This window comes from Balaenoptera ricei, chromosome 10, assembly GCF_028023285.1.
Source record: "Balaenoptera ricei isolate mBalRic1 chromosome 10, mBalRic1.hap2, whole genome shotgun sequence".
NCBI classification, from domain to species: Eukaryota; Metazoa; Chordata; class Mammalia; order Artiodactyla; family Balaenopteridae; genus Balaenoptera; species Balaenoptera ricei.
In genome coordinates this window covers 107,158,488-107,229,752 of record NC_082648.1, presented here as the reverse complement: position 1 = coordinate 107,229,752, position 71,265 = coordinate 107,158,488, and the positions used below count along the sequence as shown (strand labels likewise).

The 71,265-nt window shown below is 46.2% G+C and overlaps 2 protein-coding genes and 1 pseudogene across 12 annotated transcripts; 2 read left to right on the top strand and 1 right to left on the bottom strand.

The window, feature by feature from the left end:
• The first annotated feature begins 34,505 nt into the window (after positions 1-34,505).
• Positions 34,506-51,082, top strand: RABL2B (RAB, member of RAS oncogene family like 2B). Of its 11 annotated transcripts, none has more exons than XM_059937333.1 (9): positions 34,506-34,561; positions 36,275-36,438; positions 43,919-43,948; positions 45,111-45,190; positions 45,803-45,909; positions 48,498-48,609; positions 48,921-49,048; positions 49,449-49,532; positions 49,704-51,082. In XM_059937333.1, exons 2-9 carry the CDS (start codon positions 36,332-36,334, stop codon positions 49,782-49,784), a joined length of 729 nt encoding a protein of 242 aa, XP_059793316.1. In that variant the 5' UTR covers positions 34,506-34,561; positions 36,275-36,331; the 3' UTR covers positions 49,785-51,082. The 11 variants fall into 11 exon arrangements, with proteins under 11 accessions (XP_059793316.1, XP_059793318.1, XP_059793320.1 ...); XM_059937335.1 differs by having other exon boundaries at positions 34,521-34,595; XM_059937337.1 differs by having other exon boundaries at positions 34,553-34,571.
• Positions 51,017-58,592, top strand: LOC132373810 (glucose 1,6-bisphosphate synthase-like; annotated as a pseudogene).
• A 6,424-nt stretch (positions 58,593-65,016) lies between these two features.
• Positions 65,017-70,914, bottom strand: ACR (acrosin). Its single transcript, XM_059934914.1, has 5 exons — positions 70,844-70,914; positions 69,617-69,823; positions 69,111-69,394; positions 66,085-66,230; positions 65,017-65,556 (listed from the first exon to the last, which is right to left on the bottom strand). The coding sequence occupies exons 1-5, from the start codon at positions 70,909-70,911 to the stop codon at positions 65,017-65,019; spliced, it is 1,245 nt and encodes a 414-aa protein (XP_059790897.1). The 5' UTR covers positions 70,912-70,914.
• Positions 70,915-71,265: the final 351 nt, after the last annotated feature.

The window sequence follows — 71,265 nt, the reverse complement described above, 5'->3', positions numbered from 1 at the left end:
ATAAGGTTGCCAGGGGTTGAGGTGAGTTAGTGTTTAATGGCTACGGTTTCACATGGGGAAAATAAAGTTCTGGAGATGGATGGTGAGGATATTTTTACAACAATGTGAATGTAGTTAATGCCATAGAACTGTATACTTAAAAATGGTTTAAATGGGGCTTCCCCCGTGGCACAGTGGTTAAGAATCCACCTGCCAATGCAGGGGACATGGGTTCAAGCGCTGGTCCTGGAAGATCCCGCATGCCACAGAGCAACTAAGCCCACGAGCCACAGCTACTGAGCCCTCGTGCCACAACTACTGAAGCCCATGCGCCTAGAGCCCATGCTCCACAACAAGAGAAGCCACTGCAATGAGAAGCCTGCACACGGCAACAAAGAGTAGCCCCCTCTTGCCGCAACTAGAGAAAGCCTGCACACAGCAACAAAGACCCGACACAGCCCAAAAATAAAAAATAAAATAAAATTTTTAAAAAAGCTTTAAAAAAAGTGGTTTAAATGGTAAATGTTATGTGTTTTTAATCACGATGGAAAAAATGAATGAAATAATGATCAATGTCACAATGTGGATAAACACTGAAAACATCCTAAGTGAAAGAAGCCACACAGAAAAACCACCCAGATCATGCTCATCTTGTACACTTTAAATCCAGCAAGGTTTTTAAAGTGAGGAAAAGCCCCAGTGATGGTTCCAGGAAAAGAAAACTGTATTCGAATGGGAAAATACATTTCCACAAAGCTGGGGCAACTGGTGAAAGTTGAAGCAGGTCTGTGGATAGGATTATAATGTGGAAACCATAATTATTCCTCATTTTGGGGTTATGTGCTGGTTCTCTGGGAGAGTGGCCCTCCCACTCTCACAGGGTAAAACAAACTGGAGTATTTTGTGAATGTGGAAAACTTGATACTGCTATTTAAAGTTTTTTATACACTTGAAATTTACTAGAAAATAAAGTACTCATCAAAACAACCATGTCGTACCACGCCAGAAATACAGACATCAAACTCTGTTACAGAGGCCAAGCTCTACCCAGATCCAGCTCACCCGCAGTGGGGATGCCAATCACCCTCGTAGGAGTCCACATACTATGAGAGGCACCGTGGGAAGATTATATTGGGAGCCGCTATGTCTTGGGTGCTGTGGATGACCTGGATGTAGCTGAAACAGTGGCATTTCTGAATTCTAGTTTTCCACATTCAACCACCAAAAAACTGTTACAACTAAAAAATGAATTCAGTAAAGCTGCAGGATACAAAAAAAGAAAAATCAATGCACAAAAATCATTTGTGATTCTATACACTGATAATGAACCATCAGAAAAAGAATTCTAAAAAAAAATCCCACTTACAACTGCATCCAAAAAGCTAACCAGGAGTAAATTTAACCAAGGACGTGAAGGACCTGCACACTGAAAACTGGAAGACACTGATAAAGGAAACTGAACAGACAAAAATAAATGGAAAGATACCCCGTGCTCATGGGTAAAAAGAATATTGTGAAAATATGCATTCTAAGGTGGGACTTCCCTGGCCGTCCAGGGGTTGGGACTCTGCGCTCCCACTGCAGGGGACGCAGGTTCGATCCCTGGTTGGGGAACTAAGATCCCGCATCCTGCATGCCACATGGTGTGGCCCAAAATTTTTTTTTAATTTAAAAAAAATATGCATCCTAGCCAAAGTAATGTATAGATTCAATGCAATCCCTACCAAAAGTGCAATGACATTTTCCATAGAAACAGAACAAACAATCTTAAGATGTGTGTGGAACCACAAAGGACACAGAAGAGCTAAAGTGACCCTGACGAAGGAGAAGGGGCTGGAGGCATCTCCCTCCCGGACCTCACACTACATTACGAAGCTACAGTCCCAAAAAAGTGTGGAATCGGCACAAAAACAGGCACGCAGACCAGAGGAACAGAGCAGAGAGCCCAGGAATCAATCTACAGGTGTGTGATCAGTTAATTCACAAGAAAGGAGCCAAGAACATACACCAGGGAAAGGACAGTCCCCTCAGTAAACGGTGCTGGGAAAACCGGACACCACACGCCAAAGAACAACACTGCACTCTGTCTACACCACACACAAAAGGGGCCAAAAACCCAGTTTTCCACATCAAGCCCCTCCCCTCCTGGCTCCTCTGAAGACAGACACCCTCAGCGGTCAGCCACGCACAGGAACCTTCTGCCCACTTTTCCTCACCTTCTCCCTCAGCGGCGTCACCTCCCGGCAGGTCCTGAGGAGACCAGGCTCCTGTCAGCATGAACTGGACCCCACAGTGTCCCAAAGCCGAAGCCCCAGGGGGTCCTGAGGAGACAGGGCTCCTCTCAGCGTGAACGTGAACAGCATGATCTGAACAGACATCCCACCAAAAAAGATATACAGATAGTAAAAGTCATACAGGAACAAGCTCAACATCGTATACCATTAGGGAATTACAAATTAAAATCATGAGATATCACAGCACACCTATTAGCACTGCTAAGTTCCAAAAATATGACAATACCAATGGCTAGAGGGTGAGGAACAAAAGGAGCTCTCCCTCATAGCTGGGGGGATGCATGTGCAGCCACTTTGTAAGACAATTTGGCAGTTTTTTCCAAAGCTAAACAAGTCTCACGTTGGGATCCAACAATCATGCTTCCAGCATTTAGGCAACTGCTTTGAAAATCTATGTCCAAATGCAAACGAGGATGCAATTATGCACAACAGCACTTTCCTAATGGCTAAAAACTTGAAGAAGTCAGGATATCCTTCAAAAGATGAATGCGTAAGCAAATTGGGGTATATCCATGTCAAGGCGAGTAGAATATGCCACCCCAAAATATGTCTCTCTGGCATAAGGATTATTGTTCTGCTTTAAAAAAAAAAAAAAAAAAAAAAAAAAAAGGGCCTCCCTGGCGGCTCAGTGGTTAAGAGTCCGCCTGCCAATGCAGGGAACACGGGTTCGAGCCCTGGTCCGGGAAGATCCCACATGCCGCGGAGCAACTAAGCCCGTGCGCCACAACTACTGAGCCTGTGCTCTAGAGCCCGCGAGCCACAACTACTGAGCCCGTGTGCCACAACTACTGAAGCCTGCACACCTAGAGCCTGTGCTCCATGACAAGAAAGGCCACCACAATGAGAAGCCTGCGCACCACAATGAAGAGTAGCCCCTGCTCGCCACAACCAGAGAAAAGCCTGCATGCAGCAACGAAGACCCAATGCAGCCAAAAATAAAATAATAAATTTATTCAAAAAAAAAATCTCAGAAAACTGAGATTGCCGTTTTATGAAGGACATTTACAATAGAGAAGTCTCCATTTATAAGGGTATGTCCCTCTTTGCACCAAAAATAGAAGGATAATTAAATCTTAAGTAACTCTTTTCACTGGAGAAGTCCTGACTTAAATGTGCAAACACTCATACCCTTGTTTACTGTGCTTTGTAGGATAACCTGCCAGAACTGGCCTTCCCCCCTTCCCCAGCATCTTTCTTCTGTTTTAGCTGAAGACGGTATTTAAGGGGATGGTTTTGGTCATTTCAGGGAGTGACTCAGTTTTCCTTGCTATCCCCCCTGTATTCAGAAGGTATACATGTAATTAAACTTCTGCTTTTCTCCTGGTAATCTGTCTTTTATTTCAGGGGCAGGGGGGCCTCAACCAAGAACCTAGGAAAGTAGAGGGGAAATTGTCTTTCCGCCCATACACATGCAGTGGAATACTACTCAGCAGGAAGGAATGCACCATCAGCCTATGGAAAGACATGGATAAATCCTCAGTATATACTGCTACGTGAAAGCATCCAGGCTGAGGAGGCTGCCCACAGTATGACCCCATTGGTGACACTCTGGGAAAGGCAAAGCTACACAGATGATAAGCAGATCATGGGGTGGGGGTTTGAAGTGTTCCATGTGACACTCTAGGATGGATACCTGTCACTGTGCATTTGTCTAAACTCACAGATGTGTATAGCCCAAGGGGTCAATCATAATCTATTCAAATTTAGTTATTTAGGATGTAGGAGTGTTGCAGGATGGAATACATAATGTGACAGAATCTAAATGTATTAGAAATATATGGAAACAACTCACTGTAGGGGATGGGATAAAAGGTGCTGACCTAAGTTACCTTTGGAAATGAATGGAATCTGTAGACTAAAGGCAAACTGGACCGTACATATACAGTGGGCTTTATTTTACGAAGTTCTTTCCAGGGTGTAGTAGCTAACAATTCTGAAACCTCTGCACATGTAACCTGGAAAGGAGCAATGCATACATAAATGGCAGATGGTGGGAGCCAGGCTCCTTGCTGTGGGAGTGGGAAGTTACAGATAAGCAAGGGGAGAGCCTCTGCCCTCGTAATCCTGGATCTGGGCTTCCTGGGAGGATGTTGACTGGCCGGGGGAAACACACAGATCTTCACGCTGGGAAGACCCTGCAGACATAGGAACTTCACGCCCCATCTTTCCACCCATACCTGCCGGAAACACTCAGCCCCCCATCATCAGTCAATTGCAGCGTTTAAGACATTCTCGCCCCCAGGCAGATAAAGGAGCATGAGGGTCTTGCTTACCCCTAAGCTGTCCCAGAATCCAGGCCCTGGGGGTGGAGCCAGGTTGGGGCTTCCTGGGCCTCTGACCAGCAGGTGAGAGGAAGGAGGAGGACCAGTCCTGAGGACAGAGGTTCCCTCAAGTCTGTGAGCCCAGGAGCCCCGATGGGATTCATTCCCAGTGCGGACATGGGCGGGGTCTGCAGTGGTTCTGTGCTCCCCCTGGGCCCCTTTGATGAAGCCATGGCAGCACTGGCCCCAGACGTCTCCTGGCAGTGTCTCAAACTCTGACACAGCGGTTTTACAAAGGAACAAGAGAATGGAGCTGAGCCCCTGACGGCCACTCCTTTCTGGCTCTGAGTTGCTTCCAACAGGACCGCAGTCACCTGCACGTAGTCTGTTGTGACCTACCTGCCCCCATTGGCCTTTCCTCTCCCTCCCTGCGGTGATTCCCGTGACATTTCCAGCCTGGAACCCTCTCGCAGGCCAGACGCCTCTGTCCAGTCACTGCACCCCCATCTCACCTTGGGGGCTAACAGGGCCCTCAGGGGACCGGGATCCTGCAGCTCCCCACACCCAGGAGCAGCCCCACCTTCCCAGGTTGCTGAGCCCAGGCACGGGGTGTAACCGAGCAGGACCCCACGGGGCCTTCCCAGGACAGATCCCCCCCCCATATCCTCTGCTGTAGCTCCTCTCTGAAGTACCTGGATAACAGTATCTGATGCACACTTCCGGAGTTACTTTACAGATGCTAAAACCACCACCAAACGGAAGATATTAACTACCTGATGATCTTGAACAGGTAGCCCCGGAACTTATGCCTAAGAATTTAGAATGTTAACTGCCTGTTACCTCACCATCAACCAGAGAATTGTGCACCAGCTGATCACATACCCTGCGACCCCCCTCCTTCACCTGGCCTTTAACATTGCTGTGCTGAAATCCTTCAGGGGGTTCGGGGATTTAGAGCACAAGCTGCCTGTTCTCCTTGTATTGGCACTTTTACAATTAAAGCTGCACTTCCCTTCACCACACCCGGTGTCAGTGGACTGGCTTTACTGCACTCGGGCAAGCAGACCCAAGTTTTGTTCGGTAACACTGGGGTCTCCCAGGCTCCCACTCTCCTTGTGCCCCACTGACTGTCATCTGCTCCTCCAGAGTCTTGTTGCAGCAAAAATAGAAATGAAGTTTTCCCTCCCCTGAGAACAAGGAAAACAAAGGGAACAGCGAACAGGCTAGAGAAGAAACATAACCTGGCCTGAAAGAGTTCATCACTCCTTGTTTTACTTTGTCACTCATTTGTAGTAACTAGATTTGTACTTTACAAAGCTAACCTCACTCCTTGACACTATGTAATTTACCTCTGGCACCCATCACCCCTAACTCTGTGTGAGTTACATCCTCTGCCTCTCACTCCCTAACCTTATTATGTCCAGCACTTACATTCTATATGCCCCTCATAACAAATCACCCCCTATAGTCTTTGCATTTCAGAAACAAGGTCACCGGCCGATAAACCAGAGGCAAACGGACGCAATTTCCAGACTGCTGGACCCCAATTACCGCGCGGCCTGATGCCAACTATGACTGTTTTGAAATAATGCAAAGAAAAGGAGGAATGCAAGACCTTCACTACTTTGATCCTCATCCTATACCCCGGACTGCGAGAGCCCCACATATAAAGCCTTCCCTGATTCTCAAGGAGGGCGGGTCCAGTTCTTGAGGCGCTAGCCAGCTGTGTCTTCCCTTCTGCCTGGCAGAAGAATAAAACCATCTCTCTCTTCCTCCAAAATCCCTGGCTCCGTATTTCTGTTCAGCCTCGGTGCACGGGGAAGCCGAGATTTCGACAACAGTCTGTGGCCAGTTCCCACACTAATTCCCCTCTACGCCCACAGCGCTGGCCCAAGCCCGATCCTGTGCCCGGTTCCTCCATCAGGCCCTGACAAAACTCCCTGCCCGCACGGTGCACCTCACATCCCACCCCAACGTGGTCTTTCTGAAGCATAAACGAGACTGTGACTCTCCCCCACCTGTAATCCCCCAAAAGTTTCCCCACTTTCGCTAGGGTATCCGCTGGGAGAGACATCTGCCAAGGCCCTGAGAGTCCCCGGGATCCCCATTAGGCTGCTGGCTCCTGAGTTCCCTGACAATGAGCACCTCAGCCGGCCAGGAGACACGGCAGGAAACCCCAGAACTGCTCACCTCAGGAGGGGACTGCAACGGCCACGGCCTGATCAGAGAGAGCAGAGAAGGGCTCCCCAGCTGGGACACAGACTCTGCACGAGTGGCCTCTCCCTGAGCCATTACATCACCTCGTGTGACTTGAGGGAAGGAAGGACCGAGGCACACTTGGTTCCTGAGGAGGATGGGATAGGCTCAGCCATGTCCCCCCAAATTCACGTGCTGAATCCCTAACCCCCAGGACCCCAGGATGTGGCTGTATTTGGAGATGGGATTTTTAAAGAGGCGATCAAGGTAAAAATGAGGTCACTAGGGTGGATCCTAATCCAATAGGATTGTTGTCCTACAAGAAGAGATTAGGACACAGATAGGCAAAGGGGGAGACCACATGAGGACCTGGGGAGAAGATGGCTGTCTAAGCAGCAAGTAGAGAGGCCTCAGGAGAAGCCAGCCTGCACACACCCTGATCTCAGACAGCATCCAGGACTGGGAGATGATAGGTCTGTTATTCAAGCGGCCCAGTCTGTGGTATTTGTTACGGCGGCCCTGAGCAGACTCACACGCAGGGTAACTCAGGGCTCAGACTGGACAGAGCCCACTCTCCATCCCCCTGTACGGGAGTTACAGGATCCTCAGGAACTGAGGAGGGGGTCCCTGAGGAGAGGCACAAGATAGAAGATGCTAGGCATTAACATGACTGCATTCACGTTAAACGTGCCTGAAGTCCATTCACACAAGATGGTCTTGTCCTGTATGTACATCGGCACCTTCAGTCTGAACTGAGATCTCTGGCTTCACCACCTCCACTGAGAGCATTAGCTTCACCTGCTGTGGACCGTCTCCTATAGGATTTCCAGAACCACAAAGCATCGAAGCTTCACAGGACCCAGAGTCTGTGCGCTACCGTCCAGGTGACCCTCACAGCAGAGCCGCGCAGCTGCCCACCAGATTCCATTTCCCTTTTTCCTGTTCACAGCTACCCTGCACCTCCCAGCCTTCCCACCCCTTACAGCTGGGGCACAGTGTCTCGTGTTACCAAGGGGGAGAGGTGGAGGTGGTGAGGGCCTTGGCCAGACTGCATCCTAGGACGGAGGGCATGATGCCCACCTGGTCACCCCACCCTGCTGGTTGGAGCCCTCACCTGGAAGCAGGGAGGAGAAACAAGGTGGACAGAGCCTGGGCCCTGCCACCCACCTGCCCTGGACTCTCACATGAAAGGGACAGAGACATCTTGAGCTTCAGCCCATTTTGGGGGGGACACTTGGTTCCAGTAACAAACCTTTGCCCTAAAAGCCAAGGTGCTTTACAGACCCCTCCCCAGCTGTCACAGAAAGTCAGACTTAACTTCATCACACTTTTCTCAAACCCCAGCTCATGCTGAGACCACCACTCAGCCTTAGAGTCAGCATTGGGCCCCCAGAAACCCTAAATCAGTGGCTGGACACCACAGTGTTGAGGGGTCAAGTAGGAAGCCCATCCCTAAAGGTGCGGGTTGCACACGGCCTCCCGAGGTTCTTACACCGGTACATGTTGGGGGTATTTCAATCCTGACCGAGGACATTTCATGTCACCATTCATGTTGCTAATTAAGAACCCACTAGTTAGATGAAAACCCTATCAAGATACTTGCTACACTGATGAAAAATTCTGAAGTTGGTCAGAGGCGGGGCATTTTCTCACATGCTGCCAGCAGCCCCCCACAAGGACCATCCTCACTGGAAAGCTGCTTGGACCGTGCGGAGGCGTCTCTTTGTGAACGTTAGCTGACCTCCAAGCCAGCTGCTCCTGAACCTTACCCACCCTTCCCAGGAAAGCCGCCTGAATATGTGCAAGGACCTCACAGGCTGGAGGAAAGGGCTTGCAGCCACCCCAGCGACAGCACACGTGCTACGTGGGCTCCTGCACGTCACACAGGATGGTCCTGGCCCCGGCTGCTCTTCTGGAAGCTTTCCATTCCCCTACCCGAGTTACCCCTCCTGTCCTGGCCCCCACTGCCCTTTTCTCGCTTCCTCACCTCTGCCCGGGGAGAACTTCCAGCAGAGGCCCGCTCAGACCGGGCCACCCTCAAGGCCGTGGCCCCTCCCTCCCTCCCACCAGCCCGGCCCCAAGACTGCTGACGGGGCAGAGAATACGGCGTCAGGCACAGCTGCAGGGGCTCTTGCTGCCGGGAGGGGTGTTTATATTGCCCTCAGCCCAGGCACACCTGGGGAGGGCTGGCCGGCCGGGTCAGGCTGCCCAGGCCAGCCAATCCTCGCCCCTCAGGGGCTCATAATTGCAGAAAACGGGCCTTGTTGTGCCGGCCAGGCCCAAGGAACAGGTGTGGGGTCCTGAGGGTCAGGATTGACATGGGGCTACAACTCTGGCTGATTTTCTAATCATTTTAACTGGCTCGTGAGTAGGAAACAATTTCAAGAAGACCCTCTCCACACGAGAGGAACCCAGGAGTCAGGGAGAGGAGGGGTGGTGAGTGGAGACAGAGGCCTGGTGCCCCGGCTGCAGTGGAAGCCCCCGAAAGACCAGGCGGAGGGAGGCCGCACAGAGTGAAGCCCAGGGTCACAGACCTGTCGGAGCTGCTGTTTGTTAGTTCAGGTCCTGCTCTGAGGTGCTCAGGGTCAGCTCTGACCAACAGGTGGGCTGGGGTGCTCTGCAACGAGGGCTACGTGCACGGTTCCTGTGTGCCCAGCCCTGCCAGGGTATCTGCCCAGGGGAACTCCGTATCCAGGGAGGGGCCTGACCATGAGAGCCCCGGGGGCTGCTGGGTGCCTGCCCAGGTGAGCTCCATACCCTGGGAGGGGCCTGCCCACGAGAGCCCCGGGGGCTGCTGGGTGCCTGCCCAGGTGAGCTCCATACCCTGGGAGGGGCCTGACCACGAGAGCCCCGTGGGCTGCTGGGTGCCTGCCCAGGTGAGCTCCATATCCTGGGAGGGGTCTGCCCACGAGAGCCCCGGGGGCTGCTGGGTGCCTGCCCAGGTGAGCTCCATACCCTGGGAGGGGTCTGCCCACGAGAGCCCCGGGGGCTGCTGGGTGCCTGCCCAGGTGAGCTCCATATCCTGGGAGGGGCCTGCCCACGAGAGCCCCGGGGGCTGCTGGGTGCCTGCCCAGGTGAGCTCCGTACCCTGGGAGGGGTCTGCCCACGAGAGCCCCGGGGGCTGCTGGGTGCCTGCCCAGGTGAGCTCCATACCCTGGGAGGGGTCTGCCCACGAGAGCCCCGGGGGCTGCTGGGAGGAGCATGTGAATGAGCCTCCTCTCTATGCAGCCAGCACAGAGTTGCTCAGCGACTTCCCTGTGGGCGGTGCTGGGGTGAGATGAGAACCAGGAGCTACTGCGGGCCCCCTGAACCCCCATCTAGGTCCAGCCACAGTGACGAGGTCAGTAGGCGGTTGCTGGCTGCTGTGCTGCGTGAGGGAGGCCCCACCAGTACCTCTTGTTTCTTCTACCTGACACCACGGAGGCCGCCCCAGGACAGAGCGGACAGCCTGCACAGGATGAGTGGGAGCTCCTGGTGACCCTGCAGGGGACGTGAGAGGGACGGACCAGGCAGGAGGGGAGTGGGCACCCAGGCAGAGCCGTGGGGCTTGGGGCCCAAGGGGGCACTTCTGGGTCTCAGCTGGGAGTGGACGGGCAGGTGGTGAGTATCACCCAGGAAAGCTGCTCTGGTGACGTGAGGCTGAACACGCTTCAGGGTGATATAAACTTCCCGGGTGACCCCAAAAACAGGATTGTGAGATGAATCCCATGAAAGGAAGGAATCTTGCTGAAGGGAAGGTTTGCAAAGTGAATCCGCCTAAGAGGAGGCCCTGTGAGCCAGTCCCCTCAGAGGGGGGACATGGAACCTACTGGGAGCAATCATGCACCCTGGGCGGGCGATGGGCACAGACCCCACTTCCTGCTCCCACATCTGTGCTTCTGCATACGTTACTTGGCTTCTTGGAGTCTCAACTTCCCAGTCTGTTCATCGGGTGACAGTAGCATGGATTGACTAGTAATTTGCTCAGAACAGGGTAGAAAGGGGTCCCATGGAAATTCCACAGAACACCATCAGAATGGGAATCGCAGGCCCTGTTTCCCGCAGGTCTGTCTTCAGGATCAGGAGAGCAAATCTGAGCAGACTTGCAGCAGAGCCCAGGGATGGGCTCAGTTTGGTGGGTCCTCCTGTTTCCTGAACCTCAGAGAAGGGAGGCTCCAGTGGGTAGTGGCGTGTTTACCCCACACCTGGGAGCATCTGGACCTCAAGTCCCAGCAGCCGCTGAGCCCTATCAGCCCAGCATCTGGGGCCCCAGGAGGCAGGCGGGAAGCCTGGAGGGCTCAGGCAGGAAGCACTGGTGTGGTCATCACCCGTGCGGAAGCTTCCGAGCCAGTGTCCAGTGGGAGCTCTTGCCCTGCCCATGAGTTTCAAATCCACAGCACAGATCAGCGTCTAGCGGCTCCGTTTGTTCTCTAGACACAAAGCAAAGTCCTCAGACCCAGTATGTCCATGGCCCGTGAAAAGACACGTCTGGTCTGGCACCAGGAGCTGCCTCTGGGTCCCTCCTGATTGGACACCCAGCAGCCAGTGTCACCACGTCATGACCGTCAGGTGGTGTCAGGCGTGGGGGGACGAGAGCACACGGTCCAGGCCCACAAGGGACCATGCTGTCCACGGAACCAGCGTTGTGGCTATAGGTGTGCCCTCCACCACCCCACGGGCAGAGACTACCGTCCCCTTACACACTGTTACCAAATCAAGTCATATGAACCCTACTCGGGCCCTAGCCTGGCTGAGGATCACTGTCTCGACAGGGAACATTTCCTTTTTCCATTCTGGTTCAAACAGGCGAATAACGAAACCAAAGCTGAGACCGACAGAGCACAGGCTTTATTCAGTGGCCAAAGAATGGAGAAGACGGAACTAAGTTCATAAGTAAACTTCTCGCCCACCTGGAGAGAGTGATTTAATGTTAAAGAGTAAAGACACAATCAGCTCAGTAATTGGCCACGGGGGCTTGAGGGGCCAAGGCTGACCTGAGCTGGAGGAACGTGGGTGCCTGCCTGGACGCTCAGAGGCCAAGGGCTGTTCTGAGAGCTGCTTGGACACCCGTGCAGATGGAACAAAGGATCCGTCCAGTCCCAAGAGGGCCCCACCAGCCTTCACGAACGCAACACCAGACTTCCCTGGTGGCGCAGTGGTTAAGAATCCACCTGCCAATGCAGGGGACAGGGGTTTGAGCCCTGGTCCGGGAAGATCCCACATGCTGTGGAGCAACTAAGCCCGTGTGCCACAACTACTGAGCCTGAGCTCTAGAAGCCGCGAGCCACAACTGCTGAAGCCCACGCGCTTAAGAGTCTGTGCTCTGCAACAAGAGAAGCCACTGCAATGAGAAGCCCCCACTCGCCGCAACTAGAGAAAGCCTCCGTGCGGCAATGAAGACCCAACACAGCCAAAAATAATTAATTTTTTTAAAAAAAGAAGGCAGCACCTGGGGGCTGGCAGACTGATGCACCAAGTCTTACATCACGTCTACTTAGTATCCTGCATGTCAGGGCCATGCTGGACCTGGGGCTGCCCAGACAGAGTGGGGCCTGCATCACCCTTCCCAGGAGGGAGGGTGGAGGGAAACCCTGCATGACCTCTGAGGCCCTAAGAACCCTTGACTAAGGCTGAGCTCAATTTGAAACAGTGGGTGACCAGAGCAGACATTTCATTCATCTGTCAATCAGAATCCAGCACTGGAGGAGCAGAAAACAATGGCCTCACTCAACCTTGACGCTAATCCTGACATTGACCCTAACCCTAAACTCTGATCCTGACCCTAAGCCCTGACCTAACCTTAGCTTAACCCGTACCCTAAACCTGTACCTTACCCTAACCCATACTCTACCCGTATCCTACCTGTACCCCAATTCTCACCCATACCCTAACACCCACTCTAACACAGAACCCTAACACCCTGAGACCAAAACCATAAACCTTAACCAATAAGCAAAACCATAACCATAACCAAACCATAAAATATATTCATTAACCATACCCATAAATAACTCATTAACCATAAAACTTAAACCGTAACAGCAACCATAAACCATACACAGCCCCAACCCTCACACCAGCCCCAGCCCTAATGCTAACCCTCCAAACCACTTACACCAAGCCAAGTCTAATCAGATTATACAAACACATATTAAAAAAGAAAACTGGGGAATTCTCTGGTGGCCCAGTGGTTAGGACTCTGTGCTTTCACTGCCGAGGGCTCGGGTTCAATCCCTGACTGGGGAACTAAGATCCCACAAGTCATGGGATGTGGCCAAAATAAATAAATAATTAAAATGAAATAAAACCACTATTTTAAAAAAGATTTTAAAAATAAAGAAAAAACAAGAAAACTACCCCAGTACAACTTATAAATATGAATGTAAAAATCTATCACAAAATAATAGCAACATGAAACCAACAGAACTTTAAATGGATAATGCCATAAGCAAGTATCTCTACACCAGAAATTTCAGGTTGCTCAACATATTAAAAGTAAGCAATGTATTAAACCACAAAAATGGTATGAAGTAAAAACACATAATCGTATCAATTAATGCAAAAAATCTACAATGAAAATCCAGTGTTATTTCATGATAAACACTCAAGAAAGCAGGAATAAAAGGAAATTTGTTCAATATGGAAAAGAGTAGTACAAAAAGCCACAGCAAACACCATGCTCAATGTTAAAGACTGAACGATTTACTCCTGAAATCAGGAAGCTGGCCTTCGTCACCGTTACTCAATAGTGTACTGGAAGTTCTACCCAGAATCTTGAGGAAAGAAATAAAAGGCATCCATGGGTGAATGGAAAAATTAAAACTGTGTCTCTTCACAGAACACAGGTCACATCATCTTATATATAAAACTACCTATAATCAGCAAAGAAATTATTTGAGCTAATCAACTAATTAAGCAAAGTTATAGAACAAAATATCAATTCATGAAAATCTGTCATATATGCATACGCTAGCAAAAAATAATCTGAAAAAGAATTTATGAAAACAATTCCATTTTTAATAATGTCAACATCAATATTTAGGAGTATATTTAATCAAGGTACAAGACTTGTTCTTATGTATGTAAATTTGTATGTTTGAAATTACTGGAAAGTAAATTACTTTTCAAAACATCATGTATGTCAATAGCATGCCAGAAAAGCAGAGAAAACATCAAACTTCCATATAGAAGCGAAGCCTTACCCAGATCCAGTTCACCCAAAGTCCACATGTCATTTAGAGGCACTGTGGGAAGGTTATATTAGGAGCCGCGGTCCTCCGTGTTGTGGACGACCTGGATATGGTAGAAACAGTGGGACTTTTGAATTCCAATTTTCCACTTCATTCCACAAAAAAACTATTAGAACTAATAAATTCAGGAAAGTTGCAAAATCAATACACAGAAATCAGCTGCATTTCTAAACACTAATAATGAACCATCAGAAAGAGAAAGAAAGCAACCCTATTTACAAATGCATCAAAAAGAACAAAATACCTGGGAATAAAGTCAACCAAGGAGGTGAGAGACCTGCACACTGAAAACTTTAAGACGTTGATGAAGACATTGAAAAACACACCAATAAATGGAAAGATATCCTGTTCTCACGGAATGGAACAATTAATATTGTTAAAATATCCATGCTACCCAAAGCAGTGGACACAGTGAATGCAATCCCTCCCAAAATTCCATGGTATTTTCCCCCAAAATAGAGCAAATCCTCCTAGTATCTGTGGGGAACCACAAAGGACCCCAAATAGCCAAAGAAACCCTGAAAAAAGAGAACGGGCTGGAGGCATCTCCCTCCCTGACGTCACACTCTGCTGAGAAGCTACAGTCACCAAAACAGTGTGGAACTGGCTCAAAACGGGCACAGGGACCAGAGGAACAGGACAGAGAGACCAGAATTCAACCCACACGGACGGGGTCGGTGAATTTATGACACAGGGACCAAGGACACACCAAGGAGCACGACACTCCCCACGATAAATGGTGCTGGGAAAACTGGACGCCCCATAGCTCACGCTGGCTACCCTGCACACAAACCTGACCAAACACCCAGCTTTCCACGCCAAGCCCTCCCTCGCTCACACGAAGACGGACCCCCTCAACGGTCAGTCGCCCACAGGAAGCTTCTCCCCACTTTTCCTCACCGTCTCTTCACCTTTTCCTCAGGCATCACCTGGGTCCTCAGGAAACCTAGTTCCCTAGTCAGCGTGGACGCAGCTCCACTTTGTCCTGAAGCCGAAACCCCAGCGAGCCCTAAGGAGACGGAGACCGAGCTCCCCTCCGCAGAGACGCCGAGCCCGGCGTCCTACCCGAAGGCCCCCGCCCCCGCCCCCGCGCCTGAGGCGGCTCAACTCCTCTCAGCTGCCCTCACAATCGAGTTCCATGGAACGAGCATGCGCTGTGGGTCAGAGAGGCGAACTCGGCGCCACCCTGTGGTCAGTGCAGGAAGTGCAGGCCGCGCCTCCCTCACAGGTCACTGGAGGCAGCGTGCCCTACTGACAGGACTGCTGAATCCATTCAACTGGAAATTCAAACGAAAATGGAGTCTCTATCCCAAAAGTTTTCTAAAATTAGTTAAGGAACAATTAATTGGAAACCGTTTGGAGTGAAGTGAATGTAGATGCAAACTTTACAACTTATACCAAATTCACTCAAAGTTATTCAGAGGCAAATTTTATTTTATTTTATAATTTATTTTTGGCTGCATTGGGTCTTCGTTGCTGCATATGGGCTTTCTCTAGTTGCGTCGAGCGGGGCTACTCTTCGTTGCGGTGCACGGGCTTCTCATTGCGGTGGCTTCTCTTGTTGGGGAGCACGGGCTCTAGAGCGCAGGCTTCAGTAGTTGTGCCGCGCAGGCTTAGTTGCTCTGCGGCATGTGGGATCTTCCCGGACCAGGGCTTGAGCCCGTGTCCCCTGCATTGGCAGGCGGACTCTTAACCACTGCACCACCAGGGAAGTCCCCACAGACAAATTTTAAATACAAAACTATTCAAAATTATAGAAGAAAATTGACATGAGCTTGGGTTTGCCCATGTAAATCATGAGCTTTGGAGTTTTAACACACAACACAAAAAGGCGATCTAAAAATGAAAACAAGCAATAACATGGACTTAATAAAATTAAAGATTTGTACTCTGTGAATGACCTTGCTCAGAAAATCAAAAGACAAGTCACAAACCAGGAGAAAAATATTTGCAAACACATATCTAATAAAGGTTTTGTCTCAAAACATACAAATAATTTTAACACAAACAACCCAATTAAAATAGGGAAAGATCTGAATGGACACCTTGCCAAAGAAGATACACAGACAGTACACAAAACTATGCCCAGGACTAGGGGGCAGAAAAACAATGGTCCAGCTCAACTCCCTGAGCCATTTGTGACTGTGGACTAGTCCTGTCCTTCATGGAGGTCTCAGAGACATGGAGAGAGAGGAAGGGGAAGAGGGCCAGTTATGCTTAAACCTTACTCCCTGACCATTCCGGCCACTTTCATTTGACATGGTCTAAGAAGTCCTAGTCATAGTCATTAGACTTAAAAAAAATAAAAATAAAAGGAATCTCATGGCAGAAGAAAAAGTAAAACTGTCACTGTTTGTAGATGACATGGTACTCTATACAGAAAATCTTGAAGATGACACCCAAAACCAAATAGACCTCATCAGAAAACACAGTTAAGTTGCAGCATACAAAATTAATCTACAGAAATCGGTTGCATTTCTATACACTCACAACAAAATGTCAGAATGAGAAATTAAGAAAACAACCCCATGGACAATGACATTAACAAAGATAAAATACCTAGGAATACATCTAACCGAGGAGGTGAAAGACCTGTACTCAGAAAACTGGAAGACACTGATGAAAGAAATTGAAGACGACACAAACAAATGGAAAGACATACCATGCTCATGGTTTAGAAGAATTCGTATTGTTAAAAGGATTCCACACCCCAAGGCTATCTAGAGATTCGATGCCATTTCTAGCAAATTACCAATGGAATTTTTAGGAGAACTAGAACAAAGACATGAAGCCATAAAACTCCTAGAAGAAAACATAGGCAGTACACTCTTTGACATCAGTCTTAGCAATATTTTTTGGACCTGTCTCCTCAAGCAAGGGAAACAAAGGCAAAATAAAGCAATGGGACTCCATCCAACTGAAAATTTTTTCAGTGGCAAAGGAAACCATCCACAAAACAAAAAGGCAGCCTACTGAATGTGAGAAATATTTACAAACAATATATCTGGTAAGTGGTTCATACACAAAATAGACCAAGAACTCACTCACACAAGTCAGCCTCCAAAAAAACAAAAACCCAAATAAAAAATTGGCAGAAGATCAAACATGTTTCCAAAGAATATATACAGTTGACCAAAAGACACATGAAAAGATGGTCAACATCACTCATCATCAGGGAAATGCACATCCAAACCACAGTGAGATTATCACCTCACACCTCAAAGAATGGCTATCATCTAAAAGACAACAAATAACAAGTATTGCTCAGGATGTGGAGAAAAGGGAACCCTCATGCACTTTTGTTGGGAATGTTCATTGGTACAACCACTATGGAAAACAGTATGGAGGTTCCTCAAGAAATTAAAAATAGACCTACCACATGATGCAGGAATTACACTTGGGGGTATCTTTCTGAAGGAAACCAAAACACAAATTCAGAAAGATATATGCACCCTTATGTTCATGACAGCTTTATTGGCAATAGTCAAGATGTGGAAGCCACCAAAGTGTCCACTGATAGACAACTGGATAAAGAAGTTTTCATATATATGTATGAAAACTGGACACACACACACATACACACACACACACTGGAATATTACTCAGCCATAAAAAAGAATGAAATCATATGACAACATGAATGGACCTAGAGGGCATTATGCTAAGTGAGATATAGCAGACAGAGAAAGACAATTACCTTACGATATCACTTATATGTAGAATCTACAAAACAAAACAAATGAACAAACACAACAAAACAGAAATGGACTCATAGATGCCAAGAACACGCTGGTGGTTGCCAGATGGGAGGGAGTGGAGGGATGAGTGCAACAGTTGAGAAAGATTGAGAAGTTCCAAATTCCAGTTATAAAACAAATGTCCTGGGGTGTGATTTACAGCATAGGGAATAGAGTCCATAATACTGTAATAACATTGTATGGTGACAAATTGTAACTAGACTTATCTTGGTGATCATTTTGTAGAGTATAAAAATATCAAGTCACTATGTTGTGTTCCAGAAAACTAATATATAATATTGCCTGTCAAGTATACACCAATTTTTAAAAAGAAGAAAAAACTATCTTAAAAAGAGGAGGGGGAAATTCCCTGGTGGTGCAGCGGATAAGACTCTGTGCTCCCAATGCAGGGGGCCAGGGTTTGATCCCTGGTCAGGGAACTAGAACCCACATGCATGCCACAACTAAGAGTTCGCATGCCACAACTAAGAAGCCCACCTGCTGCAACTAAGTAGCCCACATGCTGCAACTAAGGAGCCCGCCTGCTGCAACTAAGACCTGATGCAACCAAATATATAAGTAAATAATTTTTTTAAAAAAAGAGGGACTTCCCTGGTGGTCCAGTGGTTAAGACACCGTGCTCCCAATGTAGGGGGTCTGGGTTCGATCCCTGGTCAGGGAACTAGAGCCCACATGCAGTAACTAAAATATCCTGTGTGCCGCAACTAACACCCGGTGCAGCCAAATAAATAAATAAATATATTTTTTAAAAAGTGTTGGAGAATTCCCTGGTGGTCCAGTGGTTAGGACTCTGTGCTTTCACTGCTGAGGGCGCAGGTTCAATCCCTGGTCAGGGAACTAAGATCCGGCAAGCTGTACGCGGCAGCCAAAAAAAAATTTTTTTTAATTAAAAATGTGTAAAAAAGAGTGTAGTGAGATAAAGAGCAGGTGTCAGATGAAACTTTGAAAGGATGCTGATTGAAAGGCCAAGTGCCTACTGAAGTTTGACTCTCAAGTGGCCCAGACAAATTGAGGGCTTGAAGAGGAGGAGTCATGTGATGCTACTGGAATGTTCATTTGTTTCTTTGTTTAAATGGGGTTTATTATTTTTTTAAAGAAGTTTTGAATTCACAGCAAAATTGGGCAGAGTACAGAGAGGTGCCACATGCCCCCTGCTCTGCTGTTACTGCTCTCTCCATCCGCCCCCTCCCCCCCACTCACACAGGTGCTCAGAGCTTCCCTCTCCCCAACTATCCGATCAACATTCTGTGTGTTGGTCACTATCGCTGAATCTACATGGACACATCATGATCATCAGAGTCCAGAGTTTACACTAGGGTTCACTCCTGGTGTTGTACATTCTGTGGGTTTTGACAAATGTATCTCACCATGAATGTATCACAATGAATAGTTTCACTGCCTTAAAAGTCCTCTGTGCTTGACCTATTTATCATACCCTACCCCTTAACCCCGCCACAAACCCCTAGCAACCCACCCTTTCTGTGGTTTGCCTTTTCCCAAAAGTCATAGGTAGTTGGTACCCTAAGATATGGCACCTTTCCAGATTGGCTTCTTTCAGTGAGTGACATGCAGTTAAGGTGCCCCACCTGTCACCCCGTGGCTCCCTCTCTCTCTCATTTTTCTTTTCCGTGCCGAAGAACATTCTGCTGCATGGATGGAGCCCAGTCTATCTGTCCATTCACCTCCTGAAGGACATCTTGGTTGCTTCCAAGTTCTGGCAGTTATGAATAAAGCTGCTGTAAACGTCCATATGCAAGTTTCTGTGTAGATGGAAGCATTCGACTCATTTAGGTCCATCAGTACCAAGGAGTTTGAGGGCTGGATCGTATAGTAAGAATGTGTTTCATTTTGAAAGACACAGCCCACGTTCACAGAGCTTCTGAAGATGGTCGCTGAGAGCATGTCAGCATGCTGAGGAATCAAGCCAAGGAAGGAGGTAGAATTCAAAGATGCCGGCGAGGAAGATGTGGCCGAGACAGAACCTGACCTCCACCCTCTTAGAGCTGAAGGCTGGTCCTGAGAATTAAATGGACATGAAACAGACTCACGGGAGGGAACCATACACATTTATTTCCCACAAGTTTTACCTGACCCAGGGCGCCCTCCTAAGGAAATGAAGAAAGACCCAGAGAAGTGGCAAAACCTAAATTCTTTTCTGTTGGGTTGAACAAAGAGAGGCGATTGTGGAAAAGGAACTACACTATGTGGGGAGGCTAAGGAGGTTGAGAGTTATGTTGAACAAGGTCTGTTTGTACAGAATTCTCTCATTCTCCACTCTCTGCCCCTGACAATCACAATGTCACTCTCCTTCCAGCAGAGGGAAGGCGTCTTCCTCTGGGGGTGGGGCGGGGGGACATGTTATCTGCTGCTTCCAGGAAGAAAGAGGAGACGGCTCAGCACCCCCTTCTGCACCTGCTGTATTGGGTGAGGGGTTGTTTTTGCTTTGTTTTTTGAAGTGTCCGTAGCTCAAGACAATATTCTGGTTCCCTTTACATCTAAGTCCTTTACCTGGGGTTAGGCTTCTGACAGGAGGAGGGACACATGTTTCTGACATGACGGGCTGGGCAGGCAGAGGAGGATAAGATGGGTGCGGGCCTGTGCCTGTTCTCTTCTCATGTGTTGGGAAGATGATTCTGCTCTTGCCAAATGGGATCTAACTTCTCCATGAACGATCTAGCAAGATATCAGCTGAAAAGAGGAAGAATAAAGGTCAGAAAAATATGGAGAAGATCGTTGATAGGTGCTGGGGTCTCCTGAGCAATGATTTTATCAGAGGCACATGCACATCTCTGGTCTCTGAACCACCATGTTTAAGGCCGATTTGGTGTGTAGGTCATTTTCAATGTACGGTGGTACCATCAGGCCACTTTGGGGTACTGTCTCCGGCTCACGTGAGTGGTGCCATCGTGCCCACATAAGACGGGGCTCACCCAGGGTTGGCATGGTGCCAGAGAAAGGGAGACAGCGGTATGTCATTGAGTTTAAGGTATTTCTAAGAGAGTGACTCTCTGGAGAGGTTGAGGTAGAAGGAGGCCAGCTGGATATCTGTCTGCTTGTTTGTTGGGTATTGGGGGGGAGGGGGGTGTGCTGTTTATTTTCTGGATGAGGCAAAAGAACTCTTCAAATGGAGGTGTTTGTACAAGGGCTCTGGCAGGATGGGAGGGTGGGGCTCAGTCCGTGTGCCAAGATATCTAGAGAATCTATAGTGGCTCAGACTCAGGCCTTTTCTCATAAACAGGCAGGGAGGGGAGTTGGCTTTGTCATCACAAAGCTAACTGGCACCACAGTAGTCACAACAGAAGGTTCCGAGAATGAATTGATTTGCAGGAGCCAACACACACAAACTGGAAAAGCATTCCTCATAACCAAGGCCAGAGAATACCTGTGGTCCAAAAACCTCTTGAAAATCGATGTTCTAAAAAGAGAGCAAACACATGCAATTCCAAGGAGAGGCCATGCATATGGCCAGTGTATGTGAGAGATGCTCAACCTCTCAGATGAGGACACATGCAAACATAAACACTATGGAGACAGCTTTGGTCACCATCACACTGGCAGGTTTCTAGTCTGGTGACCACCAGCCCAGGGGACAAAGTGAGGAAGAAGAGGCCCCAGCAGATCCCCTAGAGGGAAGAGTGACCAGACACTCCTCTCTGGGAGAACAGTGTGCAGGACCCATCGAAGTCCCACAGGTGCGTCCCTTTACTAGCGGTGCTGATTCTTAGAGTTGATCCCACTCCAATTCCTGCACCATTTTTCAAAGATGTCACTTCAAGGATACTCATCACAGCACTGGCTGAAACAGAAAGTGATTGGAAACAACACCAATGTTCATGGAGAGGGAGTGGGATCCATCATTTCTGGTCCACATGGATGAATGAATGCTTTGCAGCTAGGAAAGTGGGGACAGGGTGTCTACCTCATGAAAGGGGAGACCTCAGGATTCTCTTAGGTGGGAAGCATGAGGACCAACCATCTGCAGCCTGGATCCCATCTGTAAGACCACAAAGAGGTGAAATAAACAGAGATGTCAATGAATCTGCTTGTGTGAGAGACAGAGATAGAAAGAGACAGGAGAGAGACAGAGCCTGAGAGAGATGCACCAAACCATTCATGATGGTCACCTCTGGGGGTGGGATTTGCAAACCTCTTCTCTTCTCCTTTAGGTGATATTTCAATTCTTTATAATATGTGTATATCACTTTATAATATGTGTATAATTCTAAAAAGATTAAAATCATGTTAAGTGTGACCCATTTATCACTCATCGATGGAATAATTAAAATAACATAATTTCATTTTTTAAAGATTTATTACAAGGACAGTAACCACTTATGAGAGTAAAATAATTTATTCTAAAGGAATTAAGAATCAAGTAAAGAACAAAAGCTATTGGTGACTCAGCTCCGGGCCAGCTAGGCAGCAGTAAATGGCAGGGTTGGGGCCAGTTTCTCCAGGAGGTTGTATATGTTCTGAATCAGCATCCAGTAGAGGTGAGGGAAATGTGGATAAGACTTGTACACTGAAAACAACAATTGCTTGTTGAAAGAAACTAAGAAAGAGCTAAATTCATAGAAAATAATTCCATATTCATGGATCAGAAGGCTTAATTCTATTATGACGGCAATACTCCACAAATAAAGATTCAAGTCAATCCCTACCAAAATTCCAGGTGGTGTTTTGCAGAAATTGACAACCAGTCTAAAATTCATGTGGAAAAAGGGCTCAGAATAGATCAAAGAATCTTTTTTTTTTTTTAATTATTTATTTATTTATTTTTGGCTGTGTTGGGTCTTCGTTTCTGTGCGTGGGCTTTCTCAAGTTGTGGCAAGTGGGGGCCACTCTTCATCGCGGTGCGCGGGCCTCTCACTGTCGCGGCCTCTCTTGTTGCGGAGCACAAGCTCCAGACGCGCAGGCTCAGTAGTTGTGGCTCACGGGCCTAGTTGCTCCGCGGCATGTGGGATCTTCCCAGACCAGGGCTCGAACCCGTGTCCCCTGCATTGGCAGGCAGATTCTCAACCACTGCGCCACCAGGGAAGCCCATGATCAAAGAATCTTGAAGAACAAAGTTGGAGGTATGGAGAGCCAGACAGAACCCCATGGTTGGTATAAAGACAATTTAAGCTGAAGATACTTGAGATTCAATAGATGCAGGGAAAAAAAGCTTCCTTGGAGCTCCCCTCATCTGAATAAAAGCAGAAACTTCTGAGAAATGACAACTGCTGTAAATTCCCTCTTCAGGGTGGTTTCTATTCCCAGGAGAGAGACCAAGAGTAAACCCATCATAAGTCCCTTCTGTGAGGTGTTTTATGACCCTGAAGAAGACGCAAACATTATCACAAACTTTCTCATATCCCATTGTTTTCCAAAGAACCTGTTTGTCTTTCCTGAAGAAACCTCTCTGTTCTTCCCATAGAAGCCAATTCTCCCCTCGCCCTTTCCCTGTTAAGTTAGGTTATAAGCCTTTGACTCTCATTATTTAGCATTGAGTGACTTTTTTGGTTGGCTCCTGTATGCATGAAAACAAACCTTTTCTCCTGTTAACCTGTCTTCTGTAAGTTTAATTTACAAGCCCCAGCCACGAGTCCTGAGAAGGTCGAGGAAATTGTTTTCTTTTTTCACAGTTTTGGTGAACACAAAGGGAAGGCTGGGGCACACCGCTCACTCCGGAGGCTGTGATGGATTCTCAGGACGTCTGAAAGAACTAAGAAAAGGTAATAATTCTGACCAAGTCAGCACCCCAGATATCTGCTCTGACTGGGTCAAATGAGGACAGTGACAATCTCTGTCTTCTCCTTTGCTAATCTAGACTGGCAGGAGGAAACACTTGGGGGGACCTCTTCTCTGGGCGTTGTGATTTTGCACGGCCCTCAGTTTTGGGTCCTCTCAGTGTCCTTCCCCTCCAGGTACAGCATTGCTTTCCCGTTTGCCCCATTTGGTATCCTGGGAGATTGGCCTGGATCCATTGAGAGTGTTCCCTCTGTGTCTTTCCTCCTGCAAGGAACACTGGTTGTACAGCCTGAGTGCACTGGCAGCCAACTGTCACATTTGGGTCCTTAGAATTTGTAGCTGGTTGTCCAGAAATGTGGGTTGCACCCCACTTGAGGCTGATGTGCTACTTAAGGAGGCTGCCAGCTCTCAGGGACTCATGTAGTCTTTATTTCTTTTGGCTGTCTTTGGGAGTGACTCTGTATCACGGCTGCTCTTTTTTCACCCTCTTTAATGACATCTTTTTGTCCATGGTTAAGCTATAATAAGGCATATTGGTTTTGAGGCATGTTTAGGAATAGGTATACCTTTGGAAACCACCTGGGAGGGAAAAAAAAAGGGTTCAATACTGGCAGGAGAATTTACTGGTTGTCCTGGCCAAACACCTGATAAGATATTTGCAAGGATTTTTTTAAAAGGTTCTCACCCCCTAATTGTCCATCTACAGATGAATGGATAAAGAAGATGTGGCACATATATACAATGCACTATTACTCAGCCATAAAAAGGAACGAAATTGAGTTATTTGTAGTAAGGTGGATGGACCTAGAGTCTGTCATATAGAGTGAAGTAAGTCAGAAAGAGAAAAACAAATACCGTATGCTAACACATATATATGGAATCTAAAAAATTGATGCTGATCAAAATAGTGGCAGGGCAGGAATAAAGACACAGATGTAGAGAATGGACTTGAGGACACAAGGCTGGAAGGAGAAGCTGGGACGAAGTGAGACAGTAGCATTGACATATATACACTACCAAATGTAAAACAGATAGCTACTAGGAAGCTGCTGCATAGCACAAGATCAGCTCGATGCTTTGTGACCACCTAGAAGGGTGGGATAGGGAGGGTGGGAGGGAGGCTCAAGAGGGAGGGGATATGGGGATACACGTGTATATATATAGCTGATTCACGTTGTTGTACAGCAGAAACTAACACACATTGTAAAGCAATTATACTCCAATAAAGATGTAATAAATAAATAAATGAATAAATAAATGTTCTCACCCTAAAACAAATATCCTATTGAAACCTCTCAGATGATCAAATTTTTAAAAAAGACAAAGAAGTATCATAGTGAACCTAAGAACACTTCCTTAACAAAACAAAAGAACGGAAATCAGATTTAGAGGAAAAAATAAAATCCATGTACACAATCAACCATCACCCCCATATATATACACTGTGCTCATGCCATTTTTCAGATGGCCCCTGGAGAAAATCCTCACCGAGACTGCAAACGGCCAGATCCTTGGCCAGAACCTCCTGCTAATTTTCAGAACTTGGCCCAGTTGGAGGTTGCTATTCAGGCCTGAGAGGAGCTATTTGTGAGGCCTCCTCTGCTAAGACCACCTGGGCTAAAATGGAACCACGCGCTCTGAGCGAGACAGAGCACGCCGAGCCTTTGTGGAAGGATTCATGAAAACATCCCGAAGGCACACAGCTCTAAATCCGCACACAAGAATTCTTTGATTTACATCTTAGTTGGAAATCTTCTCCTTGTTATAAAGAGGCAAATTCAAGATAGTGAAGTTGGATGGACAGTTCAGCCTCTTGAAATAATCACTGAGCAAGATACACAATTCCTTGAAGAATTAAAAATAACCATCCTTGCTTTACTAATCTCATCTGCACGCAACAAATGCAGCTCTAGGAGGAATTCAAAGCCCACCCACCCTTCTTATCGATATGAAAGTCTCCACTTTCTTCTCATGTCTGGGGATTGGAAAGAGAACTGTCCTACACTCCAGAATGAAGATAAACTTAAATAGCAATTGCCCTACATCTCTGATAACAGGAAATATGCCCCAGAAATTCTTATTTAAAATGCTTCCATCCTTCCTCAGGCCCTTCTGCCAGCAAGACCTGTGTCTTTAAATGTGAACATCCAAGGAAATAACTCTAACTTGAGGGTGTCTTGCCTATAATTGTGCTTCTTGCCTCCTGTCATAAAACATGAGACATTTCAAAAATATATCATGGACTTCCCTGGTAGTCCAGTGGTTAAGACTCTGGGCTTCCACTGCAGGGGGCACAGGTTCGACCCCTGGTTGGGGAAACTGCATGCCACTTGGTGCAGCCAAAAAAAAAACAAAAACAAAAACAAAAACAAAAATATATTATTATTAAGGATATTTGAACATGATTTACAGTATTCAAGATATTCAACTAGTCTCAAGGTTGATAATGTTTCTTGCAAAAAAAGTAGACATTTATTTCTTCACCTCATAAGTGCAATTAACACCCCCTCCCCTCCCAAAAAAAATGCGCAATGCTTTCTTGCCTATCATGCCCAACCATTGAACAGTAACTTACTCCACTAAAATCACTACCTGAGACCAGAAAGGAAAAAGCTAATTTTAGACAAACTAGATATTTTATCCACTCAGATTGATTTAAAAAAAAAAACCAAGATGGACACATAGTATTTCCAGAAATTCCGTTGTCCAGAATTTAGTCCACAGCCTCCATAAGATTACATATCAGGGCAAATCAAAAATCTTAAAAGTCTTCTCCCCATATATTAGTAAAAAGCTTTAGCTCTCACTAAGCAAGCAGTCTTTGTCTTCCCTCTGCCAGAAACACAATTCAGAGTCTACTGTTTTACATAAACAGATGATTTTGTATTACTCCGTTTTACTGACTCACGGCCAAAATTTTGGAAATTTGTCTGTATGCACTTGTCTGGATGATTATGTATGTCTCTTATTATGGGGGGGGGGGTCCTCATCCAAGAACCTAGGAGGGTAGAGGGAAAATTATTCTTCCTCCCATTCACATGTAATGAAATACTATTCAGAAATAGGAAGGAATAAACCATCAACCCATGCACAAAACATGGGTGATTCTTACATGTATATTGCTAAGTGAAAGAATCCAGTCTGAAGAGGCTGCACACGGTATGACCCCGTTTGTATGACATTCTGGAACAGGTAAAACAGATGGTAAACAAGTTATGGGGTGGGCATTGAAATATTCCATATGATAATTTAATGTGGGATACCTGCCACTACGCATTAGTTTAAACCCATGGATTTTTACAACCCAACAAGTAAATAATATATATTCAAATTTAGTTATTTAGGATATGGGAGTTTCACAGGATGGAACAGAGAATGTGACAAGGAGTCTAACTGATTTAGAAGTATATGACAAAACTCACTGTTCGTGGGGTGAGGTGGGGGGGGCAAAAGGTACTTGACCTAATTAACTATGGAAAACAATGGAATCTGTAGAACAAAGGCGAAATGTACCATGCATAAATACTGGAGTCTAAGTTCTTTCCCATGGTGAGAGAAGCTAACAATACTGAAACTACTAAATCTGTAATCTGGACTGGAGCAAGCAATGAATTCAATAAATGACAGAGGTGGAAGCCAGTTATCTTACCCTTGGAGTGGGAAGTTACAGATAAGCAAAGGAGGACGGTTACAGTATCCATGTAATAATGGACAGATTATAGTTCCTCAATTTTAAAAACTTCTGTGCATCAAAAGGTGATATACAGAGAGGGAAAATACAGCTCACAGAATGGAAGAAAATATTTGCACATCATATATCTGACAAGAGTCTGTTCTTCAGAATATATCAAGAACGTTTACAAATCATCAACAAAAAGACAACCCAATTTTTTTAATGGAAAAGGACTTGAATAGACACTTCTCTAGACAAGAAATACAAATAGTCGATAAATACTTTAAAAGATGTCAAACATCGGTAATCATGATGGAAATGCAAGTTAATACCACAATGCAATCCCCCTTTACACATACTAGAATGGTTATAAAAAAAAAATAGAAAATATCAAATGTTGCCAACAATGTAGAGAAATTGGAACTCTTAAGCATTGCTTGTGGAAATGGAAAATGGTGCAGCCTATGTGTACATTTTTGACATTTCCTCAAAAAGATAAAAATACAGTTACCGGGCTTCCCTGGTGGCACTAGTGGTTAAGAATCTGCCTGCCAATGCAGGGGACACGGGTTCGACCCCTGGTCCGGGAAGATCCCACATGCAGCGGAGCAACTAAGCCTGTGCGCCGCAACTACTGAGCCTGCGCTCTAGAGCCCTTGAGCCACAACTACTGAGCCCTCAAGCCACAACTACTGAAGCCCGCGCACCTAGTGCCCGTGCTCCACAACGAGAAGCCACTGCAATGAGAAGCCCGCGCACCGCAACGAAGAGTAGCCCCCACTCGCCGCAACTAGAGAAAGCCCAGGCACAGCAACGAAGACCCAATGCAGCCAAAAATAAATAAACTTATTAAAAAATATATCTATACAATTACCTTTTTACCTTATGGTGCAACAACTCCACTCCTAGATATACACCCCAAAGAATTGAATAATAGGTGTTCAAACAAAAAAAATATATACAAGAATATTCATAGCAGCACTGTTCACAAGAGCCAGAAGGTAGAAATGACTGAAATGTCCATCAAAGGGTGAATGGATAAACAAAATGGGTAGATCCATAAACTATGCTATTATTCTACCATACAAAGTAATTAAGTAAAATGGCGCAGCCGCTGTGGAAAACAATATGGCAGCTCCTCAAACACTTAAGCAGTTAACATACGATCTGTCAATTCCACTTCAGGGCATAGACTCAAGTATTTGAAAGCAGTAAGTAGAACGGTTATTTGTACAACCATATTCATACCAGCATTATTCACAATGGCCAAAAATGTGGAAGCAACCCACGTAACCATCGACTGATGAACAAATAACAAAATGTGGTATATGATATGATTCAGCCTTTAAAACTAAGGTAATTCCCACACATCGCACACATGATGAACCTTGAAGTCACCAGGCTAAAAATAAGCTGGTCACAGGAAAAGTATTATATGATTCCACTTATATAAGGTATCCAGATAAGTCAAATTCAGAGACAAAAACAATGTGGTTGCCAGGGGCTGAGTGGAGTTAGTGTTTAATGGATAGAGAGCTTCATTTGGGGAAAATGAAGAAGTCCCAGAGATGGATGGTGAGAATTGTACCACAATGAGAAGGTAGCTAATGCCACAGGACTGTACACTTAAAAGGTTTAAATGGTAAATGTCATGTTACACATTTCTAATCACAATGAAAACAAAAGTTAAGTACTGATATGTATTACAACATGGATGAACACTGAAATCATCCAAAGTAAAAGGTGCCATACAGAAAAGGCCACCCAAACACAAACTCATATTATGTGCTCTAAATCCGTGAAGACTGTAAAAATAAGGGAAAATCTCAGTAACGATTCCAGAAAAAGAAAACTGGAACAGGATGCAAAAAGACACTTTCAAACAGCTGGAAAACCTGGTGAAAGTTGGAAGTGGGCCTGTGGATTAAATTATAAGGTGGAAACCTTTTGATTTACTCATTTTGGGGTTATATGCTGGTTCCTGGGGAGAATGTCCCTATTTTGGGTAAAATACACCAGAATATTTCATGTGAAGTGGCAAATGTGAGCACTTTTTACTGTTATTGAAAGTGTTCTGTATGTTTGAAATGACTGGGAAGTAAATTGCTTTTCAATGACAATACATGTCAGAAAAGCAGAGAAGATATCAAACCCTAACTCTGACCCCTAACCCTAACCCAACTAATGGTCCAGTTCAGCCTTTCATTCATGAGTGACCCTTAGAGAATGCCGTCCTCCTAGAGGTCTCAAGGAGATGGAAAAAAAAGGAGAGAAATGTGGGCCAGTTACCCTTAACACTAACACAACCCTCAAACCCTAATCCCTAATCTCTATGCCTAAATTCACTACTCCTAACCCTAACCCTGTAACCCTCTAACTCTAGCCCCTAGACCCTTTCCCTTGGCCCTCGCCCTAGTCCTAAGCCCTAAATCCTAAAACCTAGTTTTTGCCCTAGCCCTAACCCTAGCCCTATCCTGTACTCTAACCCATACCCAAACCCATACCTTAACTAACCCATACTCCAACCCAAACCTGAACCCTAGCCCCTGACTCCTAACCCTTGAACCCTCTCTCTAACTTCTGATCCCTGAACCCTATCCTAGATCTTGGACCCCCGACCACTGTCTCAAACCCTGATCCTGACCCTAACTACTAAACCCTAACTTCTCACCATAATCCTAATCTAAGATAATTAAAGAGATTAAGAAACAGCCAGAAAAGCAAGAAGGAAACCAAGAGACTGTGGTGTCAAAAAAAGCAGTTGAATGCTGTTGAGAGTCTGGTATAACTAAGCCTGGAATGTACTCACTATATTTGGCACCAGAGAGGTCACTGATGACATTGGCATGTGCAATTTCTGTAGTGTTGGGCATTCAAAGTAGGTTGGAGTGGGCTTGAATGAATGGGAGTGACCAAAGGAGACAGAGGCTCAGCTGTGATGACATGCAACTTCAAAGAGTAGCAAAAATAATAATAATAATAATAATAATCTTCCCTGGTGGCGCAGTGGTTGAGAATCTGCCTGCCAACGCAGGGGACACGGGTTCGAGCCCTGGTCTGGGAAGATCCCACATGCCGCGGAGCAACTGGGCCCGTGAGCCACAACTACTGAGCCTGCGCGTCTGGAGCCTGTGCTCCGCAACAAGAGAGGCCGCGATGGTGAGAGGCCCGCGCACCGCGATGAAGAGTGGTCCCCACTTGCCGCAACTAGAGAAAGCCCTCGCACAGAAACGAAGACTCAACACAGCCATAAATAAATAAATAAATAAATAAATAAATAAAGACCGTGAATTTCTTAAAAAAATAAAAATAAAAATAATAATAATCTATTCTGGGGGAAGGGGAGCAAAGATGTTGGTACCAAAGTCCAAAGTGTCTGGCTGTGAACTCCACCAGCCACCAACGAAAATACACCCCCAAAAGAAAGTACCTGGTAGCCTTCCAGTTTATGGTCCAGCATGCAAGGAGTTCACAAGTTGACACTCTGTCCTAACAAGTAAGAAGCTAAACTGAAAAATCACCAGCTATTCTTGGAGAGGTGAGGTCACAGAGCAAACCACTGCCCCCAAAAATGAAGAGAAAGACAGGCAGAGCAGAAACCCACAAGTAGAAACACATCGCAGGAACCAGCATCAGGAAAGGAAAACCTACCTGCTGTAATTGACAAGTCACTGGACACTCAGTGTGGACAAATCTGAGAACTAAAAACTCCAGGGTGGGCCCAGTCTTAGGGGAGCTCCCACACTTTTGTGAGTTTTACCTCCAGGAGAGCTCCAGGTCTTCACAGTGAATATTGGAGAAAAATCCCTCATGCTTCCAGCAGAAGGAAAGGAAAAATAACCATTTTAAAATACACCAGGGCATTCTGTTCTTAAGAAGGCCTGCCCTCAGGAGAAACCATTTTACCAGAGCCTGACCTGTTAGGGTTTTATCAGAGCTCAACCGAACTGACAGAAGAGAAATACTCAACTCCAGCCAGCTCTAACCATCCCGTCCCACCTTAGGAGGGAAAAACTGGTGAAGTTTACAGTGCAGGGGCACAGGCTCACCAAAGACTGCGGCCTAGTCACAGGACTACAGAACGCTTCTGTTCTCCCACATCTAACATCACATTACTAAGGCCTATTTACTGCAGTTCCTTTTACTTAGTACATGTCCCCCTTTCAACAAAAAATTACAAGGCATACTCAAAAGCAAAAAACTTAGTTTGAAGAGACTGAACAAGCATCAGAACCAGAGTCAGATATGGCAAGAATTTGGAATTATCAGATTGGGAATTTAAAACAACTTTTATTAATATGCTAAGGGATTTTATGGAAAAAATAAATAACATGGATAATGTAAGAACAGAAATGGAATTTTTAAGAATTAGTTGAAAAGAAATGTTAGAGATCAAAAATACTGTAACAAAAATGAAGAACATTTTCGATGGGCTTATTAGGATACGGGTTGTGGCTGAGGAAAAAATCTCTGAGCTTGAGGATATAAAAACCAGGACAGAATATCCAAGACAAAAAGTGTAACATACACATAATGGAAATACCAGAAAAAAACCCAGAACAGAACAGAAGCACTAAAGCCTGAGAATTTCCACCAAATTAATGTCAGACACAAAAACAGAGACCCAGGAAGCTCAGAGAACAACAGGCCGGATAAATGCCACCAAAAAAAAAAAAAAAACCACCTAAGCATACCATATTCAAACTTCAGAAAATCCAACATACAGAAAAAACATTGAAAAAACCCACAGGGAAAAAACATCTTACCCGTGAAGTAACAAAGGTAAGAATTACATACTTCTCAGAAGCCAGGAATGCAAGAAGAGAGTGGAGTGAAATACTTACAGTACTGAGAGAAAAAACCACGAAGCTAGAGTTCTATGCTCTATGAAAGTATCTTTCAAAGGTGAAGGGGACTTTTTCAGACAAACAAAAATTGACCTGCCTTGCAAGAAATGTTATAAAGAAGCTCTTCAGAGAGAAGGAAAATAATGTAGATCATAAACTTGGATCCAAATCTACCATCAGAGAATGAATAAGTGAAAGTAAAACTTTTAATTTTTCTTTTTCTCAGTTGCTCTAATAGATAACAGTTTATTCAAAATAATAATATCAACAATGCATTCAGTTATGTATGCTAATATATAAGTGAGATAAAGGACAGGCGGGAAGAATAGGAGTATTTCATTATTATAAGGCAGCTGCACTATCTGTGAAGTGGTATAGTGTTATTAACTGGACTTGAATATTTTATAAATGTACATTTCAAACTCTAGGGCAACCATCAAAAATGTAAAAACAAAGTAAGCATAATTGATATGACAGGAGAGGGGAGAATTTGGAATCATATAAAATTAAAATGCTCAATTAAAACCCCAAAAGGCAAAAAAAAAAAAAAAAGTAGGAAAGACAAAATAGGAAAAAAAGAACAAGGGCAACAAATAGAAACTAGGAACAAACAGGTAGATATTAATCAAACAATATCAATAATCACTTTGAATATCAATTGTCTAAATATACCAATTACAAGACAGATTGTCGGAGTGGATCAAACAACAAGACCCAGCTATCTGCTGTCTAAAGGAAATGCATGGAGAAAGATATATCATACTAACACCAATTAAAAGAAATCAGGAGTAGCTACCTTAATTTCAGATAGAGAGGACTTCAGACCAAGGAAAGTTATCAGAGATAAAGAGAGGTATTACATAATGATAAAGGGGTCAATATTTCAAGAAGACAAGCAATCCTTAATGTATGTACCAAACAACAGGGTGTCAAACTACTTGAGGCAAAAAGAAGAACAGCAATGAGAAACAGATGATTCCAGTATTATTTTGAGACTTCAACACCCCTCTCTCAGAAACGGACAGAGCCAGCAGGCAGAAAATCAGTGAGGACGTAGCTGAACTCAAGAGCACCTTCAATCAACTGGATATAATGGACATCTATACACTACTTCATCCAACTACAGCAGAATACACATTCTTCTCAAGCTCACATGGAACATATACCAAAACAGACCACATTCTGGGCCATGAAACACAACAAATTTAAAAGAATACAAATCATACAATGACTACTCTAATTCCGTTCCAAAAGGCTCTTTTGCCAGACAGCCTTTGAGTGGGGCCTTTCCCTATGTTAGCGCCTAATTACCCGCTGAAGCCCAGCTCACTTCCCCTGTTGCTTTCTCCCGTCTCCCTGCTTACTTTCTTCAGAGGATTTGTCTGTAATTTTATTACAACAGCTAGTTGATTTACACGTCTGCCCCACTGGAAGGTCAGCCCCAAGATGGCAGCTCTGTTGCTCTCTGCTGTACCCTCAGTCCCCAGGAGGAATGTCTGTCTTAGCCCACAGGTGCCCTCAACAGGTACTTCTTGAATAAATCAATAAATGTCCCTGAGCCAGCATCTCACTGCCGAGCTGTGTGCAGGGAGAACTAGGTTACCTGATAAACCTGGCTCAGTCGTGGCTGTCCCAATTCTCGGTTAACAACAATGGAGTAGAAAAATATGCTCATGGGGCTTCCCTGGTGGCGCAGTGGTTAAGAGTCCGCCTGCCAATGCAGGGGACACAGGTTCCATCCCTGGGCCGGGAAGACCCCACACGCCGTAGAGCAACTAAGCCCGTGCGCCACAACTACTGAGCCTGCGCTCTAGAGCCCGCGAGCCACAGTTACTGAGCCCTCGTGCCACAACTACTTAAGCCCGTGTGCCTAGAGCCCGTGCTCCGCCACAAGAGAAGCCACCGCAATGAGAAGCCCGCGCACCGCTACGAAGAGTAGCCCCCTCTCGCTGCAACTAGAGAAAGCCCGCGCGCAGCAACAAAGACCAAAAATAAATTTTAAAATAAATAAATAAATTTTTTCAAAAAAAAGAAAGAAAAATATTCTCAGAATCGCCCCAAGAGAGAATTACAAACTTTAGAAGTCACCTAGTCTTCTGCCTCCCACACATGAGGCCCCACCCCTCCACTTTCCCCAGCGCTGCCCTGCGCCCCTTCCATCACCCCCAAAGAAGCCCCCGCACGTGGGCACCCACTCCCACACAAGACGCCCGCCCCACACCTATGGTCCACCCACCGCACCTGAGCACCCTGCCCCCATGCCTGCACCCCGCCCCACACGCCTCAGGCCCCGCCCCCACGCCTCAGGAACGCTTCCCCAGTCGTTGCCCCCGGCCGCCCAGTCACTCCCCAAGGCCTACAGCCGCTTGAACCCTGGCTCAGTCCCGGGGCCAAAGCCCACCCCAGACTCCGGCTATTGGAAGCCCCAGGCCGGCCCGGTCCGGATACTCATTGACCGGCAGTACTCTCGCCCGGCACTGCACTAGCCAGCCAGCCCCCGGCGAGGTCCTTCAGGCCTTTGGCCGGGCAGCCCTCCTAGGGTCCTTGCGCGGTTGCGTAGCATCTGCGAGGACGCGGGCAGCGCTGGAAGCTGAGTGAGCCGCGGTGGGACCCGGGCTGACTCGCGGGGTCTGAGACAGGGCAGGGTCCGGGACGGGGCGGGATCCGAGGGGTACTCGGGGCCCTGAGGGCAGCTGGCCGTGGGCGGACCGACCTGCGGCGCTCCTGGTCTCCAGCGCTCGCCCGGGAACGGCCGAGAAGACGAAGCCGCGCGGGTGGCGGCCTCGCATGGGGGAACCGCCCCTCCAAGGCCGTCCTCGGGCCCTTGGCCAGTGGGGGGAAGAACGGGACAGTGGGTTCTGGCAACGGTGGGGGGGGGGGGCGAAGGCAGCCCAGCCTGGCTGCGGGGGTAAAGTGGTTCTCAGACCTGTTTGGTGCCCGAAAACTACTTGAGTGAAAGAGAACTTATCCACTGGATGGCGAGGACATCGACAACCATTGAAGGTCTTTGAGAACGGGTTTGGCTGCGTTTGGCTTCCGAACAAGTCGCTCCAGCTACAGGGTGGAGGTGGAAGGGGCAGCCCCTCATTATGCTTATCAAGCATCTGCCACTTCCCAGTCACTGCTTTTGAGGCTGAGGGTACCTCGGTAAAGAAGGCTGGGTCCCTACCTGAGAAGAAACAATAGCATTGCAGTTAGGGAAACTCAGGGGTCCTGTCGGTATTTTCCACCCTTGTGTGCACGTCTGTCATAGCTCTTGCCACAGTAGACTTTGCCATCGTGTCTCCTATCCGGGTGCAAGGTGTACCCGTGATGAACCCTCAGTAAGTGCGAGCACTGATGCTGCGTTGTCGTTGCATCATTTCTGTGTGCCGAGTTAACTCAGAGTGTGGACTACGGCACATTCCCAGTAATGTTTGTGAAGTTATATTTGGGCTTAAGGACATGAGGATAGTGGAATTGTTACGCCTCGATGTTGGCATTGGGTGGCTGGTGATGTCTTGTACAGACAGGGAACGTGAGGAGCGACTTTGGGGTGGGCAGGGCTTAGGTCTCACAGGTTATTTTTGCCTGTGTGGAATAGTTCGCTATTCAAAATCTGATAGGCAATTGCATACCTGAGTCTGGCACTGAGGGAAGCGATCTCTGTGGAGATACAGATTTGGCATCATCATTTGGCAGCATTTAGGAGATACCTGAAACTAGCAGAGGTTGAAATAACCCTAGAGAAGAGGGTCTGGGGAGTGCCTAGTCTGAGAGAGGAAAAGGCAGCTACTGATGGCAGTATGATGGAAAATGAAGTGGAAGTGAGAAGCATGAAGTAGAGGATCAGGAACACAGGTTAGGTTTCTTTGGCTGTGTGATCTGTCATTCAGTGATGAGAGTTCAGGCTTACAGAGCCCTGTCTCTTTGTCAGACAGTGTCTCAACTCAGTCATGTGATGTGGGCACTGATTTTTGTCCCTGCTTTACAAGTGAGAAAACGCTTGTAGGTAAAACTTGTAAAGCTTCAACTTGGCTTTAGAATAGTCTCTCCAGGTAGGAGTGGGAGTTGTGGTTCTGAGCATAGCTGAAGTAAAGAGATGACATAGGGTAAACCACTCTCAGAAGATCTGGGTGGGGACAAGATTACAGCCCCATGATTCAGCAAGTGCTAGCCAGGTTGGTGGTGAATAGAGAAGGATGTTAAGTGTTTCCTTGGGCCCCTCTCTTGTCAGCTCATTGTCTCCCCTGTCCAGGAAGAGGAAGTGGATTTGGTGGAGGGGACTTCTCATCTCTTTAACAACAGCCTCTTCTTGATCTTCCCAGATGGTGACAAGACCCCCCCCTCCCCTGAGCTGATCCCCTTTCTACAGCCAGGAGCCAATGGCCGGGGACAGAGCCAAACCCTGTGAGCTGGACCAAGAGAAATACGATGCCGATGACAATGTGAAAATCATCTGCCTGGGGGACAGCGCTGTGGGCAAGTCCAAGTATGTCGGGAGACTAGGGAAGAAATGCCAGGCCTAGAGTGGGTCTGGGTTATTAGAAAAGTCCTCCAGAGGCATAGAGGAGCATGGCTTCTGTGGGAGTGGTGAGAGAGTAGTCTTGGCTGGAGCCCAGGTCTGCATGGGGGCACAAGGGAGCGTCACATCAGCAGCTGTGTGTGTTTGGGGAGGAGGGCGTCCCCAGGGACAAGTCACAGGACTGAGGAAATGGAGCTTTATGCATGAGTCCTGGCAGAGAGTATGGGACGGGTCACCCTAGAGACTACTGAGGCAGTCCTGGTGAGATGAGAGCTGGGGTCTTCCTGTGTGTGGTGTGGGGCTGAGAGATTGCAAGATGCAGACAGTGGGAATGGGGAGAGGAAAGTGTGAGAAGTGTGACTGGCACAGCCAGCGACAGGACGAAGAAAGGTGGTGAAGATACTGTCTTGCAAGACCTCAGAGTTGAGAAGAGTGGATAGAAATGATGCCTGACTATAATCAGTGTAAAGATTTTTTTTTTTCTTAAAAGATTTAATTTTTATTTATTTTTGGCTGTGTTGGCTCTTGGTTGCTGCACGCGGGGTTTCTCTAGTTGCAGTGAGCGGGGGCTACTCTGTTGAGGTGAGTGGGCTTCTCATTGCAGTGGCTTCTCTTGTTGTGGAGCATGGGCTTTAGGCGTGCGGGCTTCAGTAGTTGTGGCACATGGGCTCAGTAGTTGTGGCTCGTGGGCTGTAGAGCACAGGCTCAGTAGTTGTGTTACATGGGCTTAGTTGCTCTGCGGCCTGTGGGATCTTCCTGGACCAGGGATGGAACCCGTGTCCCCTGCATTGGGAGGCAGATTCCCATCCACTGCGCCAACAGGGAAGTCCCAGTGTAAAGATTGACTCACTCTTTTAACTGACTTCAGGACCTCTGTGCACAGGCGTGGAACTCCCCCTGAAGGGAGGCTCTGCAATGCTGGCAGCTTGTCTCCACAAGGTGTGAACCTGTGTCTCAGCTGCCTTGGACCAGTGGGGCACACATCCATTTCTGCCTTCGCAGGATGAGGGTAAACTTGCCCCTAACCAGATGCCTAGTTTAGTCTTATACCCCAGGTGCCCCAGTTCCACCATGGTTTCCACTTTTATCTGTTATTAACATATCCTTAGACCCAGGTAGCTGTCAGTAATTCCCTAGGGGCTTTGCTGACTGGGGCAGAGGTCACTAACTTTTCTCAGCCTCAAGTCTGTTTATTTTAAAAGGTGCCCTGGGAAAAGCAAAGCAAGAACTTGTGGCGGGAATCCTAAACTCAGGTCCTCATCTAAATGTCCAGACTTTAGGTGTGAGCAGGATTGTCATACTGTAAAATGTCTAGGAAGCAACTCAAAATAACTATTTTTTCATCACAGTGCTCTGGCTAGAACTTCCAGTACTATGTTGAATAGAAGTGGCAAAAGTAGGCATTCTCTTGTTTCTCATTATAAGGGAAAGCTTTCAGTCTTTTGCAATTGAGTATTAACTGTGGGGTTTTCATATATGGCCTTTATCCTAGAGGTAATTACCTTCTATTCCTAGTTTTTTGTTTTTTGTTTTTTAATTTTTTTAAATTTATTTTTATTTTATTTTTGGCTGTGTTGGGTCTTCGTTTCTGTGCGAGGGCTCTCTCCAGTTGCGGCGAGCGGGGGCCACTCTTCATCGCGGTGCGCGGGCCTCTCACTGTCGCGGCCTCTCCCGTTGCGGAGCACAGGCTCCAGACGCGCAGGCTCAGTAGTTGTGGCTCACGGGCCTAGTTGCTCCGCGGCATGTGGGATCTTCCCAGACCAGGGCTCAAACCCGTGTCCCCTGCATTGGCAGGCAGATTCTCAACAACTGCGCCACCAGGGAAGCCCCTATTCCTAGTTTTTGTCATGAGATGGTGTTGGTTTTTGTCAAATGCTTTTTCTGCATTTACTGAGATGAATATGTAGGATTTTTCCTTTGTTCTATTAATATGATATGTTTGATTAATTTTCTTAAGTTGAACCATCCTTATACTCTGAGAATAAATCTCCCTTGGTCCTTTTGATGATGTATAATCCTTTTAATATGATTTGGTTTGCCAGTGGATTTTTTGAGGATTTTTACAACTAAATTCATGAGGAATATTGGCCTGTACGTTTCTTTTTTAGTAGTGTCATTGTCTGGCTTTGAAATCAGGGTACCACTGGCCTCATAGAAAGAATTATGAAGTGTTCCCTCCTCCTCAATTTTTGGGAATAGTTTGAGAAGGATTGGTGTTTGTTCATGAAATGGTTGGGAGAATTCACCAGTGAAGCCGTCCAGTCCTGGACTTTTCCTTCTGGGAGGTTTTTGAAGACTGATATAATCTTCTTACTTGGTATAGGTCTACTCAGATTTTCTATTTCGTCTTGAATCTGTGTGGTAGTTTGTGTGTTTCTAGGAATTTGTGCACTTCATCTCGGTTATCCAGCTTGTTCGTTCATTGTATTCTCTTGTAATTCTTTTTGTTTCTGTAAAATTGACGTTACTGTCCCCAGTTTCAGGTCTGATTTTGATCATTTGTGTCCTCTCTCTTTTCTTAGTCTAGCTAAGCTTTGTTGATTTTGTTGATCTTTTCAAAGAACTAATTTCTGGTTACATTGATTTTTCCCTGTTGTCTTTCTAGTCTGTATTTTGTTTATCTCCACTCTAATCTTTATTACTTCCTTCCTTCTGCTAGCTTTGAGTTTAGTTTGCTCTTTCATGTCTACTACCTAAAGATGTACAGTTATGTTATTGATTTAATTTGACTAAATCTTCCCTATTTGATTTAATTTCCACCTTTTTGTGAATTTTCTTCTTTTTCTTCTGTTATTAATTTCTAGTTTCATTCCATTTTATTTGAAAAGATACTTTGTATGATCTAAGTCTTTTAAATTTTATTATGACTTTCTTTGTGGCCTAACTCATGTTCACTTGAGAAGAATATGTATACTACTATTGTTGGGTGGAGTAGTCTGTGTATGTCTGTTAGGTCTAATTGGTTTATAGTGTGGCTCAAGTCCTCTGTTTCATTGTTCTACTCATTATTGAAAGTGGGGTATTGAAATCTCAATATATTATTGTGCAACTGTCTATTTCTCCCTTTAGTTGTTTCAGTGTTAGCTTCATATATTTTGGGACTCTGTTGTTCGGTGCATATATGTTTATAACTTTTATATCTTTTTGATAGATTGAACTTTTTATCAATATGTAATGTCCTTCTTTGTCTCTTGTAACATTTGTCACTTAAAAGTTTATTTTGTCTGACTGTAGTATAGTCACCCCATTTCTCTTTTGAATACTGTTTGCATGGAATATCTTTATCATCCTTTTGTTTTCCAACCTCTTTGTGACCTTGTATCTAAAGCAAGTGTCTTACAGTTAGGACATACCTGGATCATGTTTTTTTAATATACTATGCCAATCTCTCACTTTTAATTGGAGAGTTTTATCTGTTCTCATTTGCAACAACAATAATTAAAGTTATTACTGATAAAGAAGAATTTACTTCTGCCATTTAGCTATTTGTTTTATGTGTCTCCTGTTTTTTTTCCTCAAGTACTCCATTACTCTTTTTCTTTTTCTTTTTTTTGATTTTTTTGTAGTGTACTATTTTGAGTCCCTTCCTGTCTTGTATAATTTTTTTAGTTGTTTATTAATGGTTGCCTTGAAGATTATAATTAATATCTAAAATTTATAACAGCCTATTTGAATACCAATTTAGTTATAATAGTATACCAACACTCTGCTTCTATATATTTCTATCCCTCCCCTTGATATTGTTTTGTCACATATTACATCTTTATACATTGTGATCATTAACATAGATTTACAATTATAGTTTTACATATTTGTCTTTTAAATCATGGGAAAAAAGAAGAGTTACAAACCAAAAATAGGAGAATACTGGTTTGTTTGTTTTTTTTTGGCTGCGTTGGGTCTTTGTTGCTGCGCACAGGCTTTCTTCTAGTTTCTGCGAACGGGGGCTACTCTTCGCTGTGGTGCACGGGCTTCTCGTTGCGGTGGCTTCTCTTGTTGGGGAGCATGGGCTCTAGGTGCGCAGGCCTCAGTAATTGTGACACACAGGCTCAGTAGTTGTGGCTCGTGGGCTTTAGAGCGCGGGCTCAGTAGTTGTGGCACACAGGCTTAGTAGCTCTGCAGCATGTGAGATCTTCCTGGACCAGGGTTCGAACCCGTGTCCCCTGCATTGGCAGGTGGATTCTTAACCACTGCCCCACCAGGGAAGCCCGAGAATACTGGTTATTATATTTACCTGTGTAGCTACCTTTACTGAAGATCTTTATTTCTTCATACGGCTTCAAGTTACTGTCTAGTGTCCTTTCATTTCAACCTAAAGGACTTATTGTACCATTTCTTATAGGACAGATCTACTGGTAGTAAGCCACATCAGCTTATGTTTATCTGGGAACATCTTAATTTCTCCTTCATTCTTGAAGGTTAGTTTGCTGAACGTAGAATTCTTTGTTGACAATTTTTTTTTCAGGACTTGAAATATATCATTCCGCTGCCTTTTGATCTCAGTGGTGTCTGATGAGAAATTGGCTGTTTATCTTATTGAGGATTTTGTCTTTGAGTTTTGACAATTTGCCTATAATGTGGATCTCTGTGAGTTTATCCTGTTTGGAGTTTGTTGAGCTTCCTGGGTGGATACATTCATGTCTTGCATCAGGTTTGGGAAGTTTTTAGGCATTATTTCTTCCAACAGTCTCTCTGCCCCCACCCCTCTTCTATTTATGATGCATGTGTTAGGATGATTTATGTTGTCTGATAGGCTCCTTAGGCACTGGTCATTTTTACTCGTTTTTCTTTCTGCTTCTCAGACTGGATAATTCCAGTTGCCTTATCTTCAAGTTTGCTGATCCTTTCTTCTGCCTTTTCAAGTATGCTGTTGAAACCGTCTAGGGAGTTTTTCATTTAAATTACTGTACTTTTCAGCTCCAGAATATCCGTTTGGTTTCTTTTCATAATTTCTATCTCTTTATTAATACTCTCATTTTGTTTATATATTGCTTTCTAATTTCCTTTAGTTCTTTGTCCATGGTTTTCTTTAGTTTTTTGAGCATATTTAAGATAATTGATTTAACTTCTTTGACTAGTAATTCCAGGGTCTGGATTTCTTCAGGTATTGTTTCTGTTAAATTCTTTTTATCATGAGAATAGGCTGTACCTTCCTGTTTCTTTGTATGCTTTGTAATTTTCTGGTTGATAATTAGACATTCTGAGTATTTTGATGTGGTGACTTTGGAACTCAGATATTCCCACTCCTCGGGTATGGCTAACTTCTGCTTGTTTAGAGCTGGAGTATCCACTTATAACTTTTCCATACTATTTTTGCAAAGTGTATATTCCTTCTTGTGTGTGGTCACTGATATTTCTATTCCATTATCTGTGATCAGACAGTGACCTGATAAAGATTTCCTTAAATATTTGGCTCCAAAAGGGGAAAGAAACAAAGAGGTATTCCTATCCCTTTAAATTTCCAATAGATGCCAGCAGGGGAAGGCTCTGAAGCCTGAGAGAGCTGAGATCCGGCTCCTCAGCCAAACTTTTTGAGGAAAGTGTCTCTACTGGAGCCAGACATTTGGAACACGGGTCACTGCCTAGCTGCAGTGGGCCTGAGGAGCGGGTGACCGTTGCTGGTTTGTGCGTGTTGTTCTTTTGCACAAGGCCAGCACTCTCCTTTTATCTAGCACTCTCCTGTCATTGCGTCCAGTCAGGTTCCAGAGTTCTGAAGGAGTTGATTCTGGTCATTTTTTCCAGTTATTGGTTGTTTCAGTTGAGGGAGTGACCCATAGAACTTCATACTCCTCCATTTTATGTAATGTCCTCAAGGTTCATTTTTTTCCTACACAGATATCCAATTGTTTCCACACCATTCCTTGATAAAACAATCCTTTACCCCATTGAATTGCAGTAATGCTTTTGTTCTAAATCCAGTGACCATACACGTGGCTATATATATTTTAGGTGTGTGTTTACTGTCTGTCTTCACCCACTAGACTGTAAGCTCCATGAAGACAGGAATTTTCCTCTGTTTTGTTAAATGTTATATCATGGCACCCAGCATAGTATCTGGCAAATGGCAAGCACTCAGTAATATTTTTAAATTTTTTTGTACTAAAATGTATTTGTCCATTCTTCTGTTGAAGAACAGTTATGAAATTATCATTTTTATGGTATTAGACACAATACTGCAGTGAATATTTTTATGCCTATCATCTTGGGCACACAGTCTATTAGACTTGGGGTGTAATTGCCCAGTTTTAGGATTAGCTCAAACTTTGACTTATCCCAGTTGCTCTCCAAAGTAGTATATTAAGTTCGCCGTCCTACCGGCACAGTACAAGAGTTTCTGTTGCTCCACAAAATCTGCAACGTTTGGTATCATACGACTTTTTCAACTTTGCTAATCTGAAGGATGTGTGTGCTACTTCATTTTATTTTAATTTGCATGAAAATCATTAATTTACATTAAAATCATTCAAGATTGAGCATCTTTTCATATGTTTTTTAGCCATTCTTCTGAATTGCCTGTTCATATTCTTAGGACCCAGGTTGTGTGTGTATTCTCTTATTCACGTATCAGAGCTGTTCATAATCTCTGTATATTAATTCTTTGTCAGTGATTGGCATTGCACGTATCTTCTCCCAGTCTGTGTTTTTGTTTTGTTTTTTTCTTAACTTTTCATTTTGAAATAACAGATGTACAGGATGTTGCAAAGAGAATACAGAGAGGGCCTGTGTACCCTTCACCCAGTTTCCCCAGTGGTTATATCTTACATAACTGTAGTACAAGATCAAATTCAGGAAACTGGCATTAGTTCAATGCATATGTATAACTCTGTGTCATTTTGTCACATGTGTAGATTTGTGTAAGCCTCACTGGACTCAAGATACAAAACTATTCCATCACTGCAGAGGCCTTGGTCGTGCTGTCCATTTATAGTCACACCCACCCCACTTCACCTCCTGCCACCCCTAACCCCTGTAACCGCTAATATACTCCATCTCTATAATTGTGTCATCTTGGCAACATTGTATAAAAGGAATTATACAACGTGTGACCTTTTTCACTCAGCATAATACCCTTAAGATTTGTTCAAATTGTTGGGTATATCAGTAATTTGTTCCTTGTTATGAGTAGTAGTCCATATTATAGATGTACCACAGTTTGTTTATTCCCTAAAAGGAGTAAGCTGGGGTCCCTGCCCGCAGGGAAAGCATCTGTGGGTGCTGGGTCAGCGTTATAGCCGAAGGGTGTCAGGAACTTAAAGGGAGTCAGAAAGAGGGTGGGTGGGTGGTTCCTGGGCATTGTCCTTGAAAGGAAACTGTGTAGCTGTGGAAGGAATGGGAGGGGGGAAGCCAGAACTGGCTTCCAAGTTTTCAGCCCTTGGGTGGTGCAACAGGGGCAAGGAGGAGGAGCGGTGAGGGATGCACCTGACCACCTTGCACATTCTCCTTACAGACTTGTGGAGAGATTTCTCATGGATGGATTGTATCCTTCAAGTTTTGAAATGCTCCTTGTTCCTGTGGCCCTTTCCACCCTCATGCCAACTCAGCCCCACTGCCCACCCCTTTGCTCCAGTGCCAGGGAGGAGGGATAAGTGAGTAAATTCACAGGTTTCATTTCATGCTGGTTTCTCACCAGCTGACCTACATGGCATCACATGTAGTTGGTGCTGCATATTTTGAAGCTTACTCACATTTGGATTTGCTTTATATTAGGAAAGCAGTGGAATGGCTAACAGTACCTCGTCAGATGCCTGGGCTCAAACCCCACCTCTTCCTTCTTAGTAGCTCTGGCGCTGGTCAAGTCACTTAACGTCTCTGACCTCAGAGCTTGGGCTCTCTAATATTTAAACATTCTCTGGTATGAATCAACTTTGTAAAATAGGAACTGCCAGCCCCATCCTCCTTCCGTGAATCGTTGCATTGTGCAGGTTTGGAATGAGACAATTGGGATGGTTTTTAAAAGCTTCCCAAGTGAGTGCATTGAGAGCTGTGGGTTCTCAGAAGAGCCCTAGAGCCTCCTGCTCCCTGCCCTGGGCCCCAGCCCCCCATGGTGGACTCTAAGTGTATCTGACTTCACCTTCTACCAAGTTCTCCTTTGCCCCCACCCACCTGCATCATCCCAGCTCTCATGGTTAAACCACACAGCATCTTGCAGCTTCAGGAAATGTTATTCCCCAAGCTTTTTGATAGGGTTGCAGAATGCAAACTACAGTTCATAAACAGTTTGTCAGCTGTCTGGCTTATGAAGACTTTTTTTCCCTGGGACTGTCACGTTGCTTCTTACGGCTGGGTTTCCTCTCTGGCCTGCAAGAGCCCCATCCACAAGGAGCTGGGGCATCCCCACGGTCTCATTTGCCAGCTAAGTGATGCTGTTTCAGACAGCTGCTCTGTAAAATTCCATTCCATGTTTTCCCTTGGACTTAGCTGGCCAGCGCATAATCCCAACCTCTCCCACCCCTCACCTTTCCATGGAGCTTGTGCCTGTGATATTTGAAGTTGATCCTCTGCAACACTCATTCAATTTAAAATCTAAATAACTTCTTAAAAAAGGAGAGAGAGGGCCCATTCCATCACACCAGCAACCACCCCCCAGCACCTTTCTTACGTCTCTTTTCATTCATCTTTGCTCCTTAACCTAAATGCAGTCAGCCCCAGCAGCTGTCCACATACGCCCTGACCCTGTACAAGCACACGGCCACGGTAGACGGCAAGACCGTCCTTGTGGGTGAGCAGCACGGTGCCGAGCCACGCCAACTCTCAAGAGGGAGAAGTGGTGGGGGAGAGAGTCCAGCAGGGGGAAATGAGGCCCCAGGCGTGGATGAAGGGTGATGGGTACAACCCAGAGAGCCAGGAAGCCAGGGAGGGTGGGAGGAAGCACGCAGGGTTCTGTTCCGTGCCCTTCAGCCAGTGTAAAGAAATAACAGGGTTGGTCTGAATGTCGTCTGCCACAAAGGGTTTGGCTTTAAATGGGGTCACAACCTTCCCCTTGGCCAGGCCACACGTCCAGCCTGACTGTGTCCGCCCTCTGTGATCAGCACACATGGGAATTGGGCCTAGTTTTGACCTTGGAGCGTCCTGCATCTTATAGGTGGGGGAAGGAGGGCACTGACCCTCTCCCTCTTGGGGCTTCCTGTCTGTATTCTCCTTCCTCCTGGCCCTGTGTCTCCCTCTCACCCACCCCCACGCACCCCCAGGTGCATTACACCCTGACAACACACCTGCGAGCTGTGTGGTCTCCGTTCCTCCCCATCCTCCCACGTGTGCCTGTGTTTCTGAACACAGACACCGCACAGAGATGCTCAGCGTCTGGGGCTCTCTGCCCTTCGTCCCCCATCAGGCAGTCAGAGCTGTGTTCACGTTGCAGACTTTTGGGACACAGCAGGCCAAGAGCGGTTCCAGAGCATGCACGCCTCCTACTACCACAAGGCCCACGCCTGCATCATGGTATGAAACCGACTGGAGGGCAAAGGCTCTGGGCAAGTCTGGCCTGAGGGGCGAAGGGGTGCAGGGCCCAGCAGGGCTGAGCCCTCCTCACCAGGGCGGGGTGCTGGCGGGAGGGATTAGGGCAGGCTTCAGACTGCACGTGCTTCCCAGAGGTTCTGAGGGAGCACGTGCCAGGGCCAGCTTCTCTTCCGGGGCTGGGGGTGAGCGGGGGTATGGAGCCACCATTCCAGCGGGAGGAGCAAGGTCAGGGCTTCGTCATCAGGCAGAGCGTCTGAGGGTCAAACACAGTCTCTCCCTGACGGAGGCCTACCTACTCAGGCAAGCTGCTAAGGCCTCCCTCATCCGCTGCGCTCTCGGGGCAGGTGCTGGGGCTGAGCGGGCCCTGGTTCCCAGGGAGCTTTCCCTCCAAAGTGGCCCCCTCCTCCCTCTCAGCCTCTCACTTTGCTGTCTAGACCACAGTCCTCAGAGGTCCACCCCAGTAGCCAGGGGGTAACAAGTGCCGCAGGAGAGCCTGACACTCAGCTATGGCAAGGGCCACGAATAGAGAGAAGAACTGTAAACCTGTGTCCTTTAGGACCTCCTGCCCACAAACTTGCTGGCTCCTTTCTCAGGCTCTTCTGTCCCTTAAGCACAAGATCTCTTGAAATTTTCCAAAATTTAATGCTAGTACCTCTAATGGGACAAAACAAAAGAGGGTAACAAGGTAAGGCAAATGGGGGCAGACTAGTGCCAGCAATCGTGACCTCTTGCCTCTGACACATCTCCATTAGCTCCTTTTGGGCCCTCTCTTCTGAGACCTGGGGTGTTTGTCCTACCAGCATCCCTGCATACCTGTATCTGCAGGTGCCTACCACCAGCCCCAGACTGCTGTAGGGGGCCTTGCAGGTAGAAAGCGCTCAGCCTCTCGTGACCACATGGGGACCTGATAGTCCCAGAGGGAGCTGGGGTTCCACCCCCCTCCTTGAAACCCCAAAGGGTATGCTTCTCAGCCTAACCAGCTCCTCCTGAGCTCTCAAAACAAGGAAAGGAAGCTCAGGAAACCAGACCTGGACAAAGGGCGACTGACAGTGATCATGGCAGGCAGCCATGGGAGGTGTGAAGCAGATTCCGGAAGTTTCATTACAAGTGTATTTTAAAAGAAGTCTTTTTTGGGAATTCAAGACAAAGTAGTCATTTATTGAAATTGGGCCTGGGGAGTACCATAGAAGAGCCTCTCAAGTGGACCTCCTGCTGCCTCAGTTGTGACAGCTGCTGACCAGAGCCCACTGCCATGCAGGGGGAATCTCTGGCCCTGGACACGGTTACTCCCAGGAAGGGCTGGGTTGTTTAGAAGTAAGATCTGCCATTCCAGCAGGTTACAGGGTTGTGCATCTCAATCCACTGTTGTGCTGGGGCAGTTTGGACGTGTGAGTCTATTCTGGAGAGTGGCTTGGCAACAGAAAGCTGGCCTTTGAGGAGCTCCTGTGAGGGGCTTGAAGGATCCCTGCAGCAGCAACTTGAAGCGTCTTAGGACTTCTGTCCTCCCTGCCCTTAGAGCCAGGCACAGTGCTCACACTTCTTGCGGATACTTCTAAATAGGTAAAAACTATAAATCAGAGAAAGTTAATAAAATTATGATAAGCTACAAAATAATAAAAGACAAAAGTACTTTTAAAAAGTTTAAAATACAAAATTAAAAGTTTATAATTAAAAGTAAATCAAGGGCTTCCCTGGTGGCGCAGTGGTTGAGAATCCGCCTGCTAATGCAGGGGACACGGGTTCGAGCCCTGGTCTGGGAAGATCCCACATGCCACGGAGCAGCTGGGCCCGTGAGCCACAACTACTGAGCCTGCGCGTCTGGAGCCTGTGCCCCGCGACGGGAGGGGCCGCGATAGTGAAAGGCCCGCGCACCGCGATGAAGAGCGGTCCCCGCACCGCGATGAAGAGTGGCCCCCACTTGCCTCAACTAGAGAAAGCCCTCGCATGAACCGAAGACCCAACACAGCCAAAAATAAAATTAAATAAATAAATAAAGTAGCTATAAAAAAGAAAAGTGCTTTAAAAAAAAAAAAAAAAAGTAAATCAAAATAACTGAAAGGAAATTCTAGAAACATTTAAGATTATCATAAAGGAGGTGTTTTGTTGGGTTTTGTTGGCCACACCACGCATGGCATGTGGGATCTTCGTTCCCCAACCAGGGATCGAACCCACGCTCCCTGCATTGGAAGTGTGGAGTCTTAACCACTGGACCAGCAGGGAAGTCCCATTACAAAGGAGTTTTTAAACAAAGTTTAAGCAGTAATTAGACTAAGAAAAAAACAAAAAGCTTACCATTTGTAACAGACTTATCAATAACTAAATGATACAATAAGTAAAATGATAAAATCTGGTTAAAATAGGTAAATAAGGTTAGGTGACAAGATGAAGGTTCTAGAGGGTGAGAAGGGTGGGCAAGGCATAGCCTTTGTGGTTAGAGGGGATGCAGCTCAGAGCGGTGCATGGTCCGAGTTCGCAAGCCCGTGTTTGCCTGCTTGTGTGTGTGTCACCTGGGGGTGGCATGCAGAGACATTGATACACTTGGGCTGTCTTCTTTCCTCTGCTAATTGCAGGTATTTGATGTGCAGAGGAAAATCACCTACAAGAACCTGAGCACCTGGTATACAGAGCTTCGGGAGTTCAGGCCAGAGATTCCATGCATTGTGGTGGCCAATAAAATCGATGGTGAGGCCACCCGACATCTGGGTGCCAGCAATTCATGGGGGGACCCACCATCACACGTTTCCTCTTCCTTTCCTGGGCCAGCGAACCATCAGTGGTCCATTCTTTTTCCCAACATACAGCCCTTGGTTGCTTGCCATCACTCCCCTCCCAGTAAGGATCCAAGTGAGCCAACCTGCCTTCTCGAGACACAAATCCCAGTGAAATGAACTCTTTCTAAGACACGTCCCCTGGTTGTCCCTGCTCATCCCTCTTCCTAGAATGGGGACCTCCAGTGACCCACCCTGCAAAATTCTCTCCCTTTCCCTTTGTAGACAGGCCCATGTCCTACCTTCTCTCTACAGCAGACATAAAGATGACCCAAAAAAGCTTCAATTTTGCCAGGAAGTTCTCCCTGCCCCTGTACTTTGTCTCAGCTGCTGATGGTACCAACGTTGTGAAGGTAATGGGAGACTGCAGAGACAGTCTTGTAAGGCCGGGGAAGGCCTGGTGCTGAAGTTACCAGGGAAGCGACGGAGGGAAGGGCTGGCTGCAGGGATGGTGGAGAGGACGGGCGCTGCTGCGGGGGCTGTGCTGAGCATGTGGGGACAGGAAGGGCTCGTGTGAGCATTGACAGTAGGGGCGGTGATGGGTTGGGCTTGGTGAAGAAAAGGTACATTGACCATGCATGGGGTCAGGGTGACAGGGAAAAGGTGAACTGAGGAGTGACCTTGCTGATTTGAGGGTGGAGTACTGTGTGGACATATGATGGGGACGGGGCCAGTGGGTACAGGGCAGGCAGAGTCCAGGCCACTGGCCCCACGGCCTCGTTTTCCTTCCCACCACCTTCACCTTACCTCCAGCTCTTCAGCGATGCGATTCGATTAGCTGTGTCTTACAAACAGAACTCCCGGGACTTCATGGATGAGGTTTTGCAGGAGCTTGAGGTAGGTCAGGTGGCATAGAGAAAGCGGCTTCTCTTCCTAGGGGTGCAGAGCATAACCCAATAGACTGACTTTGCAGGCAACACGTGCTCGTCGAGGGCACTGCCCCTAGAGGTGTCAGAGCTACAGCTGGGCAAGTGCAAGGCCAGGCCTCACCTGCACGCTTGTTCACAGAACATCAGCTTGGAGCAGGAGGAGGAGGATATGCTGGACAGAGAGCAGCGTGGCCGCATCGAGAGCCCGCCTCCCTCCTGAGTCACGGAAGGAGGCCTCTCCCCATGGCCGGCTCGGTGGGGAAGGGGAGTTCAGCATACCCCTGCCTTCAGCAGCCCTTCAGCTCTCACCTGAGACATTCTTCCAGGCCATCCCCTGCCATACCTCCTGCAGACCCAACCATCCCGTTTGCTCCCCCACTTCCATGGCCCATGAGACCTGACCCTTCACAGTTGTTGCCTCCCCTGTAGTCACGGGCAGGGAAGGGATCAACACCAGCAAGAGCCATCAACAGGTGTAAGAGGTCCACACCAGACCCTGAGGCAGAATTAAGGATGGACCCTCCAGGTTATGTGGGACAGTGAAGAAAATCGGGGAACATTCTGTGTGTGTCTCTTAAATAAAAGGAAATTTAGGTGGGTTTTTTCCCCCTCCCAGAACTGACCTCAGGGCCTATTCGTTGCATTTCTACCAAGGGAATGATTTCTAATTCCTGACTATCCTTTTTCCTCTTTAGTCTCCCAACGAAACCAGCCATTTTAAGAAAATGGTTTTGAGCAGAGAGCTGTTCATTCCATAAGTTTTTCCAGAGTTCTTCTAGGTACAGCCAGTACACTGATGAACAGCGAAGCCAAGATCACAGGCCCAAGTTTGTTGTTAACATCACGTGAAAGCAGGTGACTGGTCTGGCCATACTTAGTAATACACAAACATCGTAGTTGTAAACATCAAGGGTCAATACAGCCACACCACAAGGCACACCTGTTTGCATTGTAAGAAATTGACTTTAGGAAAGCTTCCTTTAAAACCCCTATTTCAACAAGGGAGGCTTTCCTTCATTTTTTTTGAGGACTAGTGTGGACATTGTACCTCCTTGGGTGGCAAGGGCTGCTGAGAACTGTCATGCTGCCTTTTCCATTTATCTCCAGGACTTGTGGTTCACTAGGATGTTTTTATGATCATCTTGTACATCATTTCCATTTTTTAAATTTATTTTTATTTACATTGAATAGATGTGCATGCTTTGTGGGTATGGATTTCTCTGAGCAAAAAGACAAGAGAACGAGCGGCTCATCAGCCACATTAATAAGGGGAGACCGCCGTGATCTGTCATGTTATCTCTTGATTTATTGTCACAGAGACCATTTCAGTGGAATTCAGTGCTTTTAAAAGAATGGGTATTTGGGAGTCAAGAACAAGCATTTTTACCCTTTAGATTACTGATGCTTACAATTTCAACTTCACAGATTTAACCCGACCAGGAAATTTCAGGAATGCGTTACCCTGGTGAGATGTACTTTTAAAAACAACAATAAAGACAACCCTTCAGTTATTATAAATGATTAATAAGTGTTTTTTAAATATAATGGCTTCACTGAGATATAATTCAAAAACCATATAATTCACCATCAGTATTGGTTTTACGTAACAACCATTTTGCATCAGTTTCCCTAGAAGCAAAGCCTGAGAAGGCAACTCTTGTTCAGATGACTTATTGCGGCAGTTTTCTGTCTCTGCTGGGGACCAGCTTCAGTCTCCCCCTTCCTAGGGAAGCTCTGGAGGACAAACTGCCCCACCAGGATGGTCCCACTTTGAGACCAGGGGGCTTTTTGTGCCAGTTGGCCAAGTGTGTGAGGAGGAGGAGGTAGAAGGGATGACTGCTAGTGTCCAGGGCAAAGTGGCTCCTGTTTTAGCAAGGACAGTTCTCTGGGGAAAGGGCAGCTATGAGTTTCAACACTCAAAGTAGGTAGGGGATAAGTGCTCAGGCAGGGTGCCAGCAATATCCATGGCCGCCTACCCATACATTGCTCAAATCCACCTGCTTCTTAAAGATCATTTCATCCTGACATACAGGACCACCCCTGAGTCTTTTTTAAATAATTTATTGAGGTGAAATTACGTAGCATAAAATTGAAGTACACGATGCAGTGCCGTTTAGTACAGTTACAGTGTTGTGCAGCTATCACCTCTGTCTAGTTCTAAAGCATTTCCATCACTCTGAAGTAAAGCCCCTTACTCATTAAGTAGTTTCTCTCCAACACTCCCTCCCCTCAGCCCCTTTTAAATACTGATCTACATTCTTTCTGTTTCTATGGATTTATCTATTCTGGATATTTCATATAAATGAAATAAAACAATATGTGACCTTTTGTGTCTTTCACTCAGCATGTTTTCAAGATCCACGCATATATCATGTACTTCATTCCTTTCTATGGCTAAATAATGTTCCATTGTATTAAATACCACAAGTTGTTTATCCATTCATCCATTGATGGACGTTTGGATCCATCTTTCAGCTATTGCGAATAGTGCTGCTATGAACATGCTTATACATGTGCTTATATGAGCAGTTTTCAATTCTTTTGGGTGTCAAGAGTCTGCTCAGGCTGCCGTAACAAAATACTATTGACTGGGTGGCTTACAACAGGTATTTATTTCTCACAGTTCTGGAGGCCGGGAAGTCTTAAGATCAAGGTGCTGGCAAGGTAGGTTTCATTCTGAAGCCTCTTCTCTTGGCTTGTAGGCAGCTGCCATCTCACTGTGTGCCCACATGACCTCTTTGTGTTCAGGTAGATTCCTCTTAAAAGACTATATCCTGGGACTTACCTGGTGGCGCAGTGGTTAAGAATCCACCTGCCAGTGCTGGGGCCCGGGTTCGAGCCTGGGTCCAGGAAGATCCCACGTGCCGCGGAGCAGCTAAGCCCGTGCTCCACAACTACTGAGCCTGTGCTCTAGAGCCTGTGCCCCGCAACGAGAAGCCAACGCAATGAGAAACCCGCGCACCGTAGCAAAGAGTAGCCCCCGCTTGCCACACCTAGAGAAAGCCCATGCGCAGCAACAAAGACCCAACACAGCCAAAAAATAAATAATTTTTTTTTAAAAAGACTATCCTGTGACCCTCATCATGACATCCTAATTAGGGCCCCACCCTTATGACCTCATTTAACCGTAATTACTTCCTGAAGACCGTGTCTCCAAATACAATCACATGAGGGTAAGGGCTTCAACATTTAAATTGGGGGGTGGGGGAGGAGGGCATAGCACAGTGTATCTAGGAGTGGAATTACAGGATCATATAGTGGGACTTCCCTGGTGGCGCAGTGGTTAAGAATCCTGCCAGTGCAGGGGACGCAGGTTCCATCCCTGGTCCAGGAAGATCCCACATGCCGCAGAGCAACTAAGCCCGTGCGCCACAACTACTGAGCCTGTGCTCTGGAGCCTGCGAGCCACAACTACTGAGCCCACGTGCCGCAACTACTGAAGCCCTCGTGCCACAACGACTGAGCCCGTGCGCCTAGAGCCTCTGCTCTGCAACAAGAGAAGCCACCACAATGAGAAGCCCACGCACCCCAATGCAGAGTAGCCCCCGCTCACCACAACTAGAGAAAGCCCACGCGCAGCTTTCAACACAGCCAAAAATACATAAATAAATTTATTTTTTTAAAAAAAAAAGATCATATAGTAATTCTATGTGTAAACTTTTGAGGAATTGCCAATGTGTTTTCCACAGTGGAACCACCATTTTACAGTCCTACAAGCAATGTACAAGAGTTCCAATTTCCCACATCCTTGCTAGCACTTGTTATTTTCCATTTTTAAAGATAAGCCATCTTAGTAGTTATGAAGTGATACTTCACTGTGGCTTTGAGATACATTTCCCCTTCATTTGTATTATTTATTTGGAGAAACAACTATTCAAGTATTTTGCTTATTTTTAATTGAGTTGTTTGACTTTTTGCTGTTGAGTTATAAGAATTCCTTACATATTCTGGATATTAAGTTCTTATTTATGACTTTTACAAATATTTTTCCCATTCTACAGGTTGTATTTACTTTCTTGACAATGTCCTTAATGAACAAAAGTATTTAATTTTTTTTTTTTTTTTTTTTTTTTTTTTTGGCCATGCCTCATGACTTTCAGGATTTTAGTTCCCCAGCCAGGGGTCGAACCCGGGTCCTTGGCAGTGAAAGCACCGAGTCCTAACCACTGGACCTCCAGGGAATTCCCTGAAAAGTATTTAATTTTGATCAAGTCCAATTTATCTTTTTTTTTTCTTTTATTGCTCATGCTCTTGGTGTCATATCTAAGAATCCATTGCCAAGTCCAAGGTCATGAAGACTTACCCTTATGTCCTCTTTTAAGAGTTTTATGGTTTTAGCTCTTATATGTAAGTCACTGATCCATTTTGAGTTAATTTTTATATATAGTATAACGTAGGGATCCAGCTTCATACCTTTGCATGTGGATATCCAATTGTCCTAGCAATATCTGTCAAGAACACTATTCTTTTCTGTCTGAATGGTCTTGCCACCTTTGTCAAAAATCAATTGGTCATAGTTGTATGAGTTTATTTCTGGACTCTCAATTCTATTCCATTGGTCTACATGTCTATCCTTATGCCAATACCACACTATTTCAATTACTGTAGCTTTGTAGTACAGTTTTGAACTTGGGAAGTATGAGTCCTTCAACTTCTTTCTAAAGATTGTTTTGACATCTTAACAATATTAAGTCTTCCAATTCATGAACACTGGATGTCTTTCCTTCTTTTTTTCCATTTATTTATATCTTTAACTTCTTTCAGCAATGTTTGTACTTTTCACATACAAATCTCTCACTTCCTGGTTAAATTTATTTCCAGATTTTTTTAGATGCTATTTACTTTTTTATTTTTCCTTTGCTGTTTATAGAAACAGCTGACTTTTGTGTGTTGATCTTGTACCCTGAAACTTTGCTGAATTCTTTTATTAATTCTAATAGTTTTCCTGCGCATACTTTGGGGTTTTTCTATAAATAGAATCATACCATGTGCATATTGAGAAGGTTTTACTTCTTCCTTTCCAATGTGGGTAACTTTTATTTCCTTTTCTTGCCTAATTCCTCTGACTGGAATTTCCAGTACTATGTTGAATTAAGTAGTAAAAGCAGGCATCCTTGTTTTGTTCCTGACCTTAGGGGGAAATTTTTCCGTTTTTCACCATTGAATGTGATGTTAGCTATGGATTTTTCATATGGCCTTTATCACGTTGTAGAAGTTCCCTTCTATTCCTGATTTTCCGAGTGCTTTCATTATAAAAGGCTGCTGGATTTTGTCTAATGCTCTTCCTGCATTAATTAAGATGACTGTGTGGTCTTTCCACCTCACTGCTATCAATGTAGTGAATTACATTGATTGATTTTTTTATATTGAGCCACCCTTTGCAAACCAGTAAACAATGCCAAAACAAAAGAGCAATTTGAAAATCTGTTACTGAATGGGACAAACAAGGAGTTTCTTTGTTGCTGGATGACTTTTGGAGCTGCAGGACTTGGTTCTGCTCTGGTGGCAGGGTTTTGCTATATTAATGACCTTACAGGAATCCAATCAATACAGAGGATGCACAAATACCTTGAGAGATGTTGAGAAACTTTGTCTTGGGTATGACAGCTGGGGTCAAGTAACTAGCAGCTGCAGCATCCAAAGACTTCCTAAACTCACCATTTCAGTCTTGCTGGCTAAAGATGTTTCTGTGTACCTTTTTCCAAAATAAGTTCCTACATCATATGCAGTCCAGGAGCTCAAAGCAGTTGGAGGTGTGATGATTACTGCCTCTCACAACTGCAAGGAAGAGAACAGACAAAGGGTTTATTGGGAAACTGGTGTTTAGATCACATCTCCTCATGATGAAGAAAGTCCAAAACGTATAGAGGACTGTGTGGAACCCTGGAATGCTTCCTGGAATAATGATTTAGTGAATGCCAGCCTACTGGAGAGAGACTCTCTGCAGGACATTACAGGAGACACATGGAAGATCTGAAAAAGATTGATTTTCACAGGGAATCAGACTCAAAGACCACCTTGACATTTGTACATATATCTTTTCATGGGGTCAGACATGACTATGTGCAGTTGACTCTGCAAGTGTTTGGTTTGAAGCCTCCATTTCCATTACCAGAACAAAAAGATCCTGATCCAGACTTTTCTACCATAAAATGCCCAAATATGAAGGAGAATCTGTGCTGGTATTTTCCCTGAGACTGGCAGAGAAAGAACGCTCGGATAGTGCTATCTACAGATCCCAATGCAGACCAGCTGGCTGTAGCAGAACTCCAGGAGGATGGTCAATGGAAAGTTTTCACGGGGAATGAGTTGGCAACTTTGTTTGGTTGTGGGGGGGGAGGATATTTGATTGCCGGAAAAATAAATCAAGAAATTCTGATGTGAATAATGTTTATATGTTAGCCTCCACAGTCTCTCTTCCAAAATTTTGTATCCAGTTGCACTTAAAGAAGGATTTTAGGGACTTCCCTGGTGGTTCAGTGGTTAAGAATCTGCCTTCCAATGCAGGGGACACGAGTTCGAGCCCTGCTCCAGGAAGATCCCACATGCCATGGAGCAACTAAGCCCATGCGCCTCAACTACTGAGCCTGCGCTCTAGAGCCTACAAGCCACAACTACTGAGCCCACGTACCACAACTACTGAAGCTCACGCACCTAGAGCCTGTGCTCTACCATAAGAGAAGCCACCAAAATGAGAAGTCCTCACACCACAACAAAGAGTAGCCCCTGCTTGACGCAACTAGAGAAAGGCCGTGTGCAGCAATGAAGACCCAACACAGCCGAAAATAAAATACATAAATAGATTAATTAATTTTTTTAAAAAAGAAGGATTTTATTTTGAAGAAATATTACCAGACTTTAAATGGCTAGGAAGTAGGATAAAAGACCTGGAAAATGGGAAAGAAGTCATTATTGCATTTAAAAAGTCCATTGCTTTTCTGGGTGGAACTTCAGTTTTGAATAAAGATGGGGTGAGTACAGCCATTGTTGTGGCTGAGATGTTATCTTAACTGGAAACCATAAATATAACACTGAGCCAGTAACCGATTAAGGTTTGTGAAAAATATGATCATATTTCAAAAACTTCATATTTCTTGTGTTTTGATCTGACTACCAACAAATGCATATTTGAAAGTCTTCACAATTTTGATTCTCCAAAAGAATATCCATCATATTGCATACACGGGACATTACCTGTGAATATGACAGCAGCCAACCTAATAAGAAGTCAATGCTGGGGCTTCCTTGGTGGCGCAGTGGTTAAGAATCCGTCTGCCAATGCAGGGGACACGGGTTCGAGCCCTGGTCCAGGAAGATCCCACATACCGCAGAGCAACTAAGCTCCTACGCCACAACTACTGAGCCTGCGCTCTAGAGCCCGTGAGCCACAACTACTGAGCCCACGTGCCACAACTACTGAAGTCCATGCGCCTAGAGCCCATGCTCTGCAACAAGAGAAGCCACAGCAATGAGAAGCCCGCGCACTGCAACAAAGAGTAGCCCTCGCTCGCCACAACTAGAGAAAGCCCACGCGCAGCAACGAAGACCCAACGCAGCCAAAAATAAATATATTTAATTAATTAATTAATTAAAAAAAAAAAAAAAAAAGAAGTCAATGCTGGACTTCCCTGGTGGTGCAGTGGTTACGAATCCCCCTGCCAATGCAGGGGACACGGGTTCAAGCCCTGGTCCAGGAAGATCCCACATGCCGCAGAGCAACTAAGCCCGTGAACCACAACTACTGAGCCCACGTGACACAACTACTGAAGCCTGCGCACCTAGAGTCCGTGCTCCACAACAAGAGTAGCCCCCCACCACCGCTCGCGGCAACAAGAGAAAGCCCGCGCGCAGCAACAAAGACGCAATGCAGCCAAAGATAAATAAACTTATAAAAAAGAAAGAAAGAAATCAGTGCTGCCTGTGAATAAAAATAACCAAATGGTTACATTTGTTACCAAACTCAGGTTCAGCTGTTCACCGCTCAAAAGCCAATAATCGAGAGGCAAGTGTCAGTAGACAGGAAAGATGTTTTAATCAGAAAAGCCGGCAATCTGGGGAGAAGGCAGACTCATATCCCAAGACCAAATCCAAAGACTCTACTCAGCCATGACAGTTTTTAAAGGGAAAAGCGAGAGGGGGAAGAATCTCAGTGACTCATCGAGGCAGGAGGCTGTGTTCTGCATCCTTCCCTATTGCGTGCAGGCTGGCTGACTCTCCCTCCTGACGCCATCTTGCCCGTGTGATCTGCCTGCAGGGCTGCTAAGGAGGTTGTTAGGGATAGAGAGCTGGTCATTCTTTACTTAATTCTTTATTCTTACTTCTTTTTATCTAGGAAAAGAATAAACAGGTTAATTAGGTTCTTTCAAGTTTAGAGGGGAACAGAAATGCGCAAAAGAGCTACTTTCACATTTGCTTTTCAAAATGCTGTGTTGCTACTCTTCAGACAAGCAGGACAAAACCAAAGATAAAGTATTATGCAGAGAAGCGCACATCACCCAACCAGAGTGTCGCTGCCTTACTGAAAGAAGAATTGAAGAAACTCATTGAGGCTCTTCAATTAATTAATCAATTAATCAATAGTTAATCAATAGTTGATCTAAGGAAGAAATGGAAAATGTTACTTGAGCCAATTTGAGGGTTATAACCCAGGAGACAGTCTTTCAGAAAGCCCTGAGGACTGTTGTGCGCATTAGAGGTCAAAGAACAGTTATATACATTTTTGAGACAAAGTGTTATATATCAAATGACATATTGATAGTTTACACAATCCAGATCTGCATGTACAAAGGCAGTAGTGGGTCGTCTTTGCTCCTTACAAGATTAGGAAGGAAGGTTCTCACCTAAGGAAGTCTGGTTAATGCAGATGCACAGCACACACTAAAGGGTCTGAAGAGGCCCAGACCGGGAAAGAGAAATTTTAAGTTTAATTGTTTCTTGTCTTGCCACAAAATGTGAATTTTATTTCATCACTCTGATTAAAAATTTTCTTGAGCCCAGTAAAAATGGACTGACCTGGCGCTCTGTTTAGGTGTACACCCGTCCGTCGTTGCTTTCGCTGGCACTTGGGACAGAAAAACCAAGCTGCGCCTGGACCTCGTGTTAGCATTCTTTATCTCATCTGGCTGAGTGTCTTTTTTCCTTTTATTTTCTTCTGTTTTGGTCAAGTAACTAAACAAACTATATAAATTTGAAATGAAATGGTCTGGAGGGAAATTATTCAAACTTTTCATAGTCTTGAACAAAAGTCATTACATTAGAAGCATCATAGCAACACATTGTTCTTCCTTTAACAAAAACATAACAAAAGTGAGTTTACTAATTAAAGTGTGATTAAGCTTAGTTCCAGTGTCTTGTAATTGTGTATAGCACATTTTATTTATTTATTTGGCTGCGCCAGGTCTTAGTTGCCGCACATGGGATCTTCGTTGCTGGATGCAAGGCCTTCATTGTGGCACGCGGTACCTTTTTAGTTGCGGCATGCAGGCTCTTTTAGTTGCGGCATGCGGGATCTAGTTCCCTGACCAGGAATCAAACCCAGGCCCCTGCATTAGGAGCGTGGAGTCTTAACAAGTGGACCACCAGGGAAGTCCCTATAGCACATTTTTAAAAGAAGCATGTGTTATGTATTTAATTGTAGAGTTAGTTAAGGAAATTAATCCATTGGATTAATTAATTAAATTGGCAAGAAAATGGCACTGTTCCCAGATCACTGTGGAAACGTGTTATTGTTACATCACAGGTATTTATTTACAAATTAGAATATCTGAAATAGGGCATTTAGCACTTCTATATGTGGTTTCAGCACCTCTGTTGAAGATGCTCTTGGTGCAGTATACATTTATTGTATACTTTTAAAATCCTGATGTTTACTGAACATAAAACAATAGGCAACACTCCTGGTGGCTTTGTTCTTGTCGAATTTCTTGGAACCTTCTCAGGGTCTGGTGTGAACTGAAATGATGTTCCTGCATTGAATATGATTTAATCAGTTAATTTTTAGGCAGCTTGAGAAAAATCTTTTGAACTATTTAGGTGCTTCACCTCTATATCAAATGGGTTTGCTGATTTACGTAAAGAAAAAAAAATCAGAGCTGAGAAAGGAGCTGGAATTTTTTTAGAAGTCTAACTTTTGAATTATATTTTTGTAAGTAGATTTATGCTAATGTTACTAAGAAATAAACAGATTTTAGGTATTATGAAACACTAAAGCTCCAGTGTATTGTAACATTTTTCTGACCTGTACAAAATTTCTGATCATATAAGAACCATTTATGATTTTTAATGTGGAAAAAAATTTTTGGAAGGTCATTTTTGGTTGATTCTGCAGTCTTCTGAAAAAAGACTTAATAGAGAAGTGCTATTTAATCTTAAAGTATATTCTGTCCTACACAGTTCACAGAATACTTAAACACACGTGGTATAGTTTAAGAGGTAACAATCACAAGGCCTTGAATGTAATCATACTAAACAAATTACCTATAGGAGAGAGCAGTGGTATAAGAGAATTTATTTCCTAAAATAATAATAATATAAAGTTTGAACTGATTAGAATGTTCATTAAATCATGGTTTGGTTTGTTGCAGCTATCAGCTAACGTTTGGTTGAATGCATATAATCCAAATATAATTTTCAAATTATTATATTGCCACTATTGTTAATTTTTTCCTTCTTTACTTTCTCATAGCTGTGTCTTGTATGACTTAGGTAATAGACAGCTAGCCAAACGTAAAGCACCACTTTTCTGAATGAGTTTGTTTTCAAAGGCTTTGCACTGAAGAAGAAATATGTTGAAATTTTTACTTGCTTTTAAGAATGTAGATTGTCATTTAGGAGATGGCCTCTATTTACAAAGTGGTATAATACTCTGTATGTGGAAAATATGTATATTTGGCTTGATATTCGTGTTTCAGTGACTGAAGAACAAAGTGGAGCTGAAATGATACAACAGCCCGTTCATCGTCACTAAGCCACGTCTTGATGGTTACTCTCTATGGAGAGCATAGTTTTATTTGAGTGCTTTAATATAACGCAAGATTTAAGTCATCTTAATCAAGGTGAAAAGTGAGAAGCTTGGATTCTCATCTCAAAAATTTAAAACTCCAAAATTAAAATGAACAGAAATCTTACAAATTCCCCAAGTATATAGACTGAGGAATCATTTGATTGCAGCCAAGCTCTGGAGTCTGTCCGAGCATGACGTGTAGCAAGAGCTTAACGTAGTGCTCAACGCTTGGCTAACAGGATAAATTCAGTGCCCAGGCCAGCCAGGAGAGACACAGGTGGTAGCCAGCAAGTCCCAGCCTTGGGCTCTGCATTGTTTATCTTTCTCTCTAGGAATAATATCACGGGAATGAATGAATTCTCCTTGACTGCACATATCAAAACTCAATTTTCTAGAGTTTGGGGAAAAAGAAATAATGAGTGGGGCAAGACCAAAGCATATGTTGGAAATTAGCAGTAAAAACAAACACACAACAGAAAGGTCAGTAAGGCCGCACAGGAAATGCTTCTTGGGAAGGGCAAACCTACTTACCACCCAAAAGTAGGAACAAACTGACTGTGGGCAAGTTGCTGACTTGTGCTTATCTGTTATTATATGAGCAGATAATGAGTCAATTGTTTTCCTTTATTAGTAAACACTAAAAAGAGACCTAGTTTTAGGAGGTGAGAAAAAGTATCCCTTTCACTAATTCAGTCCCTGCTAGCATGTTGTGTCTTAGGGGCCTATGGGAACTCGGAAGGAGATACAGGAGAAATAAAAAGAAATGAAATACAGATTGTAAAATAAGACCTCTGAGAAAAAGTTCAAAAATTTAAGACCATTTTGCTCTGGAGAGGAAAAAGCTGTTGACATGGTTTAATGTCTTGTTATTGTGACTTTTATTAAAGGACTCAAAGTAAGAAGTAATATGATAAGTTGTTCTCCATTTCCAGTGAGGACAGAAAAGGAGGGAATAAGGATCTTTTTTATTAAAAAAAAAAAAAAAATTGCAGTGTGAAAAGTTTGAGATCTAAGAACTTCTTGAGCAGGAATTGTCATGAAGTCTTCTATTTGAAATCTTTATTTTTTTAAATAAATTTATTTATTTTATTTATTTATTTTTGGCTGTGTTTCGGGTCTTCGTTGCTGCGTGCGGGCTTTCTCTAGTTGTGGTGAGCGGGGGCTACTCTTCGTTGCGGTGCGCAGGCTTCTCACTGTGGTGGCTTCTCTTGTTGCGGAGCCTGGGCGCTAGGCACCCGGGCTTCAGTAGTTGTGGCATGTGGGCTCAGTAGTTGTGGCTCACGGGCTCTAGAGCGCAGGCTTAGTAGTTGTGGTGCACGGGCATCATCGCTCTGCGGCATGTGGGATCTTCCTGGTCCAGGGCTCGAATCTGTGTCCCCTGCACTGGCAGGCGGCTTCTTAACCACTGCGCCACCAGGGAAGTCCCTGAAATCTTTATTTTTAAGAAAATAAAAAATTTTTAATTTAAGGGATATACTGAATGGCTTTTGAAGCTTCCTTTCAACACTTGTTTTTTTAAAAAACTCATGTTGGAACAAAGATGATGTCATAAAGAGCACCGAATGTAACCTTTGAGTTTAGCGCCATATCTAGAAGAATTTAGCTCACAAAATAGTTTTTGTATATTTTGTGTAGTAGATGCATGAGTGTAATGAATTAAGACCTACTTGGATGTTATTTTTAATTTAACCTGGCAAATTAATTGAGACTTGAACACACTTTTGTTCACCTTGAAGAATGTATAGCATTATAGAACATCTGAGGATTTTGTTTTAAATATATTGTTATTTGGATGTAGTAACATCAGCAGCCAGAGAGGTTCTGAGAGATTGGATACTTCGGAACATCTTTATATAAGAAAGAGACGTCCCATTTCTTAAGCAGGTTGCTTCTGGAATTAGTGCAACAGAAATATTAGCTGGAGTTTAATGGAGAAGTTGTGCCATGAACTGCTCCTAGCGGTATATCTTTCAGTTTTCCATTGATGTTTGTGATGCTTGAAAACTCCAAATTCTGCTTGGATAAATTTATTTTACGCCTTTTTTTCTCTACCTACCTCTTTCCCTAGGAGTCCTTCCACGCTTGTTACTATCAAGAGTTATTGCCCTATTACATTACTGATAAGAACTCTTAGCTGTATTCATTCAGAATGCTTTAAACTTATTCATAAACTACACTTGTTTATGGAAAAAATTCCACAAATGAAATATTACCACACACCTATCAGAATGGCTAAAATTAGAAGGCTGACCATACCAGGTGTTGGTGAGGAGCTTGAGAACTGGAACTCTCCTCACTGCTGGTGGAACGCGAAGTGTTTCCACCATTTGGAGAAGACACTTCGGCAGTTATTAAAGATGCTAAACATGCACCTACCATACGATCCAGCCATTCCACACATACTCAGCCAAGAGATGTGAAAGCGTGTGTCCATACAAGGACTTGTATGTGAATGCTTATCGCTGCTCATTTAACATAACCAAACATCCATCAACAGTGAACAGAAAAATAAATTGTAGTATAGCCATATGATGAAATACTCAGCAATAAAAAGGAATAAACTGCTGGACACACTACCATATAGATGAATCTCAAAATGATTATGCTAGGTGAAGAAGCTAGACCAAAAAAGTACTTGATGTGTGATTCCATTTGTATAAAATCCTTAGAAATGTAACTTTATAGTGAGAAAAAGCTGATGAGAGATTGCCTGGAGCCGGGGAGGAAAGGGCTGGAGGGATTACAAAGTGCCACAAGGAAACTTTGGGGAGTGACAGATATGTTCACTGTATTGATTGTGCTGCTGGTTTTGTGGGTGTAGTCATAGGACACAACTCACACCCACCGAAGCTCACGACCCAGCCGTTCCACTACTGAAAGCACGTGTCCATACAAAGACTCATCTGTAGTGACCAGAGCAGGTCATTGATGATTCTTTACCAAGAATGTAGTTTCTGCAGAAAACCCCAATAAGCTAACTTCTGTTTCTTGATCGGTTTTCTACACATTAAAAATGAATTACCTCCATTATTTTTCCACTTCCATTTAAAATTTACTACAATTATATTCATTGGGATCAGTTTTTTTTTTCCTTGCAAATATGTTTAGATTTCATATACTGATCAAATTCACAACTAGAACTTCTGCCCCTTTAAGAGTCATCATTGTACATCTTTTATTCCTGACATGCCCGGTTTTCTAGCGTCAGAGTTTTACCATGTGCAGGTTTAGCCACCGTTTCATCATTTTCTGTTATTCTTCCTCGCAATAAGATTCATTATGAATTTTATTTCTTTGAGGATCTTTATCATTTGCCTCACGATCCCACAGGGCAAGAGCGAGCATAGTCCTCGGATGCCTGGATGCCCTTCGGGGTTGGTTCAGCTTTTACCCATTTCTTCCCTGCTCCTCCTGTCGCTGTGGGCAGGGGCTTCTGCGCCAGGATCTGTGAGCCATTTTCAGGGCCAGAGTATCCACAGGGACATGAAGGCCGATCAAAGAGTCTCACTTCACTTATAAACAGCTTCATTCATAATTTTAAAAATGAAAATTAAAACATCCATTAGATTGGCAAGGATGGATGAATTTGTTATGAGCCAGATGTGGGGAAATGTGCACATTGAGGGGGAGCTAAAATGGAAGACTGGAAATTCCCTCCTAGGAAGGAAACGTGACACTGTGGCTCATAAATGCCCATACTGTGGAGCATAGTTAGAGAAGGGGTCCATATGTGCTAATATGGAAATGTCTGTATTTGATAAATGATAAAAAGGAAGTCAAAGAGTAATATGAACAGTAAAAATAGAAGAAGGGGATTAGGTTATAGCCACGTGCATGGGAAGTTTGCAGATGGTATGCAAGAACCCATCGCCTAGACTCTGCAGGCTCCCATCGGAGGGTTCCTTCAGCTCAGCCCTGTCCCTCCAGGAAGGAGACCCAAGTGTCAGCTACAGATCACAGGCCCAGGGCAGAATTTTCCACCTCAAGGAGGAGAGAAGAAACAAACTAAGGACAGATTCCTCTCGTGGGTCTGTCTCTTCACACCACCAGGAGAGCATGGCCTCCAGCAGACTTGGGCGCACACCCTTCATTTCCAGTCAGCTCACCTCACAGGAGCTGGGAGGCCCGTCGATTTAATATGCAGAGACACTAAGCGCTAAATGATTACCTGGACCACAGCCCCAGGTCACCTTGTTCTAGTTTTTAAAATCAAGATTTAAAAAGAACCACAATTGACATCATTAATACAAGCAATTCCAACTTGTCGGGCGGTGAACGGAGGAGGCAAGGTAGATGAGATGAGGGATTGAGTTGGGGAGGGCAGATAGGAAGAAGTCCAGAAAACATCTCTTTATGAATATATATTTATATTTGTATTTATAATCATTTATTTCGTCTTTTTTTCCTCAGGAGCGAGGGGTTCACTGGGTCCGTTGAGAAGGGGGTCAGATCAGGAGGAGGCAGGCTGCTCTGGGATATCTGTGGTCTCCATTTCATAAGTGCCCTTTCTGTCAAAAAAGGCCTTCCCCTTCAAGGCCTCTATGAGCTGCTGTAGTCGCTTGGCAAAAGAAAGTGCTTGGGGAGGTTTAGTGGAAGGTTGCGGTGGGGGAGGGGGAGGGGGAGGGGGTGGCAGTGGAGGAGGGTGGGGCGGTGGAGCTGTGGGTTGGGGTCGGGCCACTGCAGCGGGGCTCTGGGAGGGAGGTGGTCGAGGAGGTTGTTGGAAGTACCAAGGTGGGCGAATAGAAGGCTGAGTGGAGGTGGGTTTAGCGGGGGGTGCTGGAGTAGAAGGAGGGGGAGGGGTGGGCAACTGAATCATGTGCAAAGCATTAGAACCAATCTTGGAAGCAATCCAGTTCAGATAGGACCAGGTAGACGTGTAGACTCCGGGGCGCTTAGCTCGGGCACAGCCTACCCCCCAGCTTGTGATTCCCACGACCACGTAGCTGTTTTCCACGCTCTCTCTGCACATGAGAGGCCCGCCGCTGTCCCCCTGCCCAGAAGGACACAGAAGTCACTCTCTGCCGGAGCCACTTTCCCTGCCCAGAAGGGTCATAGACTCTGGGAGGCATTTTTGCAGTCGTATGGTTCCCTGCTGCCGTAAACACAGGCAGCTGTGGTAAAGTTGAGGTGCACCAACAGCTGCTCGGGGATGTGAGAAGGGTGTGGATTGTCATGGGTTTCCTCACGGTGAGGAGGCAAGATGAGCAAACGCATGTGCCTGTGCACGTGGCTTTACGTGCGTACGTCAGCATGTGTGTACAAGTGGATTTGACTGTTTTGCATTCTGGTGAAGAGAGGTAAGCATTCTCTTTGGAGCAGTGTTTGGATGATATGATCTCTGCGTTAGGGTGGGATAAAGTTCTACAAATGGTGATTGATTCTTTGTAGGGGCAGTTGGTGGGTGTCACCTCCCAAGCTCATTGTGACTGCAGATGCTGGAAGACGGGACCCGGGAAATTTGCTCGGGGATCCAAAAAAGAGGTGTCCGCAAGGGCCTGGGCACCCAAAGGGAAGTTACCTGGCAGGTGTCAATCTTGCCTTCAGGATACCCTGCGCACACATTGGTTGAACGAATGCGCCCATTGTACCACATGGTCGAGTTACATAAGTCGAGGTCGATGATGTCCACACGTGCCTCCTGCAGTATAGGTGATGTCCTGGGGGCTACAGCCAGGTGACTCAGTGGTCAGTGATCACAGAAGACGTGTTCTGGGAAAGCCCTGCCTTCCTCCCTCCACTAAAACCCCGTCGTCCTGAAATGCTCTATTTGAACCTAAGATCCATGCAAGTCAATGCCCCCGGCCTCTCCGTACCCACTCCTGAAGGGAAGAAAACACACAGCTGGAAGAGCAGAGGAGAGGCAGGAGACGGAGGTGGAGGAGAGAGGAGGAGAGAAAGGAGGTGGACGGTGGGCAGACGGCAGATGGAGGCTGGACGGATACAGCTGGAGAGTCGCGTACATTAACGGTAGATGATGGTCACAGAGGGGACGTTAACAATTACACTGAGGGTGCGCTGAGCACTCACTATGCATCACACAGGCTTCGTCCCATTCACTCCTCACAGCCACCTCACGAGTTAGGGACGGTTATTCCCCTTTTCTCCAACCAGGAGATTGGAGCACCCCTTGCCAAGGTCACAGCAGGGGCCTGGTGCGGCTTGGATCCACACCCAGGTCTTCCTCTCTAGACTCAAGTCCAGGCCACGCCTTTCGTTCTGGCTACAGGTCACCCCCCTGCTTCTTACCCTCCACCCGGGTGTGGACAGGACCTGCTGGACTTGGTCTGATGAGTCCCTCCCCATGTGCCTCGTATCTGTTTTGAGATGTGGAGATAGCAGAGCTATGGCAGGGCCTCCACACACAGGCAGACCTGTCAGGGGCACGGGGGGTTGAAATGACCCCTGAGGCCACATCAGAGCTTCCTTTATTGCCTCAGATGCTCGGCCATAACCAGGGGTTAAGAAAGGCCCAGCCTGTGCTGGGGCTGGAGCAGCCAGATCCATTGCATCTGGCTTGGAGCCCAAGAGCCGATGCGACGGTCCGCTCTGCATCACGTGGTCCCACAGACAGGAGGGTTCCACTGGCCCTGCCACAGCAGCACCCATAGCCCAGCCACAGCCCAGTGGGCTTGAACGTCGTGTGCAGTACAGATGCGGAGTTGCCAGATCAGACCTGTCGGAGGGGCAGACCCTGAGCATGGCTCTGAAGGCCGAGAGGGAAGGCAGGCGCCCCATGGAGCGCTGTGGGTGGGGCAGGCACAGCAAGCATTCAGTAGATGGCTGCTGAATGCATGTTTGCGTGGCTTTGGTTATGCTTCCAGTCTCCTTAGCCCCCACCTTTCCTTCCCATCCAAGCAGCAATGAGGGTTTTGTACATGCACTGCCCTTCGGGTAGGGGTAACACGGAAATAACAATGGCAAGCCTGGCTTGTTGGCCATTAAGGTGACCTTTTAAATCTATGGCAGAGCCCACAGTCTTGAAAGCCATGAGATTCATTGTTAAGAGCCAGGTGTCCTGAAACACAGAAGAGTTTTCTCAGTCCCAGCACCTTGGCTTTAAACATCAAATGCCAAAAAAGCCTGCAGGAGCTAAACATTCAATGGAAAAAGAGGCCGATTCCCAAAAGTGCTCCTCCAGCCCCAAAGCATCTGAGTTCAAGGAAGAGGTAGGTCAAGAAAAAGAAAGGTCGGAAGGAATATCACAGGAGGCTGGGGGTTTCTCTAAGACTTGGCCTTAAAGGTGGGGGATGTGTTTGCAAAAAAAAAAGAGGATAGAAATCTCATTAAATTTAAGGTGATTCTAGAACAAAATAGGTCTTTCGTGACGTCCAGGGTATAGGTGGGAGCCCACAGTTCTCCTAAGCAAAAGGACAGCAGAGGTGGGGTTGGCGGGGCGGGGGGGGGGTGGTCATTGGATGGAAACTCTGAGATCAGCCTCCCAGGGACCGCAAGAACCCCCAAAAGCTAAGGACAAGGTCGGACGGGTGGGCAGAGCAGGGCAGGCCAGGGGATGAGACAAGAAGAAAGTGTGTACTTGCTCTAGAGATCATGGCAGAACCACGGACACCAACAGCCGGACAGGGATTGACACCCCAGGCCAGGGAGGAAAGGTTGTGAGTCAGCAAAGGCCAGTGAAAGCAAAGGTGACTGGGAGGAGATGCCCTTCCCCGAGGGACAGCATAGGTGGCAATCTTATCAGAAACTAAGATCAAACTTTGAGAGAGGAGAAGAAGAGTTAAGGGAAGAATCCAAAATTACCGATTTTTGTTACCAAAAAAAGAAAAAAATACTGAGCTTTAAACCCCAAATGATTGAACTGCCTTGAATTAGGAATCCCAGATTTTCCGTTATCAATGAACAAAAGAGATTGAAAGCTAAGTTAATTTCAATCATATCATCACATCCCTAATGTGACTGGGTGAAGACTCACGCACACACCAACAGAAAGCTGAAAGGGTGGCTCACGAGCAGAGGCCTGTCCTACTCCGTCTCGCCCCGCTAGCAGAAACTTGCTGCCCGTCGCTGACCCGCAGAAAGCCACACCCGCCACCAGCCCCTCTCCCGGTCCCCAGGGGACACGCGCAGTAACAGCTGGGAAGGATGGGGAGCAGAGCCGGCACTAGGGCAGAAGGCGGGGCTCGGGAGCCGCAGAGCTTGGAGAGCACGTGCCCTGGCCCTTCCATATACAGATAGAGAGGGAAACTCGGTCTAAAGCCCTTCTCCAAGTGCTGCGTCAGGGCGCATCCCCCGCTTCCAGAACTCACCCCGGGGCTCCAGGCACAGCCTCGACCCCATGCTAAAGACGCCAAGGTTCTCCTTGTGCCTGCCATCGGCCTCTCCCGGGGGGGCACACCAGCCGCCGGTGAGGGGCCCTGGACAGGGAACTCTGCTCTGTTTCTCTGGCTGTGAAAGGGGACAGCGGCAGGACCCACTCACAGCACCGCGCTGGGGCCTGGGTGGGGCTAGGGCAGGCGTCCACGTATTTTCCCTTCACCTCAAGGACCGCCGAGGGGGTGACCAGCATTTCTCCCTGCCTCTACTCACCATTGTCTTTTAAGAATCCCCAGCCAGCCACCCAGCATGTCTGGGGAATTCTGGGTGGGCCTGCCCGAAATTGGGGCAGGCAGCCTGGTCCAATGAAGTGCCCACAGGGAACAGGAGGGGTGATCTTCATGAGAGCAATGTCGTTTGCCTCTGAACCCGGGGAGTATTTCTCGTGAATGATGATTTTCTCAACGTATCTCTCCTGCAGTGGTGGCTTCACTGGCTTATTGCTTCCCCACACAACTTCCTTTGCTCCGAAAATCAGCCTCCAGTCGGTAACTTTTCTGTGGGCACAGAGGTAAGCCAGGTCACCCTCGCTGTGGATTGGCTAGTGACCATGACCCTTGGAGCACCCCATCCCCAGCGGGTGTGGGTCGGGTCACCCCCGCCGTCTGGTTACCACTGGGCCCAAAGCCTCAGGTTTCCCCGGCACACAGACCCTTGGAGAACGCCCAGTTCTGAGAAGAGCCTTTCTGAAGACCCCCTCTGCATGTTCCCGCACATACTTTTTGTTCCGGAAGCAGTGAGCAGCAGTGAGCAGCCAGTGGGAGTTCAGCAAGGTGCCCCCGCACACGTGGTACCGCCGATTGTTGTGGTACGTGAAGATCTGGAGGCTGACCATCCAGGGCCAGGCCCCGAGCGCCGCGGCCTGCCCACCGATGATGCGCGTGCCCCCTTGCTGGTTCTGCCTGAACCGTGACCCGCAGGGGCCGCTGAGGAGAGACCACGGGCACAGTTCGAATCAGGAATAGGCCAGCCTTTCCTCGTGCCTCCACAACGGGGGGAGAGCGGCGTGGGGCTGGTCACAGCGGGGAAGAGCTGGGGTCCTGGGAAAGCAGGGGCAGCTCGAGGGTGTGGGATCCAAGGGGACGGCTGAGCAGTGGCGCTGTGGCGGCTGTGATGGGACAGGAAGCCACGGGCTCCAGGAAATACTCCAGGGGCGGCATTTCTCGGGTCTTGTGCGTGTGGTCACCAGGTGGGGACAGAGGGGGCCACGGGTAGCTAGGACAGGCTGTGAGGGCCCTAGAAGTATGGGCGATCCCTAGTCAGAGGGGGGGGCTGAAGGTGGGAGCGGAGGGGGGTCATCTTGTGTGGGAGACTCCGGGAAGAGCCAGCGGGTCCTGGGGCTGCAGGGTTGGGTTGCACAGTTGTAGGAGGAGAGCAGCCGCAGGTCGATAAAGTGACCCCCAGGGGAGTGGGGCACACTGGGGCGGGAGCGGTCCAGAGGGGGAAGGTCAGGGCTCTGTGTCGCTGGTGGGAGTTTGGCAGTCATTGGCACTGCGGGGTACCTTGGGGGCTTGGGAATGCTACACGTGGAGTGGAGGTCCCAGAGGTACCGCCTGACGACACCCTGGGGCCTTTGGGGTCAGCCTCAGCGGAGGGCGTCCCAGTGTCTGTGGGAGGACAGGAGCTCCTGAGAATCAAGACTCCCGTTCAAGAGGCAGTGAAGTCAGTCACTGGGCGGGGAGGGAGCACAGGCCTGTGTGCTGCAGGGCCCCAGGAGTCAGTCTCTGGAGGAAACCATGGACGTCTGGGGCCCTGGGGGGCTCTGGGCTGAGGATGCTGGGAGCAGGGATGGTCTGGGTTGGGGATGTGGGTAACAGGCGCTGTGAGACCCGAGGGACTGCTGAGGCCCCAGCTTGGCTTCCTCCAGAGCCCTGGACACAGGGAGTCTGGGTGGGGTCTGTTACTCAGAAGACACCCTCCCCACCCCAGGTGTCTGTGACACTTACTCACACGTGATGTTATCTCTAGCGACCACAGACACTGCCAAGACCAGCAGAACGGCAGTTGGCAACATCTCTACCAAACTCCTGCCCCAGCCTGGCCTGGAAGCCCAGTGACCTCACAAAGCTCCATGGCCTTCTGACCAATCAGCAGAGTGACCTCCCACCCCCCACCCTCCAGCAGTCAGGCCAGGCAGGAGGAGCCCTTTAGCTCAACCGGTTCATGCTGAAGTGACTTCCCAACTTCCGGCACAGGCTCCCCCCACCCCAGGGCGACGCGGGTTCACATGCAGCCCCCTCCCTCTGTCCCAAGGCCAGGATCTTCAGTTCCCGTTATCTTCCATGGTCCCACACCATCTGAGGTTCCAGCTTTGTGCAGGTTCGGGGTCTGACCCTCATGCAAGCTGTAGCCACAGTCCCATTCCAAC

Excerpts from the sequence above, each read along its gene's own strand:
- RABL2B (XM_059937333.1), top strand. The coding sequence starts at position 36,332 with ATGGCCGGGGACAGAGCCAAACCCTGTGAGCTGGACCAAGAGAAATAC. Across the intron at positions 45,191-45,802 it reads CGGCAAGACCGTCCTTGTGG|GCAGTCAGAGCTGTGTTCAC; the intron begins GTGAGCAGCACG and ends GTCCCCCATCAG. Across the intron at positions 48,610-48,920 it reads GGTGGCCAATAAAATCGATG|ACAGGCCCATGTCCTACCTT; the intron begins GTGAGGCCACCC and ends TTCCCTTTGTAG.
- ACR (XM_059934914.1), bottom strand. The coding sequence starts at position 70,911 with ATGTTGCCAACTGCCGTTCTGCTGGTCTTGGCAGTGTCTGTGGTCGCT. Across the intron at positions 69,824-70,843 it reads AGAGATAACATCACGTGTGA|CGGCCCCTGCGGGTCACGGT; the intron begins GTAAGTGTCACA and ends GTCTCTCCTCAG. Across the intron at positions 66,231-69,110 it reads GGGATTCTTAAAAGACAATG|CCCCCAGGACATCACCTATA; the intron begins GTGAGTAGAGGC and ends ACCTGGCTGTAG.